Source organism: Ambystoma mexicanum, chromosome 5p (genome assembly GCF_040938575.1).
Source record: "Ambystoma mexicanum isolate Mex_15411 chromosome 5p, UKY_AmexF1_1, whole genome shotgun sequence".
Taxonomy (NCBI): Eukaryota; Metazoa; Chordata; class Amphibia; order Caudata; family Ambystomatidae; genus Ambystoma; species Ambystoma mexicanum.
The window spans coordinates 16,661,323-16,732,765 of NC_090930.1; the positions used below are offsets into that span (position 1 = coordinate 16,661,323).

General features: G+C 48.4%; 1 protein-coding gene across 1 annotated transcript; it reads right to left on the reverse strand.

The window, feature by feature from the left end:
* Positions 1-14,366: 14,366 nt before the first annotated feature.
* LOC138480460 (mucin-19-like) lies at positions 14,367-49,995 on the reverse strand. Its single transcript, XM_069612243.1, has 3 exons — positions 49,857-49,995; positions 35,765-44,362; positions 14,367-35,656 (listed from the first exon to the last, which is right to left on the reverse strand). The coding sequence occupies exons 1-3, from the start codon at positions 49,993-49,995 to the stop codon at positions 14,367-14,369; spliced, it is 30,027 nt and encodes a 10,008-aa protein (XP_069468344.1).
* Between the last annotated feature and the right edge of the window lie 21,448 nt (positions 49,996-71,443).

Sequence of the window (71,443 nt, forward strand, 5' to 3'; positions counted from 1 at the left end):
TACTTACACCTACTACCTGAACACTATCCTCAACAGAATTATTACTATGCAATAGGACAGGAATGGGAGCCATGGCTCCAGCACGGCTATTTTCCAAGGAATCTAGATGAACTTCAGACTCTTCCTCTGAGGGAATGGAGTCTAAAGGGAACGACACCCCTGCCATCTCTTCTTTCTCATACTGAGAGAAGGCCAGACTGGCAGAGTGGACCCCCAAGGTCTTACCCTTAAATTTGGGGTCCCCCTTTGTGTGGTCACTTGCTCCACAAGTGTATCAAGCCCCACTGGCACTTGACACGTAGGGAGGCTTAGAGTAGCCACTTACTTGCTTGGGAGAGTTAGTCCCACTACCCTGACCTGATTCTGATGACTTCCCCTTATTAAGCTTTTTTGTGGGCCTTCTTGGACATAGTTTTATCAGTATCCCCACCCTCTTTCTCTTTCTGCTTCTTTCCCTCCTCCTGCTTACCTGAAGCAGGCTTGTCCTTATGGGACACTCTATGTGAAACCCATACGTCAGCAGCAATGGCTAGCCTCTTTGGATTTAACTCCTTTGACTCAGCCAAATGCTGCTTAAGCTCTGGGCAACAAGAGGCAAACATATGTTCAAGCATGACCAAATGAATCACGCCCTCAAAGGTGGTTACCTGATAGCCTTCTATCCAGCCACTCAAGTTTTTCAGAGAATCTGCAACAAAACATACATAGGTCATACATTTGTTCTTTCTATATTCTCTAAACCTCCTCAAGTATTGGGCAGGAGTCTTCCCAAACTTGAGGATAAGAGGTTGCTTAAGTTTTACAAAGTCTAACCTATCAGCCTTTGACATTTCCATAAGGGCACTACAGCCAGAATGGGGCAGCCTGCTAATCAACCATGCAATTCTGTCAGCATCACTTACTCCTTGTACCTCACAAGCATATTCAAAAGTTACAAGCCAGTCAATTATATCATTCTTTTCCTCATACATACTCAGGAGATCTTTAGGAAACCTAGGATGTGAAGAGGACCCAGAATCATCTCCAGATCCTCTGGAAGAACCTTTTGAAGCCTTTTGAAGCCTGAATCTTGGCAAGCTCCAGCTGGTGATCCCTAGCTAACCTAGACAACCTGAGGGTGTCTTTCTTCAAACTGAACAATGCCTCAGCATTAGAGTGGGCCTCAACCAGAAGTTCAGAGGATGCACTTTCCCCCTCCTAATCTACAACATCAGTCACTGGAGTGACAGTGAGGACATTATTGGTGCTGGGTCTACCCCCAGCTCCACTAACAGGACCATTAGTTAAGATAGGCACAACTTTGTTTCTTTCAGAATCCAGAATTTTTACAATTAACTCAGCTTTTAAACCAGAGACTGTCAAGCCTCTATCAACATAACTTTCTCAATTGCTCCACTTTTAAGGCACTTAGAGTGGTGAAAGTGATTGTTTCCATGATACTTAGTTTAGTAGGTGACTTATATGCACAAGGGAATCAAATATTATAGTGTCTTGTGTAAGTATAATCTGGACACACCACCAGTGATCTACACTGTGGCTCCCAATACTGATCCTGTTCACAAAACACCCAGATGTTATGTGGAGAGGGTTATCCCACCACTGCCACCAGTTTGTTAAGACTGATTTCCTATACTCTGGCCTGGTGGACAGATGTATAGAAAGCCAACCTATATTGTGCCAGGGGCAACTCTGGGAAGCTGTAGCCAAACCATTTTAAGGTAGCAGTGACAGGCGGTCTAGGCTAAGATCTTCAGAGGGGTGAGATTGTAAAGGGTCCACAATGAGGTCACACAATGGGAGTCACAAATTACCCTTAGACAGGATGTATAAAAATACAGTTATTTAATTATGGCCAAATACACTATAAGAAAAATGAACACAAGCATGTAGACTTATCAACCAATACCATCAAACTAAAAGACATATATACAATCAAAGTTTCAAGTGCATAATACAACTCAGGTTACTCCTGCAAGGGAATGAATAGATGAGTATTAAACACAAAAAGGTCCACAGAGAATTTACCGCTAACTAATATTGTCCAACCCTAAATTGCCTGGGGCCTTGTGTCCTATTGTTCAGGATACAAAGATACAGCACTCAGGAGGCAGGAGAAAATGTAGGTAGGGTCTCTGGGGTCCAGTGATGGATTCGTAGAGCCAGGGTTCAAGATAGACAATGTCCAAAATTCCCCCCAACAGTTAGAAGTATTGCCAAGGCAAGTATTGGCAAAGCCAATAGGTTTAAGATAAAGAGTATTGTAGTCCTTTCACTTACAATGGGAGTGTAGGGGTAGGTTAAAAGCTAAATAACTTACCCCCCTCACTCTGAATCTTCCCAAGACTTTCCAGAACAAAGGAAGGATGTCCTGGCTTGCTTTTCCCGCCAAATTCCGCAGTCCTCGATTTTCATGGGTTGCAGGTTCGAGTGATTTTCTGGTTAGGATCTTTTGCTGGTGCAAGGACTCTTGATGCAGAAAGGCAGAAACAAACAATGCAGTGCCCTTCTTGGGACTGGAGGCAGGTCACAAAAGCAGGTTTCGGACCGTGCACACCGAGCACAGCGATGCAGCAGACTCAGTAGCCCCACTTGGACTTTCCGGACTCTCTTGGGTCCCCTTGATGCTAGGAAGCCGAAATTCCGCAGAGGGTGTCGTTGCAGTGGCAGCTGAGGGTGTGCCAAGTTTCAGGCAAAAACTCGGAATGGCAATGAAGATAACCCAGTAGCCCAAAAACAAAGCTGGTCAGCCACAATACGATTCCCAGGCACTTCCGAAGGCAGTTTTTGCATTGGGCACCGAGTAGGCTTCGGGAATGGATGTTCCCTCCAATCCAGGGGTCGTAGCACCTTCGCCGGCATACTGGAGATCAAGAGACAGACAGGGCTCCACCGGGACTGCAGCAGAAGTTGGTTGCCAGTCCTCCTTCAGACAGGTTACAGGTTTCTTTGCGGGTCTTCTCAGCTGGACGGATTCTTGGCTCCTTCAGGTTCTTCCAGGATCTCTGAGAATTGCATGCAGGGGCCCTCTTATTATCCTAAAAGCCAGGTAGGAGTCAACACTCCCACTAGCCAATGGCATAAATAGCCCACACACACACCCCACCGTGGTCCAATCAGGTCCACTGGCGGGAACACTCATGCATACCACTCAGACACACAGAAACCAGGATGTGTATTAGGGTCAGACTGACCCAGCCCACATCCTGCCTGCAAACACACAAAGCCCTCCAGTAGCCCACCAAAAGCTCCTGCTTTCCCGGACACTGGAAGTCCTTATAAGGATCTTTCTGACCTCTGAGGCCAGGAAGAAGGCTAAACAACAAGATACAAAAAGAATGACCGAAAAACATCGTGGCACGGCCATGTTTGGCCAGTAGCCACAGTAAGTAGCCAAACGCGGTAAACGCGGTTAAGCTAAAACGAAATTCCCCAAAAAGTGGGGAAAAGTCACTTCTGCCACCAGCCCATCTTTTAAGCACCTCAGAATAACCAAAAAATCCTTTGAGTGTTAGTCTAGGGCAAAACAAAAATAAACCCCATTGCACTGCAGTGTAAGCTGCTGTGTGCAATGATAAAAAGTTACCACATGTGATACAAAAGTAACTACAAGTAGCAACAGAGTCACAAGACTAAGGGAAACACTGTTTCCCAGTACTGATAGCCTTAAGGACATATCAGTTTCCCCATAACATGTGAGCAGATGCCAGTACAGTGAAGCTTAAGGCTTCACTGCACTACAAAAAGTACAGGTCAGATTGAAAAATAAAAGCAAAAAGTTTGGGGGTTCCATAAAGATGGAAGGAAAGGTGCAGTAAAGAGAATCTTTCCTAATACATCCTTAGATTGATTTTCATCTAGAACTGTGTGGTGCACCCATTTCTTGTAACTACCCTTCCCTTCCCATTTTAAACTTGTGAAATGCCATTTTGTTCAGTTTTCATTTAAATATTACCTATACTGATGCACTGTCTTGCTTAAACTGGTTCACAAACTGATGGGAAGTGTTGCTAGGGGAGATAAGAAGGTATTTCTGAATAACTTGTGTTTTCCCTCCCTTGTAAGGATTTGCTAGAGTGTCCGTTGTGTCTAGTTTTCACTGTGCCATTTTGGTCAGTTTTCACTCTGGTTCACTTGGTCTACAATTTAACTTGGGAGTGTGTATATTTTTCCTTTGACTTATTGAACTTGCTTGATGACTGTGATACATGTGTTTGATTAGAAGTGTGAAAAATAAATATATAACTACTTTTTAATACAAAGCTTTGGTCAGTGTTTCCTTGTGCCATAGTACTGTAGACCTATTGTGTAAACCCTGAATACTGCTCATCTCCCTCTTGAGATAAGTCTGACTGCTCAGCCACAGCTACCAACTAAATCTTTGTGGTACAGACTGATACCAAAGGGGATTTATTGCTCTCACCTGTAGTCTTAATCTTGTGTAGTGCGCCCTAAGGGAACTGCCCAGGATTCTGCCTAACAGCAGGGACTAGGATGCTTCGGGCTGTGGCTGGGCAGGGAGTAGGATACTTCAGGCTGTGGCTGATCAGGGAGAAGGATGCTTCGGGCTATAGCTAGGCAGGGATAAGGATGCTTCAGGCTGTGGCTGGGCAGGGGCTAGTATGCTTTCGGCCTGTGGCCGGGCAGCGGCTGGGCAGGGCGTAGGATGCTTCAGGCTGCTGTGGCTGGGCAAGGAGTAGGATGCTTCGGGTTGTGGCCGGGCTGTGGCTGGGCTGGGCTGGGTGTAGGATGCTTCGGGCCGTGGCTGGGCATGGAGAGGATGCTTCCGGCTGTGGCTGGGCTGTGGCTGGGCAGGGAGTAGCATGCTTCGGGCTGTGGTTGGGCAGGGAGTATGATGCTTGGGGCTGTGGCTCGGCTGTGGCTGGGCAGGGATTAGGATGCTACTGGCTGCGTCTGGGCAGGGAGTAGGATGCTTTGGGCTGTGGCTAGGCAGGGATTTGGATGCTTCGGGCTGTGGCTGGGCAGAGATTAGGATGCTTTGGGCTGTGGCTGGGCAGGGGCTAGTATGCTTTCGGCCTGTGGCTGGGCAACGGCTGGACAGGGAGTAGGATGCTTCAGGCTGTGGCTGGGCAGGGAGTAGGATGCTTCGGGTTGTGGCCGGGCTGTGGCTGGGCTGGGAGTAGGATGCTTCAGGCTGCAGCTGGGAATGAGTAGGATGCTTCCGGCTGTGGCTGGGCTGTGGCTGGGCAGGGAGTAGGATGCTTCAGGCTGTGGCTGGGCAGGGAGTAGCATGCTTGGGCTGTGGCTGGCTGTGGCTGGGCAGGGATTAGGATGCTTCTGGTTGTGGCTGGGCAGGGATTAGGATGCCTCGTGCTGTGGCAAGGCTGTGGCTGGGCAAGGAACAGGATGCTTTGTGCTGTGGCTGGGCTGTGGCTGAGCAGGGAGTAGGATACTTCAGGCTGTGGCCAGGCTGCTTCGGGTTGTGGCTGGGCAGGGATTAGGATGCTTTGGGCTATGGTTGGGCAGGGATTAGGATGCTTAGGGCTGTAGCGGGGCAGGGAATAGGTTGCTTTCGGGATGGGGCCGGGCTGCGGCTGGGCAGGTAGTAGGATGCTTCGGGCTGTGGCCAGGCTGCTTCGGGTTGTGGCTGGGCAGGGATTAGGATGCTTTGGGCTATGGTTGGGCAGGGATTAGGATGCTTGGGGCTGTGGCCAGGCTGTGGCTGGGTTGTGGCTGGGCAGGGATTAGGATGCTTCGGGCTGTGGCTGGGCAGGGAGTAGGATGCTTCTGGTTGTGGCTGGGCAGGGATTAGGATGCCTCGTGCTGTGGCAAGGCTGTGGCTGGGCAAGGAACAGGATTCTTTGTGCTGTGGCCGGGCTGTGGCTGAGCAGGGAGTAGGATACTTCAGGCTGTGGCCCGGCTGTAGCTGGGCAGGGAATAGGTTGCTTTCGGGATGTGGCCGGGCTGCGGCTGGGCAGGGAGTAGGATGCTTCAGGCTGTGGCCAGGCTCCTTCGGGTTGTGGCTGGGCAGGGATTAGGATGCTTTGGGCTATGGTTGGGCAGGGATTAGGATGCTTGGGGCTGTGGCCAGGCTGTGGCTGGGTTGTGGCTGGGCAGGGATTAGGATGCTTCGGGCTGTGGCTGGGCAGGGAGTAGGATGCTTCGGTCTGTGACCAGGCTGTGGCTGGGCAGGGATTAGGATGCTTCAGGCTGTGGCTGGGCAGGGAGTAGGATGCTTCGGGCTGTGGCCGGGCTGTGGCTGGTCAGGTACTAGGATGCTTCGGGCTGTCGTTGGGCAGATATTAGGATGCTTCGGGCTGTGGCTGGGCAGGGAGTAGGATGCTTCAGGCTGTGGCTGGGCAGGGAGAAGGATACTTCAGGCTGTGGCTGGGCCGGGAGTAGGATGCTTTGGGCTGTGGCTGGACATGGAGTAGGATGCGTTGGGTTGTGGCTGGGCAGGGAGTAGGATTCTCCAGGCTGTGGCTGGGCAGGGAATAGGATGTTTCGTGCTGTGGCTGTGCAGGGAGTAGGATGCTACGGGCTGTGGTTTGGCAGGGAGTAGGATGCTTCGTACTGTGGCTGGCAGGGATTCGGATGCTTCAGGCTGTGGCTGGCCAAGGAGTAGGATGCTTCGGGCTGTTTCTGGACAGGGAGTAGGATGCTTCGGGCTGTTGCTGGACAGGGATTAGGATGGTTTAGGCTGTGGCCGGGCATGGAGTAGGAAGCTTCAGGCTATGGCCGGGCCTGGAGTAGGATACTTCGGGTTGTGGCTAGGCAGGGAGTACGATGCTTCAGGCTGTGGCTGGGCAGGTATTAGGATCCTTTGGGCTGTGGCTGGGCAGGGAGTAGTATGCTTCAGGCTGTGGCCAGGCTGTGGCTGGGCAGGGAGTAGGATGCTTCGGGCTGCGGCCGGGCTGTGGCTGGTCAGGGATTTGGATGCTTCTGGCTGTGGCTGTGCAGGGAGTAGGATGCTTCGGACTGCAGCCGGGCTGTGGCTGGGCAGGGAGTATGGGGTTTCGGTCTGTGGCTGGGGAGGGATTAGGATGCTTCGGGCTGTGGCTGCGCAGGGATTAGGATGCTTCGGGCTGTGGCTGAGCAAGGTTTAGGATGCTTCAGGCTGTGGCTGGGCAGTTATTAGGATGCTTTGGGCTGTTGCTGGGCAGGGAGTAGTATGCTTTGGGCTGTGGCAGGGCTGTGGCTGGGCAGGGAGTACGATGCTTCGGGCTGTGGCCAGGCTGCTTCGGGTTGTGGCTGGGCAGGGATTAGGATGCTTTGGACTATGGTTGGGCAGGGATTAGGATGCTTGGGTCTGTGGCGAGGCTGTGGCTGGGTTGTGGCTGGGCAGGGATTAGGATGCTTCGGGCTGTGGCTGGGCAGGGAGTAGGATGCTTCAGTCTGTGACCAGGCTGTGGCTGGGCAGGGATTAGGATGCTTCAGGCTGTGGCTGGGCAGGGAGTAGGATGCTTCGGGCTGTGGCCAGGCTGTGGCTGGGCATGTACTAGGATGCTTCGGGCTGTCGTTGGGCAGAGATTAGGATGCTTCGTGCTGTGGCTGGGCAGGGAGTAGGATGCTTCAGGCTGTGGCTGGGCAGGGAGAAGGATACTTCAGGCTGTGGCTGGGCCCGGGAGTAGGATGCTTGGGCTGTGGCTGGGCATGGAGTAGGATGCGTTGGGTTGTGGCTGGGCAGGGAGTAGGATGCTTCAGGCTGTGGCTGGGCAGGGAATAGGATGCTTCGCGCTGTGGCTGTGCAGGGAGTAGGATGCTACGGGCTGTGGTTTGGCAGGGAGTAGGATGCTTCATACTGTGGCTGGCAGGGATTCGGATGCTTCAGGCTGTGGCTGGCCAAGGAGTAGGATGCTTCGGGCTGTTTCTGGACAGGGAGTAGGATGCTTCGGGCTGTTGTTGGACAGGGATGAGGATGGTTTAGGCTGTGGCTGGGCAGAGATTAGGATGCTTCGGTCTGTGGCCAGGCAGGGAATAGGATGCTTTGGGCTGTGGCCGGGCATGGAGTAGGAAGCTTCAGGCTATGGCCGGGCCTGGAGTAGGATACTTCGGGTTGTGGCTAGGCAGGGAGTACGATGCTTCAGGCTGTGGCTGGGCAGGTATTAGGATCCTTTGGGCTGTGGCTGGGCAGGGAGTAGTATGCTTCAGGCTGTGGCCAGGCTGTGGCTGGGCAGGGAGTAGGATGCTTCGGGCTGCGGCCGGGCTGTGGCTGGTCAGGGATTTGGATGCTTCTGGCTGTGGCTGTGCAGGGAGTAGGATGCTTCGGACTGCAGCCGGGCTGTGGCTGGGCAGGGAGTATGGGGTTTCGGTCTGTGGCTGGGGAGGGATTAGGATGCTTCGGGCTGTGGCTGCGCAGGGATTAGGATGCTTCGGGCTGTGGCTGAGCAAGGTTTAGGATGCTTCAGGCTGTGGCTGGGCAGTTATTAGGATGCTTTGGGCTGTTGCTGGGCAGGGAGTAGTATGCTTTGGGCTGTGGCAGGGCTGTGGCTGGGCAGGGAGTACGATGCTTCGGGCTGTGGCCAGGCTGCTTCGGGTTGTGGCTGGGCAGGGATTAGGATGCTTTGGACTATGGTTGGGCAGGGATTAGGATGCTTGGGTCTGTGGCGAGGCTGTGGCTGGGTTGTGGCTGGGCAGGGATTAGGATGCTTCGGGCTGTGGCTGGGCAGGGAGTAGGATGCTTCGGTCTGTGACCAGGCTGTGGCTGGGCAGGGATTAGGATGCTTCAGGCTGTGGCTGGGCAGGGAGTAGGATGCTTCGGGCTGTGGCCAGGCTGTGGCTGGGCATGTACTAGGATGCTTCGGGCTGTCGTTGGGCAGAGATTAGGATGCTTCGTGCTGTGGCTGGGCAGGGAGTAGGATGCTTCAGGCTGTGGCTGGGCAGGGAGAAGGATACTTCAGGCTGTGGCTGGGCCCGGGAGTAGGATGCTTGGGCTGTGGCTGGGCATGGAGTAGGATGCGTTGGGTTGTGGCTGGGCAGGGAGTAGGATGCTACGGGCTGTGGTTTGGCAGGGAGTAGGATGCTTCATACTGTGGCTGGCAGGGATTCGGATGCTTCAGGCTGTGGCTGGCCAAGGAGTAGGATGCTTCGGGCTGTTTCTGGACAGGGAGTAGGATGCTTCGGGCTGTTGTTGGACAGGGATGAGGATGGTTTAGGCTGTGGCTGGGCAGAGATTAGGATGCTTCGGTCTGTGGCCAGGCAGGGATTAGGATGCTTCAGGCTGTGGCCGGGCATGGAGTAGGAAGCTTCAGGCTACAGCCGGGCCTGGAGTAGGATACTTCGGGTTGTGGCTAGGCAGGGAGTACGATGCTTCGGGCTGTGGCTGGGCAGGTATTAGGATCCTTTGGGCTGTGGCTGGGCAGGGAGTAGTATGCTTCGGGCTGTGGCCAGACTGTGGCTGGGCAGGGAGTAGGATGCTTCGGGCTGCGGCCGGGCTGTGGCTGGTCAGGGATTTGGATGCTTCTGGCTGTGGCTGTGCAGGGAGTAGGATGCTTCGGACTGCGGCCGGGCTGTGGCTGGGCAGGGAGTATGGGGTTTCGGTCTGTGGCTGGGAGGGATTAGGATGCTTCGGGCTGTGGCTGCGCAGGGATTAGGATGCTTCGGGCTGTGACTGGGCAAGGAGTAGGATGCTTCGGGCTGTGGCTGGGCAAGGAGTAGGATGCTTCAGGCTGTGGCTGGGCAGTTATTAGGATGCTTCGGGCTGTGACTGGGCAAGGAGTAGGATGCTTCAGGCTGTGGCTGGGCAGTTATTAGGATGCTTTGGGCTGTTGCTGGGCAGGGAGTAGTATGCTTTGGGCTGTGGCAGGGCTGTGGCTGGGCAGGGAGTATGATGCTTCAGTCTGTGGCTGGGGAGGGATAAGGATGCTTCGGGCTGTGGCTGGGCAGGGATTGGGATGCTTCGGGCTGTGACTTGGCAGGGAGTAGGATGCTTCGGGCTGTGGCTGGGCAGGTATTATGATGCTTTGGGCTGGGCAGGGAGTAGTATGCTTCGGGCTGTGGCCAGGCTGTGGCTGGGCAGGGAGTAGGATGCTTTGGGCTGCTGCCGGGCTGTGGATGGGCAGGGAGAATGATGCTTCGGTCTGTGGCTGGGGTGGGATTAGGAGGCTTTGGCAGTGGCTGGGCAGGGATTAGGATGCTTCAGGCTGTGACTGGGCAAGGAGTAGTATGCTTCGGGCTGTGGCTGGGCAGGGATTAGGATGCTTCAGGCTGTGGCTGGGCAAGGAGTAGGATGCTTCGGGCTGTGGCTGGGCAGGTATTAGGATGCTTTGGGCTGTGGCTGGGCAGGGAGTATTATGGTTTGGGTTGTGGCCTGGCTGTTGTTGGGCAGAGATTAGGATGCTTCGGGCTGTGGCTGGGCAGGGAGTAGGATGCTTCAGGCTGTGGCTGGGCAGGGAGAAGGATACTTCAGGCTGTGGCTGGGCCGGGAGTAGGATGCTTTGGGCTGTGGCTGGGCATGGAGTAGGATGCGTTGGGTTGTGGCTGGGCAGGGAGTAGGATGCTTCAGGCTGTGGCTGGGCAGGGAATAGGATGCTTCGCGCTGTGGCTGTGCAGGGAGCAGGATGCGTCGTACTGTGGCTGGCAGGGATTCGGATGCTTCAGGCTGTGGCTGGCCAAGGAGTAGGATGCTTCGGGCTGTTTCTGGACAGGGAGTAGGATGCTTCGGGCTGTGGCTGAGCAAGGTTTAGGATGCTTCAGGCTGTGGCTGGGCAGTTATTAGGATTCTTTGGGCTGTTGCTGGGCAGGGAGTAGTATGCTTTGGGCTGTGGCAGGGCTGTGGCTGGGCAGGGAGTATGATGCTTCAGTCTGTGGCTGGGGAGGGATAAGGATGCTTCGGGCTGTGGCTGGGCAGGGATTGGGATGCTTCGGGCTGTGACTTGGCAGGGAGTAGGATGCTTCGGGCTGTGGCTGGGCAGGTATTAGGATGCTTTGGGCTGGGCAGGGAGTAGTATTCTTCGGGCTGTGGCCAGGCTGTGGCTGGGCAGGGAGTAGGATGCTTCGGGCTGCGGCCGGGCTGTGGATGGGCAGGGAGAATGATGCTTCGGTCTGTGGCTGGGGTGGGATTAGGAGGCTTCGGCAGTGGCTGGGCAGGGATTAGGATGCATCAGGCTGTGACTGGGCAAGGAGTAGTATGCTTCGGGCTGTGGCTGGGCAGGGATTAGGATGCTTCAGGCTCTGGCTGGGCAAGGATTAGGATGCTTCGGGCTGTGGCTGGGCAGTTGTTAGGATGCTTTGGGCTGTGGCTGGGCAGGGAGTATTATGGTTCGGTTTGTGGCCTGGCTGTCATTGGGCAGAGATTAGGATGCTTCGGGCTGTGGCTGGGCAGGGAGTAGGATGCTTCAGGCTGTGGCTGGGCAGGGAGAAGGATACTTCAGGCTGTGGCTGGGCCGGGAGCTGGATGCTTTGGGCTGTGGCTGGGCATGGAGTAGGATGCGTTGGGTTGTGGCTGGGCAGGGAGTAGGATGCTTCAGGCTGTGGCTGGGCAGGGAATAGGATGCTTCGCGCTGTGGCTGTGCAGGGAGTAGGATGCTACGGACTGTGGTTTGGCAGGGAGTAGAATGCTTTGTACTGTGGCTGGCAGGGATTCGGATGCTTCAGGCTGTGGCTGGCCAAGGAGTAGGATGCTTCGGGCTGTTTCTGGACAGGGAGTAGGATGCTTCGGGCTGTTGCTGGACAGGGATTAGGATGGTTTAGGCTGTGGCTGGGCAGAGATTAGGATGCTTCGGTCTGTTGCCAGGCAGGGATTAGAATGCTTCGGGCTGTGGCCGAGCATGGAGTAGGAAGCTTCAGGCTACGGCCGGGCCTGGAGTAGGATACTTCGGGTTGTGGCTAGGCAGGGAGTACGATGCTTCGGGCTGTGGCTGGGCAGGTATTAGGATCCTTTGGGCTGTGGCTGGGCAGGGAGTAGTATGCTTCGGGCTGTGGCCAGGCTGTGGCTGGGCAGGGATTAGGATGCTTTGGGCTCCGGCCGGGCTGTGGCTGGTCAGGGATTTGGATGCTTCTGGCTGTGGCTGTGCAGGGAGTAGGATGCTTCGGACTGCGGCCGGGCTGTGGCTGGGCAGGGAGTATGGGGTTTCGGTCTGTGGCTGGGGAGGGATTAGGATGCTTCGGGCTGTGGCTGCGCAGGGATTAGGATGCTTCGGGCTGTGACTGGGCAAGGAGTAGGATGCTTCGGGCTGTGGCTGGGCAGGGATTAGGATGCTTCGGGCTGTGGCTGAGCAAGGTTTAGGATGCTTCAGGCTGTGGCTGGGCAGTTATTAGGATGCTTTGGGCTGTTGCTAGGCAGGGAGTAGTATGCTTTGGGCTGTGGCAGGGCTGTGGCTGGGCAGGGAGTATGATGCTTCAGTCTGTGGCTGGGGAGGGATAAGGATGCTTCGGGCTGTGGCTGGGCAGGGATTGGGATGCTTCGGGCTGTGACTTGGCAGGGAGTAGGATGCTTCGGGCTGTGGCTGGGCAGGTATTAGGATGCTTTGGGCTGGGCAGGGAGTAGTATGCTTCGGGCTGTGGCCAGGCTGTGGCTGGGCAGGGAGTAGGATGCTTCGGGCTGCGGCCGGGCTGTGGATGGGCAGGGAGAATGATGCTTCGGTCTGTGGCTGGGGTGGGATTAGGATGCTTCGGCAGTGGCTGGGCAGGGATTAGGATGCTTCAGGCTGTGACTGGGCAAGGAGTAGTGTGCTTCGGGCTGTGGCTGGGCAGGGTTTAGGATGCTTCAGGCTGTGGCTGGGCAAGGAGTAGGATGCTTCGGGCTGTGGCTGGGCAGGTATTAGGATGCTTTGGGCTGTGGCTGGGCAGGGAGTATTATGGTTCGGGTTGTGGCCTGGCTGTGGCTGGGCAGGGAGTAGGCTGCTTCGGGTTGTGGCCTGGCTGTGGCTGGGCAGGGAGTAGGCTGCTTCGGGCTGCGGCCGGGCTGTGGCTGGGCAGGGAGTATGATGCTTCGGTCTGTGGCTGGGGAGGGATTAGGATGCTTCGGGCTGTGGCTGGGCAGGGATTAGGATGCTTCGTGCTGTGACTGGGCAAGGAGTAGGATGCTTTGGGCTGTGGCTGGGCAGGGATTAGGATGCTTCGGCTGTGACTGGGCAAGGAGTAGGATGCTTTGGGCTGTGGCCGGGCAGGGATTAGGATGCTTCAGGCTCTGGCTGGGCAAGGAGTAGGATGCTTCGGGCGGTGGCTGGGCAGGTATTAGGATGCTTTGGGCTGTGGCTGGGCAGGGAGTAGTATGGTTCGGGCTGTGGCCTGGCTGTGGCTGGGCAGGGAGTAGGATACTTCGGGCTGCGGCCAGGCTGTGGCTGGGCAGGGAGTATGATGCTTCGGTCTGTGGCTGGGGAGGGATTAGGATGCTTTGGGCTTTGGCTGGGCAGGGATTAGGATGCTTCGGGCTGTGACTGGGCAAGGAGTAGGATGCTTCGGGCTCTGGCTGGGCAGGGATTAGGATGCTTCAGGCTGTGGCTGGGCAAGCAGTAGGATGCTTTGGGCTGTGGCCGGGCAGGGAGTAGGATGCTTCAGGATGTGGTTGGGCAGGGATTCAGATGCTTCGGGCGGTGCCTGGGCAGGTAGTAGGGTACTTCGTGCTGTGGCTGGGCAGGGAGTAGGAAGCTTTGGGCTGTTTACGGGCAGGGAGTAGGATGCTTTGGGCTGTGGCTGGGCAGGGAGTAGGAAGCTTTGGGCTGTGGCTGGGCAGGGAGTAGGATTCTTTGGGCTGTGGCTGGGCAGGGAGTAGGATGCTTTGGGCTGTGGCTGGGCAGGGAGTAGGATGCTTCGGGCTGTAGCTGCGCAGGGTTTAGGATGCTTAGGGCTGTGGTTGGGCAGGGAGTATTATGCTTCGGGTCCCAAAACGCAGGCTACCCACACCCTAGACGCTGCTTCCCACTGCAAGGATAATTATAGGGTGCCCTTTTGTTCATTAAAGCGCTTTAAGCCCTTTAGCCGCATTGTTGCACCTCTAAGCACTAAACTCTAATCTGCCATCAGACATAAATCACAGTGATATTACCTACACTAGGAACGTGGTAGGACACCACGAGTAATGACTTGCCTCCCCCATTCAGGCTGCACAAGTCCACCTGGCTCTCTGGAGCCCAAACCTATAATGGTCTAATGTGGACGAATCAGTCATTGACTTTCCTGCCCCCACTTTACACCTGCAGGGCAGAATGAGCAAAATAGCACGACCCCACCACCCCCCACCAGAACATGTTACCACCGCCCTGCGCTCACCCGAGTACTCAGCACTTGCTGACCCAAAGCAAACAATACAGAAATGGCGGCTGCAAAGGTTTATGAAAGCTTCCTTGAGGCAATGGCTGTGTCTTCCTTCATCTAAAAGCCGATGGCAAGATGGGACCCTGCCTGGACCCCTCAAACCCATCCCACACCCGCTCCACGAGGACTCTGGCTCCAAAGCATCCCTCACTTTAATAAACATAGAAAGCTCCTCGAATAAGTTGGCAAGTCTCGTCGAGGAGCGCTTCGGGTGAGCCGTCCACGATGTCCTGGATCACCTGGCAGGTGCCATCAGCCAGTTTCCCGATGACCCTGCACGGGCCTCTTGTAGTCAGGAAGCGGGTGGGCTGCTTATCAGCTGAATATAGCGTCTTACTTCCTGTGAGGGGCGCCAGAGCGGTGCCAGTTCTCATTGGCATGTCTGATTCCTCTCTGGGTGAATGGATGGTGGCCTTTGACGTTTCTGTGAAGATCAAAGTGACCGCCAGGGTTTTCACCCTAGATGCTCCCAAAGTATCAGTGTGGGCGGTGCTACTCGGTGTTGCAGGAGGGCAATCTCTAGGCAATGCTTCCACAATCAAGTGGCAGAACCCATCCACCAGTTTCCCTGTCACTTCACACACACCATCAGTGACTTTCTCTATCACCTGGCACGTGCCATCAGCTAGTTTCACAATTACTCTGCACAAGCTGTCCTCGATAGTCCCCTTTACTTTGCACCAGGAACTGCTGGCGATGGTGGTTGTTGTCAGGGAGATGGTGAATATTTTACCAGTGGTCTGTGGTGCATTGCTTTCAGTGAGGGCTGCAGCTGGCGTTGTTGGTGCAATAATTGGAGAAGTTGTTGCTTCTGTGGTAGCTGTCTTTAAAGCTGTTGTAGACCAGGTATTGATGCTTGAAGTTATTTCTATAGGTTTTGAAGTGCTGCCAGTGATGATAGTAGGTGGAGAGGTTGTATTGGGGCAAATTGTATCCACTGCTTCATCAATCAAATTGCAAACACCATCAACCAGTTTCCCTGTCACTTCACAGGCACCATCAGTGACTTTCTCTATCACCTGGCATGTGCCATCAGCTAGTTTCACAATTACTCTGCACACGCTGTCCTCAAAAGTCCCCTTTACTTTGCACCAGGAGCTGCTGCCGATGGTGGTTGTTGCCAGGGAGATGGTGGATATGTTGCCAGTGGTCTGTGGTGCACTGCTTTCAATGAGGGCTGCAGCTGGTGTTACTGGTGAAGTTGTTGCTGGTCTAGTGGCTGTCTTTAAAGCTGTTGTAGACCAGGTATTGATACTTGAATTTATTGGTACAGGTTTTGAAGTGCTGCCAGTGATGATATTAGGTGCAGAGGCTGTTGTGGGGCAAATTGTATCCGCTGTTTCATCAATCAAATTGCAAACACCATTGACCAGTTTCCCTGTCACTTCACAGGCACCACCAGTGACTTTCTCTATCACCTGACACTTGCCATCAGCTAGTTTCACAATCACTCTGCATAAGCCGTTCACAATAGTCCCAATGACTTTGCACCAGAAACTGCTACCGGTGGTGGTTGTAGTCAGGGAGATGGTGGATATTTTACCAGTGGTCTGTGGTGCATTGCTTTCAGTGAGGAATGAAGCTGGCGTTGTTGATGCAATAATTGGTGAAGTTGTTGCTTCTGTGGTAGCTGTCTTTGAAGCCGTTGTAGACCAGGTATTGATGCTTGAAGTTATTTCTATAGGATCTGAAGTGCTGCCAGTGATGATATTAGGTGCAGAGGCTGTTGTGGGGCAAATTGTATCCGCTGCTTCATCAATCAAATTGCAAACACCATTGACCAGCTTCCCTGTCACTTCACAGGCACCATCAGTGACTTTCTCTATCACCTGACACTTTCCATCAGCTAGTTTCACAATCACTCTGCATAAGCCGTTCACAATAGTCCCAATGACTTTGCACCAGAAACTGCTACCGGTGGTGGTTGTTGTCAGGGAGATGGTGGATATTTTACCAGTGGTCTGTGGTGCATTGCTTTCAGTGAAGGCTGCAGCTGGCGTTGTTGTTGCAATAATTGGTATTGTTGTTGCTTCTGTGGTAGCTGTTTTTAAAGCTGTTGTAGACCAGGTTTTGATGCTTGAAGTTATTGGTACAGGTTCTGAAGTGCTGCCAGTGATGATATTAGGTGCAGAGGCTGTTGTGGGGCAAATTGTATCCGCTGCTTCATCAATCAAATTGCAAACACCATTGACCAGTTTCCCTGTCACTTCACAGGCACCATCAGTGACTTTCTCTATCACCTGACACTTTCCATCAGCTAGTTTCACAATCACTCTGCATAAGCCGTTCACAATAGTCCCAATGACTTTGCACCAGAAACTGCTACCGGTGGTGGTTGTTGTCAGGAAGATGGTGGATATTTTCCCAGTGGTCTGTGGTGCATTGCTTTCAGTGAGTGCTGCAGCTGGTGTTGTTGTTGCAATAATTGGTATTGTTGTTGCTTCTGTGGTAGCTGTCTTTAAAGTTGTCGTAGACCAGGTATTGATACTTGAATTTATTGGTACAGGTTTTGAAGTGGTGCCAGTGATGATATTAGGTGCAGAGGCTGTTGTGGGGCAAACTGTATCCACTGCTTCATCAATCAAATTGCAAACACCATCAACCAGTTTCCCTGTCACTTCACAGGCAACATCAGTGACTTTCTCTATCACCTGGCATGTGCCATCAGCTAGTTTCACAATTACTCTGCACACGCTGTCCTCAAAAGTCCCCTTTACTTTGCACCAGAAGCTGCTGCCGATGGTGGTTGTTGTCAGGGAGATGGTGGATATTTTACCAGTGGTCTGTGGTGCATTGCTTTCAGTGAGGGCTGCAGCTGGCGTTGTTGGTGCAATAATTGGTATTGTTGTTGCTTCTGTGGTAGCTGTCATTAAAGCTGTTGTAGACCAGGTATTGATGCTTGAAGTTATTTCTACAGGTTTTGAAGTGGTGCCAGTGATGATATTAGGTGCAGAGGCTGTTGTGGGGCAAATTGTATCCGCTGCTTCATCAATCAAATTGCAAACACCATTGACCAGTTTCCCTGTCACTTCACAGGCACCACCAGTGACTTTCTCTATCACCTGACACTTGCCATCAGCTAGTTTCACAATCACTCTGCATAAGCCGTTCACAATAGTCCCAATGACTTTGCACCAGAAACTGCTACCGGTGGTGGTTGTTGTCAGGGAGATGGTGGATATTTTACCAGTGGTCTGTGGTGCATGGCTTTCAGTGAGGGCTGCAGCTGGCGTTGTTGGTGCAATAATTGGTATTGTTGTTGCTTCTGTGGTAGCTCTCTTTAAAGCTGTTGTAGACCAGGTATTGATGCTTGAAGTTATTTCTACAGGTTTTGAAGTGGTGTCAGTGATGATATTAGGTGCAGAGGCTGTTGTGGGGCAAATTGTATCTGCTGCTTCATCAATCAAATTGCAAACACCATTGACCAGTTTCCCTGTCACTTCACAGGCACCACCAGTGACTTTCTCTATCACCTGACACTTTCCATCAGCTAGTTTCACAATCACTCTGCATAAGCCGTTCACAATATTCCCAATGACTTTGCACCAGAAACTGCTACCGGTGGTGGTTGTTTTCAGGGAGATGGTGTATATTTTACCAGTGGTCTGTGGTGCATTGCTTTCAGTGAGGGCTGCAGCTGGCATTGTTGGTGCAATAATTGGAGAAGTTGTTGCTTCTGTGGTAGCTGTCTTTAAAGTTGTTGTAGACCAGGTATTGATGCTTGAAGTTATTTCTACAGGTTTTGAAGTGGTGCCAGTGATGATAGTAGGTGGAGAGGTTGTTTTGGGGCAAATTGTATCCACTGCTTCATCAATCAAATTGCAAACACCATTGACCAGTTTCCCTGTCACTTCACAGGCACCATCAGCGACTTTCTCTATCACCTGGCATGTGCCATCAGCTAGTTTCACAATTACTCTGCACAAACTGTCCTCAAAAGTACCCTTTACTTTGCACCAGAAGCTGCTGCCGATGGTGGTTGTTGTCAGGGAGATGGTGGATATTTTACCAGTGGTCTGTGGTGCATTGCTTTCAGTGAGGGCTGCAGCTGGCGTTGTTGATGCAATAATTGGTGAAGTTGTTGCTTCTGTGGTAGCTGTCTTTAAAGCCGTTGTAGACCAGTTATTGATGCCTGAAGTTATTTCTATAGGATTTGAAGTGCTGCCAGTGATGATATTAGGTGCAGAAGCTGTTGTGGGGCAAATTGTATCCGCTGCTTCATCAATCAAATTGCAAACACCATTGACCAGTTTCCCTGTCACTTCACAGGCACCATCAGTGACTTTCTCTATCACCTGACACTTTCCATCAGCTAGTTTCACAATCACTCTGCATAAGCCGTTCACAATAGTCCCAATGACTTTGCACCAGAAACTGCTACCGGTGGTGGTTGTTGTCAGGAAGATGGTGGATATTTTCCCAGTGGTCTGTGGTGCATTGCTTTCAGTGAGGGCTGCAGCTGGCGTTGTTGATGCAATAATTGGTGAAGTTGTTGCTTCTGTGGTAGCTGTCTTTAAAGTTGTCGTAGACCAGGTATTGATACTTGAATTTATTGGTACAGATTTTGAAGTGGTGCCAGTGATGATATTAGGTGCAGAGGCTGTTGTGGGGCAAACTGTATCCACTGCTTCATCAATCAAATTGCAAACACCATCAACCAGTTTCCCTGTCACTTCACAGGCAACATCAGTGACTTTCTCTATCACCTGGCATGTGCCATCAGCTAGTTTCACAATTACTCTGCACACGCTGTCCTCAAAAGTCCCCTTTACTTTGCACCAGAAGCTGCTGCCGATGGTGGTTGTTGTCAGGGAGATGGTGGATATTTTACCAGTGGTCTGTGGTGCATTGCTTTCAGTGAGGGCTGCAGCTGGCGTTGTTGGTGCAATAATTGGTATTGTTGTTGCTTCTGTGGTAGCTGTCATTAAAGCTGTTGTAGACCAGGTATTGATGCTTGAAGTTATTTCTACAGGTTTTGAAGTGGTGCCAGTGATGATATTAGGTGCAGAGGCTGTTGTGGGGCAAATTGTATCCGCTGCTTCATCAATCAAATTGCAAACACCATTGACCAGTTTCCCTGTCACTTCACAGGCACCACCAGTGACTTTCTTTATCACCTGACACTTGCCATCAGCTAGTTTCACAATCACTCTGCATAAGCCGTTCACAATAGTCCCAATGACTTTGCACCAGAAACTGCTACCGGTGGTGGTTGTTGTCAGGGAGATGGTGGATATTTTACCAGTGGTCTGTGGTGCATGGCTTTCAGTGAGGGCTGCAGCTGGCGTTGTTGGTGCAATAATTGGTATTGTTGTTGCTTCTGTGGTAGCTCTCTTTAAAGCTGTTGTAGACCAGGTATTGATGCTTGAAGTTATTTCTACAGGTTTTGAAGTGGTGTCAGTGATGATATTAGGTGCAGAGGCTGTTGTGGGGCAAATTGTATCTGCTGCTTCATCAATCAAATTGCAAACACCATTGACCAGTTTCCCTGTCACTTCACAGGCACCACCAGTGACTTTCTCTATCACCTGACACTTTCCATCAGCTAGTTTCACAATCACTCTGCATAAGCCGTTCACAATATTCCCAATGACTTTGCACCAGAAACTGCTACCGGTGGTGGTTGTTTTCAGGGAGATAGTGGATATTTTACCAGTGGTCTGTGGTGCATTGCTTTCAGTGAGGGCTGCAGCTGGCGTTGTTGATGCAATAATTGGTGAAGTTGTTGCTTCTGTGGTAGCTGTCTTTAAAGCCGTTGTAGACCAGGTATTGATGCTTGAAGTTATTTCTATAGGATTTGAAGTGCTGCCAGTGATGATATTAGGTGCAGAGGCTGTTGTGGGGCAAATTGAATCCGCTGCTTCATCAATCAAATTGCAAACACCATTGACCAGTTTCCCTGTCACTTCACAGGCACCATCAGTGACTTTCTCTATCGCCTGACACTTTCCATCAGCTAGTTTCACAATCACTCTGCATAAGCCGTTCACAATAGTCCCAATGACTTTGCACCAGAAACTGCTACCGGTGGTGGTTGTTGTCAGGGAGATGGTGGATATTTTCCCAGTGGTCTGTGGTGCACTGCTTTCAGTGAGTGCTGCAGCTGGTGTTGTTGTTGCAATAATTGGTATTGTTGTTGCTTCTGTGGTAGCTGTCTTTAAAGTTGTCGTAGACCAGGTATTGATACTTGAATTTATTGGTACAGGTTTTGAAGTGGTGCCAGTGATGATATTAGGTGCAGAAGTTGTTGTGGGGCAAACTGTATCCACTGCTTCATCAATCAAATTGCAAACACCATCAACCAGTTTCCCTGTCACTTCACAGGCACCATCAGTGACTTTCTCTATCACCTGGCATGTGCCATCAGCTAGTTTCAAAATTACTCTGCACACGCTGTCCTCAAAAGTCCCCTTTACTTTGCACCAGGAGCTCCTGCCGATGGTGGTTGTTGTCAGGGAGATGGTGGATATTTTACCAGTGGTCTGTGGTGCATTGCTTTCAGTGAGGGCTGCAGCTGGCGTTGTTGGTGCAGTAATTGGTGAAGTTGTTGCTTCTGTGGTAGCTGTCTTTAAAGCTGTCGTAGACCAGGTATTGATACTTGAATTTATTGGTACAGGTTTTGAAGTGCTGCCAGTGATGATATTAGGTGCAGAGGCTGTTGTGGGGCAAATTGTATCCGCTGCTTCAATCAAATTGCAAACACCTTTGACCAGTTTCCCTGTCACTTCACAGGCACCATCAGTGACTTTCTCTATCACCTGACACTTGCCATCAGCTAGTTTCACAATCACTCTGCATAAGCCGTTCACAATAGTCCCAATGACTTTGCACCAGAAACTGCTACTGGTGGTGGTTGTTGTCAGGGAGATGGTGGATATTTTACCAGTGGTCTGTGGTGCATTGCTTTCAGTGAGTGCTGCAGCTGGTGTTGTTGTTGCAATAATTGGTATTGTTGTTGCTTCTGTGGTAGCTGTTTTAAAAGCTGTTGTAGACCAGGTATTGATACTTGAAGTTATTTCTATAGGATTTAAAGTGCTGCCAGTGATGATATTAGGTGCAGAGGTTGTTGTGGGGCAAATTGTATCCGTTGCTGCATCAATCAAGTTGCAAACACCATTGACCAGTTTCCCTGTCACTTCACAGGCACCATCAGTGACTTTCTCTATCACCTGACACTTGCCATCAGCTAGTTTCACAATCACTCTGCATAAGCCGTTCACAATAGTCCCAATGACTTTGCACCAGAAACTGCTACCGGTGGAGGTTGTTGTCAGGGAGATGGTGGATATTTTACCAGTGGTCTGTGGTGCATGGCTTTCAGTGAGGGCTGCAGCTGGCGTTGTTGGTGCAATAATTGGTATTGTTGTTGCTTCTGTGGTAGCTGTCTTTAAAGCTGTCGTAGACCAGGTATTGATACTTGAATTTATTGGTACAGGTTTTGAAGTGGTGCCAGTGATGATATTAGGTGCAGAGGCTGTTGTGGGGCAAATTGTATCCGCTGCTTCATCAATCAAATTGCAAACACCATTGACCAATTTCCCTGTCACTTCACAGGCACCACCAGTGACTTTCTCTATCACTTGACACTTGCCATCAGCTAGTTTCACAATCACTCTGCATAAGCCGTTCACAATATTCCCAATGACTTTGCACCAGAAACTGCTACCGGTGGTGGTTGTTTTCAGGGAGATGGTGTATATTTTACCAGTGGTCTGTGGTGCATTGCTTTCAGTGAGGGCTGCAGCTGGCATTGTTGGTGCAATAATTGGAGAAGTTGTTGCTTCTGTGGTAGCTGTCTTTAAAGTTGTTGTAGACCAGGTATTGATGCTTGAAGTTATTTCTACAGGTTTTGAAGTGGTGCCAGTGATGATAGTAGGTGGAGAGGTTGTTTTGGGGCAAATTGTATCCACTGCTTCATCAATCAAATTGCAAACACCATTGACCAGTTTCCCTGTCACTTCACAGGCACCATCAGTGACTTTCTCTATCACCTGGCATGTGCCATCAGCTAGTTTCACAATTACTCTGCACACGCTGTCCTCAAAAGTCCCCTTTACTTTGCACCAGAAGCTGCTGCCGATGGTGGTTGTTGTCAGGGAGATGGTGGATATTTTACCAGTGGTCTGTGGTGCATTGCTTTCAGTGAGGGCTGCAGCTGGCGTTGTTGGTGCAATAATTGGTATTGTTGTTGCTTCTGTGGTAGCTGTCATTAAAGCTGTTGTAGACCAGGTATTGATGCTTGAAGTTATTTCTACAGGTTTTGAAGTGGTGCCAGTGATGATATTAGGTGCAGAGGCTGTTGTGGGGCAAATTGTATCCGCTGCTTCATCAATCAAATTGCAAACACCATTGACCAGTTTCCCTGTCACTTCACAGGCACCACCAGTGACTTTCTCTATCACCTGACACTTGCCATCAGCTAGTTTCACAATCACTCTGCATAAGCCGTTCACAATAGTCCCAATGACTTTGCACCAGAAACTGCTACCGGTGGTGGTTGTTGTCAGGGAGATGGTGGATATTTTACCAGTGGTCTGTGGTGCATGGCTTTCAGTGAGGGCTGCAGCTGGCGTTGTTGGTGCAATAATTGGTATTGTTGTTGCTTCTGTGGTAGCTCTCTTTAAAGCTGTTGTAGACCAGGTATTGATGCTTGAAGTTATTTCTACAGGTTTTGAAGTGGTGTCAGTGATGATATTAGGTGCAGAGGCTGTTGTGGGGCAAATTGTATCTGCTGCTTCATCAATCAAATTGCAAACACCATTGACCAGTTTCCCTGTCACTTCACAGGCACCACCAGTGACTTTCTCTATCACCTGACACTTTCCATCAGCTAGTTTCACAATCACTCTGCATAAGCCGTTCACAATATTCCCAATGACTTTGCACCAGAAACTGCTACCGGTGGTGGTTGTTTTCAGGGAGATGGTGGATATTTTACCAGTGGTCTGTGGTGCATTGCTTTCAGTGAGGGCTGCAGCTGGCGTTGTTGATGCAATAATTGGTGAAGTTGTTGCTTCTGTGGTAGCTGTCTTTAAAGCCGTTGTAGACCAGGTATTGATGCTTGAAGTTATTTCTATAGGATTTGAAGTGCTGCCAGTGATGATATTAGGTGTAGAGGCTGTTGTGGGGCAAATTGAATCCGCTGCTTCATCAATCAAATTGCAAACACCATTGACCAGTTTCCCTGTCACTTCACAGGCACCATCAGTGACTTTCTCTATCGCCTGACACTTTCCATCAGCTAGTTTCACAATCACTCTGCATAAGCCGTTCACAATAGTCCCAATGACTTTGCACCAGAAACTGCTACCGGTGGTGGTTGTTGTCAGGGAGATGGTGGATATTTTCCCAGTGGTCTGTGGTGCACTGCTTTCAGTGAGTGCTGCAGCTGGTGTTGTTGTTGCAATAATTGGTATTGTTGTTGCTTCTGTGGTAGCTGTCTTTAAAGTTGTCGTAGACCAGGTATTGATACTTGAATTTATTGGTACAGGTTTTGAAGTGGTGCCAGTGATGATATTAGGTGCAGAAGTTGTTGTGGGGCAAACTGTATCCACTGCTTCATCAATCAAATTGCAAACACCATCAACCAGTTTCCCTGTCACTTCACAGGCACCATCAGTGACTTTCTCTATCACCTGGCATGTGCCATCAGCTAGTTTCAAAATTACTCTGCACACGCTGTCCTCAAAAGTCCCCTTTACTTTGCACCAGGAGCTCCTGCCGATGGTGGTTGTTGTCAGGGAGATGGTGGATATTTTACCAGTGGTCTGTGGTGCATTGCTTTCAGTGAGGGCTGCAGCTGGCGTTGTTGGTGCAGTAATTGGTGAAGTTGTTGCTTCTGTGGTAGCTGTCTTTAAAGCTGTCGTAGACCAGGTATTGATACTTGAATTTATTGGTACAGGTTTTGAAGTGCTGCCAGTGATGATATTAGGTGCAGAGGCTGTTGTGGGGCAAATTGTATCCGCTGCTTCAATCAAATTGCAAACACCTTTGACCAGTTTCCCTGTCACTTCACAGGCACCATCAGTGACTTTCTCTATCACCTGACACTTGCCATCAGCTAGTTTCACAATCACTCTGCATAAGCCGTTCACAATAGTCCCAATGACTTTGCACCAGAAACTGCTACTGGTGGTGGTTGTTGTCAGGGAGATGGTGGATATTTTACCAGTGGTCTGTGGTGCACTGCTTTCAGTGAGTGCTGCAGCTGGTGTTGTTGTTGCAATAATTGGTATTGTTGTTGCTTCTGTGGTAGCTGTTTTAAAAGCTGTTGTAGACCAGGTATTGATACTTGAAGTTATTTCTATAGGATTTAAAGTGCTGCCAGTGATGATATTAGGTGCAGAGGTTGTTGTGGGGCAAATTGTATCCGTTGCTGCATCAATCAAGTTGCAAACACCATTGACCAGTTTCCCTGTCACTTCACAGGCACCATCAGTGACTTTCTCTATCACCTGACACTTGCCATCAGCTAGTTTCACAATCACTCTGCATAAGCCGTTCACAATAGTCCCAATGACTTTGCACCAGAAACTGCTACCGGTGGAGGTTGTTGTCAGGGAGATGGTGGATATTTTACCAGTGGTCTGTAGTGCATGGCTTTCAGTGAGGGCTGCAGCTGGCGTTGTTGGTGCAATAATTGGTATTGTTGTTGCTTCTGTGGTAGCTGTCTTTAAAGCTGTCGTAGACCAGGTATTGATACTTGAATTTATTGGTACAGGTTTTGAAGTGGTGCTAGTGATGATATTAGGTGCAGAGGCTGTTGTGGGGCAAATTGTATCCGCTGCTTCATCAATCAAATTGCAAACACCATTGACCAGTTTCCCTGTCACTTCACAGGCACCACCAGTGACTTTCTCTATCACTTGACACTTGCCATCAGCTAGTTTCACAATCACTCTGCATAAGCCGTTCACAATATTCCCAATGACTTTGCACCAGAAACTGCTACCGGTGGTGGTTGTTTTCAGGGAGATGGTGTATATTTTACCAGTGGTCTGTGGTGCATTGCTTTCAGTGAGGGCTGCAGCTGGCATTGTTGGTGCAATAATTGGAGAAGTTGTTGCTTCTGTGGTAGCTGTCTTTAAAGTTGTTGTAGACCAGGTATTGATGCTTGAAGTTATTTCTACAGGTTTTGAAGTGGTGCCAGTGATGATAGTAGGTGGAGAGGTTGTTTTGGGGCAAATTGTATCCACTGCTTCATCAATCAAATTGCAAACACCATTGACCAGTTTCCCTGTCACTTCACAGGCACCATCAGCGACTTTCTCTATCACCTGGCATGTGCCATCAGCTAGTTTCACAATTACTCTGCACAAACTGTCCTCAAAAGTACCCTTTACTTTGCACCAGAAGCTGCTGCCGATGGTGGTTGTTGTCAGGGAGATGGTGGATATTTTACCAGTGGTCTGTGGTGCATTGCTTTCAGTGAGGGCTGCAGCTGGCGTTGTTGATGCAATAATTGGTGAAGTTGTTGCTTCTGTGGTAGCTGTCTTTAAAGCCGTTGTAGACCAGTTATTGATGCCTGAAGTTATTTCTATAGGATTTGAAGTGCTGCCAGTGATGATATTAGGTGCAGAAGCTGTTGTGGGGCAAATTGTATCCGCTGCTTCATCAATCAAATTGCAAACACCATTGACCAGTTTCCCTGTCACTTCACAGGCACCATCAGTGACTTTCTCTATCACCTGACACTTTCCATCAGCTAGTTTCACAATCACTCTGCATAAGCCGTTCACAATAGTCCCAATGACTTTGCACCAGAAACTGCTACCGGTGGTGGTTGTTGTCAGGAAGATGGTGGATATTTTCCCAGTGGACTGTGGTGCATTGCTTTCAGTGAGTGCTGCAGCTGGTGTTGTTGTTGCAATAATTGGTATTGTTGTTGCTTCTGTGGTAGCTGTCTTTAAAGTTGTCGTAGACCAGGTATTGATACTTGAATTTATTGATACAGGTTTTGAAGTGCTGCCAGTGATGATATTAGGTGCAGAGGCTGTTGTGGGGCAAATTGTATCCGCTGCTTCAATCAAATTGCAAACACCTTTGACCAGTTTCCCTGTCACTTCACAGGCACCATCAGTGACTTTCTCTATCACCTGACACTTGCCATCAGCTAGTTTCACAATCACTCTGCATAAGCCGTTCACAATAGTCCCAATGACTTTGCACCAGAAACTGCTACTGGTGGTGGTTGTTGTCAGGGAGATGGTGGATATTTTACCAGTGGTCTGTGGTGCATTGCTTTCAGTGAGTGCTGCAGCTGGTGTTATTGTTGTTGCTTCTGTGGTAGCTGTTTTAAAAGCTGTTGTAGACCAGGTATTGATACTTGAAGTTATTTCTATAGGATTTAAAGTGCTGCCAGTGATGATATTAGGTGCAGAGGTTGTTGTGGGGCAAATTGTATCCGTTGCTGCATCAATCAAGTTGCAAACACCATTGACCAGCTTCCCTGTCACTTCACAGGCACCATCAGTGACTTTCTCTATCACCTGACACTTGCCATCAGCTAGTTTCACAATCACTCTGCATAAGCCGTTCACAATAGTCCCAATGACTTTGCACCAGAAACTGCTACCGGTGGTGGTTGTTGTCAGGGAGATGGTGGATATTTTACCAGTGGTCTGTGGTGCATGGCTTTCAGTGAGGGCTGCAGCTGGCGTTGTTGGTGCAATAATTGGTATTGTTGTTGCTTCTGTGGTAGCTGTCTTTAAAGCTGTTGTAGACCGGGTATTGATGCTTGAAGTTATTTCTACAGGTTTTGAAGTGGTGCCAGTGATGATATTAGGTGCAGAGGCTGTTGTGGGGCAAATTGTATCCGCTGCTTCATCAATCAAATTGCAAACACCATTGACCAGTTTCCCTGTCACTTCACAGGCACCACCAGTGACTTTCTCTATCACTTGACACTTGCCATCAGCTAGTTTCACAATCACTCTGCATAAGCCGTTCACAATATTCCCAATGACTTTGCACCAGAAACTGCTACCGGTGGTGGTTGTTTTCAGGGAGATGGTGTATATTTTACCAGTGGTCTGTGGTGCATTGCTTTCAGTGAGGGCTGCAGCTGGCGTTTTTGGTGCAATAATTGGAGAAGTTGTTGCTTCTGTGGTAGCTGTCTTTAAAGCTGTTGTAGACCAGGTATTGATGCTTGAAGTTATTTCTACAGGTTTTGAAGTGGTGCCAGTGATGATAGTAGGTGGAGAGGTTGTTTTGGGGCAAATTGTATCCACTGCTTCATCAATCAAATTGCAAACACCATCAAACAGTTTCCCTGTCACTTCACAGGCACCATCAGTGACTTTCTCTATCACCTGGCATGTGCCATCAGCTAGTTTCACAATTACTCTGCACAGGCTGTCCTCAAAAGTCCCCTTTACTTTGCACCAGGAGCTGCTGCCGATGGTGGTTGTTGTCAGGGAGATGGTGGATATTTTACCAGTGGTCTCTGGTGCATTGCTTTCAGTGGGGGCTGCAGCTGGCGTTGTTGGTGCAGTAATTGGTGAAGTTGTTGCTTCTGTGGTAGCTGTCTTTAAAGCTGTCGTAGACCAGGTATTGATACTTGAATTTATTGGTACAGGTTTTGAAGTGCTGCCAGTGATGATATTAGGTGCAGAGGCTGTTGTGGGGCAAATTGTATCCGCTGCTTCAATCAAATTGCAAACACCTTTGACCAGTTTCCCTGTCACTTCACAGGCACCATCAGTGACTTTCTCTATCACCTGACACTTGCCATCAGCTAGTTTCACAATCACTCTGCATAAGCCGTTCACAATAGTCCCAATGACTTTGCACCAGAAACTGCTACTGGTGGTGGTTGTTGTCAGGGAGATGGTGGATATTTTACCAGTGGTCTGTGGTGCACTGCTTTCAGTGAGTGCTGCAGCTGGTGTTATTGTTGTTGCTTCTGTGGTAGCTGTTTTAAAAGCTGTTGTAGACCAGGTATTGATACTTGAAGTTATTTCTATAGGATTTAAAGTGCTGCCAGTGATGATATTAGGTGCAGAGGTTGTTGTGGGGCAAATTGTATCCGTTGCTGCATCAATCAAGTTGCAAACACCATTGACCAGCTTCCCTGTCACTTCACAGTCACCATCAGTGACTTTCTCTATCACCTGACACTTGCCATCAGCTAGTTTGACAATCACTCTGCATAAGCCGTTCACAATAGTCCCAATGACTTTGCACCAGAAACTGCTACCGGTGGTGGTTGTTATCAGGGAGACGGTGGATATTTTACCAGTGGTCTGTGGTGCATGGCTTTCAGTGAGGGCTGCAGCTGGCGTTGTTGGTGCAATAATTGGTATTGTTGTTGCTTCTGTGGTAGCTGTCTTTAAAGCTGTTGTAGACCGGGTATTGATGCTTGAAGTTATTTCTACAGGTTTTGAAGTGGTGCCAGTGATGATATTAGGTGCAGAGGCTGTTGTGGGGCAAATTGTATCCGCTGCTTCATCAATCAAATTGCAAACACCATTGACCAGTTTCCCTGTCACTTCACAGGCACCACCAGTGACTTTCTCTATCACTTGACACTTGCCATCAGCTAGTTTCACAATCACTCTGCATAAGCCGTTCACAATATTCCCAATGACTTTGCACCAGAAACTGCTACCGGTGGTGGTTGTTTTCAGGGAGATGGTGTATATTTTACCAGTGGTCTGTGGTGCATTGCTTTCAGTGAGGGCTGCAGCTGGCATTGTTGGTGCAATAATTGGAGAAGTTGTTGCTTCTGTGGTAGCTGTCTTTAAAGTTGTTGTAGACCAGGTATTGATGCTTGAAGTTATTTCTACAGGTTTTGAAGTGGTGCCAGTGATGATAGTAGGTGGAGAGGTTGTTTTGGGGCAAATTGTATCCACTGCTTCATCAATCAAATTGCAAACACCATTGACCAGTTTCCCTGTCACTTCACAGGCACCATCAGCGACTTTCTCTATCACCTGGCATGTGCCATCAGCTAGTTTCACAATTACTCTGCACAAACTGTCCTCAAAAGTACCCTTTACTTTGCACCAGAAGCTGCTGCCGATGGTGGTTGTTGTCAGGGAGATGGTGGATATTTTACCAGTGGTCTGTGGTGCATTGCTTTCAGTGAGGGCTGCAGCTGGCGTTGTTGATGCAATAATTGGTGAAGTTGTTGCTTCTGTGGTAGCTGTCTTTAAAGCCGTTGTAGACCAGTTATTGATGCCTGAAGTTATTTCTATAGGATTTGAAGTGCTGCCAGTGATGATATTAGGTGCAGAAGCTGTTGTGGGGCAAATTGTATCCGCTGCTTCATCAATCAAATTGCAAACACCATTGACCAGTTTCCCTGTCACTTCACAGGCACCATCAGTGACTTTCTCTATCACCTGACACTTTCCATCAGCTAGTTTCACAATCACTCTGCATAAGCCGTTCACAATAGTCCCAATGACTTTGCACCAGAAACTGCTACCGGTGGTGGTTGTTGTCAGGAAGATGGTGGATATTTTCCCAGTGGACTGTGGTGCATTGCTTTCAGTGAGTGCTGCAGCTGGTGTTGTTGTTGCAATAATTGGTATTGTTGTTGCTTCTGTGGTAGCTGTCTTTAAAGTTGTCGTAGACCAGGTATTGATACTTGAATTTATTGGTACAGGTTTTGAAGTGCTGCCAGTGATGATATTAGGTGCAGAGGCTGTTGTGGGGCAAATTGTATCCGCTGCTTCAATCAAATTGCAAACACCTTTGACCAGTTTCCCTGTCACTTCACAGGCACCATCAGTGACTTTCTCTATCACCTGACACTTGCCATCAGCTAGTTTCACAATCACTCTGCATAAGCCGTTCACAATAGTCCCAATGACTTTGCACCAGAAACTGCTACTGGTGGTGGTTGTTGTCAGGGAGATGGTGGATATTTTACCAGTGGTCTGTGGTGCATTGCTTTCAGTGAGTGCTGCAGCTGGTGTTATTGTTGTTGCTTCTGTGGTAGCTGTTTTAAAAGCTGTTGTAGACCAGGTATTGATACTTGAAGTTATTTCTATAGGATTTAAAGTGCTGCCAGTGATGATATTAGGTGCAGAGGTTGTTGTGGGGCAAATTGTATCCGTTGCTGCATCAATCAAGTTGCAAACACCATTGACCAGCTTCCCTGTCACTTCACAGGCACCATCAGTGACTTTCTCTATCACCTGACACTTGCCATCAGCTAGTTTCACAATCACTCTGCATAAGCCGTTCACAATAGTCCCAATGACTTTGCACCAGAAACTGCTACCGGTGGTGGTTGTTGTCAGGGAGACGGTGGATATTTTACCAGTGGTCTGTGGTGCATGGCTTTCAGTGAGGGCTGCAGCTGGCGTTGTTGGTGCAATAATTGGTATTGTTGTTGCTTCTGTGGTAGCTGTCTTTAAAGCTGTTGTAGACCGGGTATTGATGCTTGAAGTTATTTCTACAGGTTTTGAAGTGGTGCCAGTGATGATATTAGGTGCAGAGGCTGTTGTGGGGCAAATTGTATCCGCTGCTTCATCAATCAAATTGCAAACACCATTGACCAGTTTCCCTGTCACTTCACAGGCACCACCAGTGACTTTCTCTATCACTTGACACTTGCCATCAGCTAGTTTCACAATCACTCTGCATAAGCCGTTCACAATATTCCCAATGACTTTGCACCAGAAACTGCTACCGGTGGTGGTTGTTTTCAGGGAGATGGTGTATATTTTACCAGTGGTCTGTGGTGCATTGCTTTCAGTGAGGGCTGCAGCTGGCGTTTTTGGTGCAATAATTGGAGAAGTTGTTGCTTCTGTGGTAGCTGTCTTTAAAGCTGTTGTAGACCAGGTATTGATGCTTGAAGTTATTTCTACAGGTTTTGAAGTGGTGCCAGTGATGATAGTAGGTGGAGAGGTTGTTTTGGGGCAAATTGTATCCACTGCTTCATCAATCAAATTGCAAACACCATCAACCAGTTTCCCTGTCACTTCACAGGCACCATCAGTGACTTTCTCTATCACCTGGCATGTGCCATCAGCTAGTTTCACAATTACTCTGCACAGGCTGTCCTCAAAAGTCCCCTTTACTTTGCACCAGGAGCTGCTGCCGATGGTGGTTGTTGTCAGGGAGATGGTGGATATTTTACCAGTGGTCTCTGGTGCATTGCTTTCAGTGGGGGCTGCAGCTGGCGTTGTTGGTGCAGTAATTGGTGAAGTTGTTGCTTCTGTGGTAGCTGTCTTTAAAGCTGTCGTAGACCAGGTATTGATACTTGAATTTATTGGTACAGGTTTTGAAGTGCTGCCAGTGATGATATTAGGTGCAGAGGCTGTTGTGGGGCAAATTGTATCCGCTGCTTCAATCAAATTGCAAACACCTTTGACCAGTTTCCCTGTCACTTCACAGGCACCATCAGTGACTTTCTCTATCACCTGACACTTGCCATCAGCTAGTTTCACAATCACTCTGCATAAGCCGTTCACAATAGTCCCAATGACTTTGCACCAGAAACTGCTACTGGTGGTGGTTGTTGTCAGGGAGATGGTGGATATTTTACCAGTGGTCTGTGGTGCATTGCTTTCAGTGAGTGCTGCAGCTGGTGTTATTGTTGTTGCTTCTGTGGTAGCTGTTTTAAAAGCTGTTGTAGACCAGGTATTGATACTTGAAGTTATTTCTATAGGATTTAAAGTGCTGCCAGTGATGATATTAGGTGCAGAGGTTGTTGTGGGGCAAATTGTATCCGTTGCTGCATCAATCAAGTTGCAAACACCATTGACCAGCTTCCCTGTCACTTCACAGGCACCATCAGTGACTTTCTCTATCACCTGACACTTGCCATCAGCTAGTTTGACAATCACTCTGCATAAGCCGTTCACAATAGTCCCAATGACTTTGCACCAGAAACTGCTACCGGTGGTGGTTGTTATCAGGGAGACGGTGGATATTTTACCAGTGGTCTGTGGTGCATGGCTTTCAGTGAGGGCTGCAGCTGGCGTTGTTGGTGCAATAATTGGTATTGTTGTTGCTTCTGTGGTAGCTGTCTTTAAAGCTGTTGTAGACCGGGTATTGATGCTTGAAGTTATTTCTACAGGTTTTGAAGTGGTGCCAGTGATGATATTAGGTGCAGAGGCTGTTGTGGGGCAAATTGTATCCGCTGCTTCATCAATCAAATTGCAAACACCATTGACCAGTTTCCCTGTCACTTCACAGGCACCACCAGTGACTTTCTCTATCACTTGACACTTGCCATCAGCTAGTTTCACAATCACTCTGCATAAGCCGTTCACAATATTCCCAATGACTTTGCACCAGAAACTGCTACCGGTGGTGGTTGTTTTCAGGGAGATGGTGTATATTTTACCAGTGGTCTGTGGTGCATTGCTTTCAGTGAGGGCTGCAGCTGGCATTGTTGGTGCAATAATTGGAGAAGTTGTTGCTTCTGTGGTAGCTGTCTTTAAAGTTGTTGTAGACCAGGTATTGATGCTTGAAGTTATTTCTACAGGTTTTGAAGTGGTGCCAGTGATGATAGTAGGTGGAGAGGTTGTTTTGGGGCAAATTGTATCCACTGCTTCATCAATCAAATTGCAAACACCATTGACCAGTTTCCCTGTCACTTCACAGGCACCATCAGCGACTTTCTCTATCACCTGGCATGTGCCATCAGCTAGTTTCACAATTACTCTGCACAAACTGTCCTCAAAAGTACCCTTTACTTTGCACCAGAAGCTGCTGCCGATGGTGGTTGTTGTCAGGGAGATGGTGGATATTTTACCAGTGGTCTGTGGTGCATTGCTTTCAGTGAGGGCTGCAGCTGGCGTTGTTGATGCAATAATTGGTGAAGTTGTTGCTTCTGTGGTAGCTGTATTTAAAGCCGTTGTAGACCAGTTATTGATGCCTGAAGTTATTTCTATAGGATTTGAAGTGCTGCCAGTGATGATATTAGGTGCAGAAGCTGTTGTGGGGCAAATTGTATCCGCTGCTTCATCAATCAAATTGCAAACACCATTGACCAGTTTCCCTGTCACTTCACAGGCACCATCAGTGACTTTCTCTATCACCTGACACTTTCCATCAGCTAGTTTCACAATCACTCTGCATAAGCCGTTCACAATAGTCCCAATGACTTTGCACCAGAAACTGCTACCGGTGGTGGTTGTTGTCAGGAAGATGGTGGATATTTTCCCAGTGGACTGTGGTGCATTGCTTTCAGTGAGTGCTGCAGCTGGTGTTGTTGTTGCAATAATTGGTATTGTTGTTGCTTCTGTGGTAGCTGTCTTTAAAGTTGTCGTAGACCAGGTATTGATACTTGAATTTATTGGTACAGGTTTTGAAGTGCTGCCAGTGATGATATTAGGTGCAGAGGCTGTTGTGGGGCAAATTGTATCCGCTGCTTCAATCAAATTGCAAACACCTTTGACCAGTTTCCCTGTCACTTCACAGGCACCATCAGTGACTTTCTCTATCACCTGACACTTGCCATCAGCTAGTTTCACAATCACTCTGCATAAGCCGTTCACAATAGTCCCAATGACTTTGCACCAGAAACTGCTACTGGTGGTGGTTGTTGTCAGGGAGATGGTGGATATTTTACCAGTGGTCTGTGGTGCATTGCTTTCAGTGAGTGCTGCAGCTGGTGTTATTGTTGTTGCTTCTGTGGTAGCTGTTTTAAAAGCTGTTGTAGACCAGGTATTGATACTTGAAGTTATTTCTATAGGATTTAAAGTGCTGCCAGTGATGATATTAGGTGCAGAGGTTGTTGTGGGGCAAATTGTATCCATTGCTGCATCAATCAAGTTGCAAACACCATTGACCAGCTTCCCTGTCACTTCACAGGCACCATCAGTGACTTTCTCTATCACCTGACACTTGCCATCAGCTAGTTTCACAATCACTCTGCATAAGCCGTTCACAATAGTCCCAATGACTTTGCACCAGAAACTGCTACCGGTGGTGGTTGTTGTCAGGGAGACGGTGGATATTTTACCAGTGGTCTGTGGTGCATGGCTTTCAGTGAGGGCTGCAGCTGGTGTTGTTGTTGCAATAATTGGTATTGTTGTTGCTTCTGTGGTAGCTGTCTTTAAAGCTGTTGTAGACCGGGTATTGATGCTTGAAGTTATTTCTACAGGTTTTGAAGTGGTGCCAGTGATGATATTAGGTGCAGAGGCTGTTGTGGGGCAAATTGTATCCGCTGCTTTATCAATCAAATTGCAAACACCATTGACCAGTTTCCCTGTCACTTCACAGGCACCACCAGTGACTTTCTCTATCACTTGACACTTGCCATCAGCTAGTTTCACAATCACTCTGCATAAGCCGTTCACAATATTCCCAATGACTTTGCACCAGAAACTGCTACCGGTGGTGGTTGTTTTCAGGGAGATGGTGTATATTTTACCAGTGGTCTGTGGTGCATTGCTTTCAGTGAGGGCTGCAGCTGGCGTTTTTGGTGCAATAATTGGAGAAGTTGTTGCTTCTGTGGTAGCTGTCTTTAAAGCTGTTGTAGACCAGGTATTGATGCTTGAAGTTATTTCTACAGGTTTTGAAGTGGTGCCAGTGATGATAGTAGGTGGAGAGGTTGTTTTGGGGCAAATTGTATCCACTGCTTCATCAATCAAATTGCAAACACCATCAACCAGTTTCCCTGTCACTTCACAGGCACCATCAGTGACTTTCTCTATCACCTGGCATGTGCCATCAGCTAGTTTCACAATTACTCTGCACAGGCTGTCCTCAAAAGTCCCCTTTACTTTGCACCAGGAGCTGCTGCCGATGGTGGTTGTTGTCAGGGAGATGGTGGATATTTTACCAGTGGTCTCTGGTGCATTGCTTTCAGTGGGGGCTGCAGCTGGCGTTGTTGGTGCAGTAATTGGTGAAGTTGTTGCTTCTGTGGTAGCTGTCTTTAAAGCTGTCGTAGACCAGGTATTGATACTTGAATTTATTGGTACAGGTTTTGAAGTGCTGCCAGTGATGATATTAGGTGCAGAGGCTGTTGTGGGGCAAATTGTATCCGCTGCTTCAATCAAATTGCAAACACCTTTGACCAGTTTCCCTGTCACTTCACAGGCACCATCAGTGACTTTCTCTATCACCTGACACTTGCCATCAGCTAGTTTCACAATCACTCTGCATAAGCCGTTCACAATAGTCCCAATGACTTTGCACCAGAAACTGCTACTGGTGGTGGTTGTTGTCAGGGAGATGGTTAATATTTTACCAGTGGTCTGTGGTGCATTGCTTTCAGTGAGTGCTGCAGCTGGTGTTATTGTTGTTGCTTCTGTGGTAGCTGTTTTAAAAGCTGTTGTAGACCAGGTATTGATACTTGAAGTTATTTCTATAGGATTTAAAGTGCTGCCAGTGATGATATTAGGTGCAGAGGTTGTTGTGGGGCAAATTGTATCCGTTGCTGCATCAATCAAGTTGCAAACACCATTGACCAGCTTCCCTGTCACTTCACAGGCACCATCAGTGACTTTCTCTAACACCTGACACTTGCCATCAGCTAGTTTGACAATCACTCTGCATAAGCCGTTCACAATAGTCCCAATGACTTTGCACCAGAAACTGCTACCGGTGGTGGTTGTTATCAGGGAGACGGTGGATATTTTACCAGTGGTCTGTGGTGCATGGCTTTCAGTGAGGGCTGCAGCTGGCGTTGTTGGTGCAATAATTGGTATTGTTGTTGCTTCTGTGGTAGCTGTCTTTAAAGCTGTTGTAGACCGGGTATTGATGCTTGAAGTTATTTCTACAGGTTTTGAAGTGGTGCCAGTGATGATATTAGGTGCAGAGGCTGTTGTGGGGCAAATTGTATCCGCTGCTTCATCAATCAAATTGCAAACACCATTGACCAGTTTCCCTGTCACTTCACAGGCACCACCAGTGACTTTCTCTATCACTTGACACTTGCCATCAGCTAGTTTCACAATCACTCTGCATAAGCCGTTCACAATATTCCCAATGACTTTGCACCAGAAACTGCTACCGGTGGTGGTTGTTTTCAGGGAGATGGTGTATATTTTACCAGTGGTCTGTGGTGCATTGCTTTCAGTGAGGGCTGCAGCTGGCGTTGTTGGTGCAATAATTGGAGAAGTTGTTGCTTCTGTGGTAGCTGTCTTTAAAGCTGTTGTAGACCAGGTATTGATGCTTGAAGTTATTTCTACAGGTTTTGAAGTGGTGCCAGTGATGATAGTAGGTGGAGAGGTTGTTTTGGGGCAAATTGTATCCACTGCTTCATCAATCAAATTGCAAACACCATCAACCAGTTTCCCTGTCACTTCACAGGCACCATCAGTTACTTTCTCTATCACCTGGCATGTGCCATCAGCTAGTTTCACAATTACTCTGCACACGCTGTCCTCAAAAGTCCCCTTTACTTTGCACCAGGAGCTGCTGCCGATGGTGGTTTTTGTCAGGGAGATGGTGGATATTTTACCAGTGGTCTGTGGTGCATTGCTTTCAGTGAGGAATGAAGCTGGCGTTGTTGATGCAATAATTGGTGAAGTTGTTGCTTCTGTGGTAGCTGTCTTTAAAGCCGTTGTAGACCAGGTATTGATGCTTGAAGTTATTTCTATAGGATTTGAAGTGCTGCCAGTGATGATATTAGGTGCAGAGGCTGTTGTGGGGCAAATTGTATCTGCTGCTTCATCAATCAAATTGCAAACACCTTTGACCAGTTTCCCTGTCACTTCACAGGCACCATCAGTGACTTTCTCTATCACCTGACACTTTCCATCAGCTAGTTTCACAATCACTCTGCATAAGCCGTTCACAATAGTCCCAATGACTTTGCACCAGAAAATGCTACCGGTGGTGGTTGTTGTCAGGAAGATGGTGGATATTTTCCCAGTGGTCTGTGGTGCATTGCTTTCAGTGAGTGCTGCAGCTGGTGTTGTTGTTGCAATAATTGGTATTGTTGTTGCTTCTGTGGTAGCTGTTTTAAAAGCTGTTGTAGACCAGGTATTGATACTTGAATTTATTGGTACAGGTTTTGAAGTGCTGCCAGTGATGATATTAGGTGCAGAGGCTGTTGTGGGGCAAATTGTATCCGCTGCTTCAATCAAATTGCAAACACCTTTGACCAGTTTCCCTGTCACTTCACAGGCACCATCAGTGACTTTCTCTATCACCTGACACTTTCCATCAGCTAGTTTCACAATCACTCTGCATAAGCCGTTCACAATAGTCCCAATGACTTTGCACCAGAAACTGCTACCGGTGGTGGTTGTTTTCAGGGAGATGGTGTATATTTTACCAGTGGTCTGTGGTGCATGGCTTTCAGTGAGGGCTGCAGCTGGCGTTGTTGGTGCAATAATTGGAGAAGTTTTTGCTTCTGTGGTAGCTGTCTTTAAAGCTGTTGTAGACCAGGTATTGATGCTTGAAGTTATTTCTACAGGTTTTGAAGTGGTGCCAGTGATGATAGTAGGTGGAGAGGTTGTTTTGGGGCAAATTGTATCCACTGCTTCATCAATCAAATTGCAAACACCATCAACCAGTTTCCCTGTCACTTCACAGGCACCATCAGTGACTTTCTCTATCACCTGGCATGTGCCATCAGCTAGTTTCACAATTACTCTGCACAGGCTGTCCTCAAAAGTCCCCTTTACTTTGCACCAGGAGCTGCTGCCGATGGTGGTTTTTGTCAGGGAGATGGTGGATATTTTACCAGTGGTCTGTGGTGCATTGCTTTCAGTGGGGAATGAAGCTGCCGTTGTTGATGCAATAATTGGTGAAGTTGTTGCTTCTGTGGTAGCTGTCTTTAAAGCCGTTGTAGACCAGGTATTGATGCTTGAAGTTATTTCTATAGGATTTGAAGTGCTGCCAGTGATGATATTAGGTGCAGAGGCTGTTGTGGGGCAAATTGTATCCGCTGCTTCATCAATCAAATTGCAAACACCTTTGACCAGTTTCCCTGTCACTTCACAGGCACCATCAGTGACTTTCTCTATCACCTGACACTTTCCATCAGCTAGTTTCACAATTACTCTGCACACGCTGTCCTCAAAAGTCCCCTTTACTTTGCACCAGGAGCTGCTGCCGATGGTGGTTGTTGTCAGGGAGATGGTGGATATTTTACCAGTGGTCTGTGGTGCATTGCTTTCAGTGAGGGCTGCAGCTGGCGTTGTTGGTGCAGTAATTGGTGAAGTTGTTGCTTCTGTGGTAGCTGTCTTTAAAGCTGTCGTAGACCAGGTATTGATACTTGAATTTATTGGTACAGGTTTTGAAGTGCTGCCAGTGATGATATTAGGTGCAGAGGCTGTTGTGGGGCAAATTGTATCCGCTGCTTCAATCAAATTGCAAACACCATTGACCAGTTTCCCTGTCACTTCACAGGCACCATCAGTGACTTTCTCTATCACCTGACACTTTCCATCAGCTAGTTTCACAATCACTCTGCATAAGCCGTTCACAATAGTCCCAATGACTTTGCACCAGAAACTGCTACCGGTGGTGGTTGTTGTCAGGAAGATGGTGGATATTTTCCCAGTGGTCTGTGGTGCATTGCTTTCAGTGAGTGCTGCAGCTGGTGTTGTTGTTGCAATAATTGGTATTGTTGTTGCTTCTGTGGTAGCTGTTTTAAAAGCTGTTGTAGACCAGGTATTGATACTTGAAGTTATTGCTATAGGATTTAAAGTGCTGCCAGTGATGATATTAGGTGCAGAGGCTGTTGTGGGGCAAATTGTATCCGTTGCTGCTTCAATCAAGTTGCAAACACCATTGACCAGCTTCCCTGTCACTTCACAGGCACCACCAGTGACTATCTCTATCACCTGACACTTGCCATCAGCTAGTTTCACAATCACTCTGCATAAGCCGTTCACAATATTCCCAATGACTTTGCACCAGAAACTGCTACCGGTGGTGGTTGTTTTCAGGGAGATGGTGTATATTTTACCAGTGGTCTGTGGTGCATTGCTTTCAGTGAGGGCTGGAGTTGGCGTTGTTGGTGCAATAATTGGAGAAGTTGTTGCTTCTGTGGTAGCTGTCTTTAAAGCTGTTGTAGACCAGGTATTGATGCTTGAAGTTATTTCTACAGGTTTTGAAGTGGTGCCAGTGATGATAGTAGGTATAGAGGTTGTTTTGGGGCAAATTGTATCCACTGCTTCATCAATCAAATTGCAAACACCATCAACCAGTTTCCCTGTCACTTCACAAGCACCATCAGTGACTTTCTCTATCACCTGGCATGTGCCATCAGCTAGTTTCACAATTACTCTGCACACGCTGTCCTCAAAAGTCCCCTTTACTTTGCACCAGGAGCTGCTGCCGATGGTGGTTGTTGTCAGGGAGATGGTGGATATTTTACCAGTGGTCTGTGGTGCATTGCTTTCAGTGAGGGCTACAGCTGGCGTTGTTGGTGCAGTAATTGGTGAAGTTGTTGCTTCTGTGGTAGCTGTCTTTAAAGCTGTCGTAGACCAGGTATTGATACTTGAATTTATTGGTACAGGTTTTGAAGTGCTGCCAGTGATGATATTAGGTGCAGAGGCTGTTGTGGGGCAAATTGTATCCGCTGCTTCAATCAAATTGCAAACACCTTTGACCAGTTTCCCTGTCACTTCACAGGCACCATCAGTGACTTTCTCTATCACCTGACACTTTCCATCAGCTAGTTTCACAATCACTCTGCATAAGCCGTTCACAATAGTCCCAATGACTTTGCACCAGAAACTGCTAGCGGTTGTGGTTGTAGTCAGGGAGATGGTGGATATTTTACCAGTGAACTGTGGTGCACTGCTTTCAATGAGTGATGCAGCTGGTGTTGTTGTTGCAATAATTGGTATTGTTGTTGCTTCTGTGGTAGCTGTTTTAAAAGCTGTTGTAGACCAGGTATTGATACTTGAAGTTATTTCTATAGGATTTAAAGTGCTGCCAGTGATGATATTAGGTGCAGAGGTTGTTGTGGGGCAAATTGTATCCGTTGCTGCATCAATCAAGTTGCAAACACCATTGACCAGCTTCCCTGTCACTTCACAGGCACCATCAGTGACTTTCTCTATCACCTGACACTTGCCATCAGCTAGTTTCACAATCACTGTGCATAAGCCGTTCACAATATTCCCAATGACTTTGCACCAGAAACTGCTACCGGTGGTGGTTGTTTTCAGGGAGATGGTGTATATTTTACCAGTGGTCTGTGGTGCATTGCTTTCAGTGAGGGCTGGAGTTGGCGTTGTTGGTGCAATAATTGGTATTGTTGTTGCTTCTGTGGTAGCTGTCTTTAAAGCTGTCGTAGACCAGGTATTGATACTTGAATTTATTGGTACAGGTTTTGAAGTGGTGCCAGTGATGATATTAGGTGCAGAGGTTGTTGTGGGGCAAATTGTATCCGTTGCTGCATCAATCAAGTTGCAAACACCATTGACCAGCTTCCCTGTCACTTCACAGGCACCACCAGTGACTTTCTCTATCACCTGACACTTGCCATCAGCTAGTTTCACAATCACTCTGCATAAGCCGTTCACAATAGTCCCAATGAATTTGCACCAGAAACTGCTACCGGTGGTGGTTGTAGTCAGGGAGATGGTGGATATTTTACCAGTGGTCTGTGGTGCATTGCTTTCAATAAGTGCTGCAGCTGGTGTTGTTGTTGCAATAATTGGTATTGTTGTTGCTTCTGTGGTACCTGTTTTAAAAGCTGTTGTAGACCAGGTATTGATACTTGAAGTTATTTCTATAGGATTTAAAGTGCTGCCAGTGATGATATTAGGTGCAGAGGTTGTTGTGGGGCAAATTGTATCCGTTGCTGCATCAATCAAGTTGCAAACACCATTGACCAGCTTCCCTGTCACTTCACAGGCACCATCAGTGACTTTCTCTATCACCTGACACTTGCCATCAGCTAGTTTCACAATCACTCTGCATAAGCCGTTCACAATATTCCCAATGACTTTGCACCAGAAACTGCTACCGGTGGTGGTTGTTTTCAAGGAGATGGTGTATATTTTACCAGTGGTCTGTGGTGCATTGCTTTCAGTGAGGGCTGCAGCTGGCGTTGTTGGTGCAATAATTGGAGAAGTTGTTGCTTCTGTGGTAGCTGTCTTTAAAGCTGTTGTAGACCAGGTATTGATGCTTGAAGTTATTTCTACAGGTTTTGAAGTGGTGCCAGTGATGATAGTAGGTATAGAGGTTGTTTTCGGGCAAATTGTATCCACTGCTTCATCAATCAAATTGCAAACACCATCAACCAGTTTCCCTGTCACTTCACAGGCACCATCAGTGACTTTCTCTATCACCTGGCATGTGCCATCAGCTAGTTTCACAATTACTCTGCACACGCTGTCCTCAAAAGTCCCCTTTACTTTGCACCAGGAGCTGCTGCCGATGGTGGTTGTTGTCAGGGAGATGGTGGATATTTTACCAGTGGTCTGTGGTGCATTGCTTTCAGTGAGGGCTGCAGCTGGCGTTGTTGGTGCAGTAATTGGTGAAGTTGTTGCTTCTGTGGTAGCTGTCTTTAAAGCTGTCGTAGACCAGGTATTGATACTTGAATTTATTGGTACAGGTTTTGAAGTGCTGCCAGTGATGATATTAGGTGCAGAGGCTGTTGTGGGGCAAATTGTATCCGCTGCTTCAATCAAATTGCAAACACCTTTGACCAGTTTCCCTGTCACTTCACAGGCACCATCAGTGACTTTCTCTATCACCTGACACTTTCCATCAGCTAGTTTCACAATCACTCTGCATAAGCCGTTCACAATAGTCCCAATGACTTTGCACCAGAAACTGCTAGCGGTTGTGGTTGTAGTCAGGGAGATGGTGGATATTTTACCAGTGGACTGTGAGGCATTGCTTTCAATGAGTGCTGCAGCTGGTGTTGTTGTTGCAATAATTGGTATTGTTGTTGCTTCTGTGGTAGCTGTTTTAAAAGCTGTTGTAGACCAGGTATTGATACTTGAAGTTATTTCTATAGGATTTAAAGTGCTGCCAGTGATGATATTAGGTGCAGAGGTTGTTGTGGGGCAAATTGTATCCGTTGCTGCATCAATCAAATTGCAAACACCATTGACCAGTTTCCCTGTCACTTCACAGGCACCATCAGTGACTTTCTCTATCACCTGACACTTTCCATCAGCTAGTTTCACAATCACTCTGCATAAGCCTTTCACAATAGTCCCAATGACTTTGCACCAGAAACTGCTACCGGTGGTGGTTGTTGTCAGGAAGATGGTGGATATTTTCCCAGTGGTCTGTGGTGCATTGCTTTCAGTGAGTGCTGCAGCTGGTGTTGTTGTTGCAATAATTGGTATTGTTGTTGCTTCTGTGGTAGCTGTTTTAAAAGCTGTTGTAGACCAGGTATTGATACTTGAAGTTATTTCTATAGGATTTAAAGTGCTGCCAGTGATGATATTAGGTGCAGAGGTTGTTGTGGGGCAAATTGTATCCGTTGCTGCATCAATCAAGTTGCAAACACCATTGACCAGCTTCCCTGTCACTTCACAGGCACCACCAGTGACTTTCTCTATCACCTGACACTTGCCATCAGCTAGTTTCACAATCACTCTGCATAAGCCGTTCACAATAGTCCCAATGACTTTGCACCAGAAACTGCTACCGGTGGTGGTTGTTGTCAGGGAGATGGTGGATATTTTCCCAGTGGTCTGTGGTGCACTGCTTTCAGTGAGGGCTGCAGCTGGCGTTGTTGGTGCAGTAATTGATGAAGTTGTTGCTTCTGTGGTAGCTGTCTTTAAAGCTGTCGTAGACCAGGTATTGAGGCTTAAATGTATTGGTACAGGTTTTGAAGTGGTGCCAGTGATGATAGTAGGTGGAGAGGCTGTTGTGGGGCAAATTGTATCCGCTGCTTCATCAATCAAATTGCAAACACCATTGACCAGCTTCCCTGTCACTTCACAGGCACCATCAGTGACTTTCTCTATCACCTGACACTTGCCATCAGCTAGTTTCACAATCACTCTGCATAAGCCGTTCACAATATTCCCAATGACTTTGCACCAGAAACTGCTACCGGTGGTGGTTGTTTTCAGGGAGATGGTGGATATTTTACCAGTGGTCTGTGGTGCATTGCTTTCAGTGAGGGCTGCAGCTGGCGTTGTTGATGCAATAATTGGAGAAGTTGTTGCTTCTGTGGTAGCTGTCTTTAAAGCCGTTGTAGACCAGGTATTGATGCTTGAAGTTATTTCTACAGGTTTTGAAGTGGTGCCAGTGATGATAGTAGGTGGAGAGGTTGTTTTGGGGCAAATTGTATCCACTGCTTCATCAATCAAATTGCAAACACCATCAACCAGTTTCCCTGTCACTTCACAGGCACCATCAGTGACTTTCTCTATCACCTGGCATGTGCCATCAGCTAGTTTCACAATTACTCTGCACACGCTGTCCTCAAAAGTCCCCTTTACTTTGCACCAGGAGCTGCTGACGATGGTGGTTGTTGTCAGGGAGATGGTGGATATTTTACCAGTGGTCTGTGGTGCATTGCTTTCAGTGAGGGCTGCAGCTGGCGTTGTTGGTGCAGTAATTGGTGAAGTTGTTGCTTCTGTGGTAGCTGTCTTTAAAGCTGTCGTAGACCAGGTATTGAGGCTTAAATGTATTGGTACAGGTTTTGAAGTGGTGCCAGTGATGATAGTAGGTGGAGAGGCTGTTGTGGGGCAAATTGTATCCGCTGCTTCCTCAATCAAATTGCAAACACCATTGACCAGCTTCCCTGTCACTTCACAGGCACCATCAGTGACTTTCTCTATCACCTGACACTTGCCATCAGCTAGTTTCACAATCACTCTGCACAAGCCGTTCACAATAGTCCCAATGACTTTGCACCAGAAACTGCTACCAGTGGTGGTTGTTGTCAGGAAGATGGTGGATATTTTACCAGTGGTCTGTGGTGCACTGCTTTCAATGAGGGCTGCAGCTGGTGGAGTTTGAACGATAATCGATGAAGTAGTTGTCACTTTGCTGATTGTCGCCACCACTGGTGTCGTGAACAAGGTATTAGCTTTAGAAGCTGCACCCGCTGTCATTACTGTGGTGCCTGTCGTGCTCTGGTTTGAAGGTGTTGGTGAAGGACATATAGTAAGCCCTGTCCTGTCCATTAAAGAGCAGTCTTCCTCAAGCAGCATCCCTGTCACTTCGCACTCACCGTCTGTGAATTTCTCCAACACTTGACACGTCCCATTGACTCTCAAGATTGCTCTTCTCACGTCACACCAGAAGCCGCTGCCCACAGCTCCTCGTCTCTGCCTTGTTGGTCTTGGTGCTGAAGCTGTAATGAAATGACACAAGTGGTTAATCTGATTTGTATTCAGGCACATTCTACTGTGCCTTAAGTGAAAAGAACAGGCAGTAAGCCTAGTCTGTTTAGATGTTACCCTGGCATGAGCCAAAGGGCGTGTTTAAATACATTGCTTGTAAACAGGGAGCAGTTCTGGACCCTGACTGATGAGCTGTGGTCTCTACTGTTCTTCTCAATTGGGGCCCTTGGAACCGCCTGGCTCCTCCTCATTGGCTTCTCACCAGGCCACGCTGTTACTGCATCAATTTATAGTGCTCCTGTCCAACATGGTATGGTATTCTATGGAATTAATTATTTATATAGAGCCTATACACAGGCAAGTGTTTCAAAGCGCTGAAGGAGAGTGGGAACATGGGGAAAAACAGCAGTCGTTAAGAACCCTTGGAATTCTGAGACGATAATAGTCTGCACAGGCAGAGTAAGTGCATATAATATATTTAACATTTGAGACACAGCAAATAAGTCTGACAACGATTCTGCAGTTTTTCCAGAGCAATTAAGGGGGGAAGACAGGAGAGAACAGACAGACTGTCTTCTGGAGTGGTGTGTAGGGGGGATCAAGTGCACCCGGTCGGTGGATACTGGGGTAAATCCAGAAAGAGCCACTCTCTTGAGTTAATTCTTAGTACGTTGAGTGTGGGTGGGGTGTAGGGCCCTGACGAAAGTGTGAGAGAAGACTGGTGGGGTGCCCAGGACCTGTGAGACTCTGAGGAACACCAGGCGCACAGCCAGCAAACTGTACGGAAGAGGAGAGAGAAGGGAAAGAGCAGAGAGCTAGGTTAGCAGGGCAGAGGGAGAGAGAAGGAGGAGGAGAAGAGTAAGGTCTTGAGGAGTTTCTAGAACTTAAGAAGATCAGGCTCAAGACTGAGGGCGGAAGGGAGGCTATTCCAGAGGGGGGCACCAGCTGAGGAGCAGGATCTCCCTCCAAATCTCTGCTTGGAGAACCGGCTCACTTGCAGAAGGTTGGAGGTAGATGAGCGGAGGGATCGAGAGAGACAGTATTTAGGTCGGCATTTTTAAAGATAGGTGGGTCCCTGGCCACAGAAAGCCTTGTGAACAATGCAAAGGGTCTTGAACTTGACCCTTGCAGCCCGGGGAGCCATTGAAGAGATTTCAGTGCTGGAGAGTCACGATCCCTGGGCTTGAGGCCAAGGATAAGTCTCGCGGTTGTATTTTGGAAGCATGGAGGCCATTCTGCGAAAGAACTGTGAGCTTCATATCTGATGTGGGTAAGGAGCAACCTAGACAATAGTCAGAGCCTCCTGTCCTATAGGGACAGCTTTCTAACATTAATTATGTATCACAAAATGTCCAGACACGTTCCAAAAGTTTTCAACCTTTAGTGGTGTCACATGTACAGTACATTCATGAACTAGAAGGACGCTAAATGCAGCATTATGGTGGAGTGAACCTTACCACTGAAAGCGGTGTGCAATACGTTCCTTCACCACAAAAGATGCAATAGATGTTACCACCATTTAACCCTCACATGCACATTCTGAGGCTCTCCTCTTCTTTTTCTACTGAAGATGTCATCAGGGTGACTTCCACCTGCAAGAGTGACAGAGTGCCCTCCAAATTCGTTTTTATGGTTGTGAAAAATGAAATGAGCTCCAAGCCAATCTGCAGGTATTCAGCTCTTTCGCCACAGATCCATTCCTGAAATATGAAACTCTGTGGTCACTCTTGTTTTCCCCACAATGAGTTTTGGTTTCATGCAAAGCAGCCAGGATCCCTAATTGGCACTATTTGTCCTCCTCCTTATAGGGGAAGTTTGAAAAGGTACAGATTATCCGTCTTGGAAAAATAACATTCAGAAAATGGTCTCTCAAAAATGTCCTTCCGGCAGGCAAAGTTTAATTGTGCATTCATGTTACTGTTAGTGGGTGCTTCTGAGCCCATTCATTTGGTCCAGTTATTCCCAAGTCATAGAGAAGGACACACAGAACTGTGCATCATGAACTTGGTACTTATAGGATTTAAGAATCCGAACAGCCTCTGCAAGGCCTATCCCTGCAAACTCGCCTCCCACAGTTCGGACAATGTGCCCTTACTGTGAGAGAGAGGGAGAGAGCAAGAGAGAGTGAGAGAGAGAGAGAGGGAGAAGAGAGAGAGAGAGGGAGGAGAGAGAGAGATAGAGAGAGTGTGTGTGAGAGAGAGGAGAGAGAGAGGGAGAGAGGGAGAGAGAGAGAGAGGGAGAGAGAGAGGGGGAGAAGAGAGAGAGAGAGAGAGAAAGAGAGAGAAGAGAGAGAGAGGGAGAGAGAGAGAGGGAGAAGAGAGAGAGAGCGAGAGAGAGGGAGAAGAGAGAGAGCGAGAGGAGAGAGATAGAGAGAGTGTGTGTGAGAGAGAGAGAGAGAGAAGAGAGAGAGAGAGAGTGTGAGAGAGAGATAGAGAGAGTGTGTGTGAGAGAGAGAGAAGAGAGAGAGAGAGACAGCGAGAAGAGAGAGAGAGCGAGAGAGAGAGAGAGGGAGAAGAGAGAGAGAGAGAGGAGAGAGAGAGAGAGAGAGAGAAGAGAGAGAGGGAGAGAGAGAGAGGGAGAACAGAGAGAGAGAGAGAAGAGAGAGAGAGAGAGGGAGAGAGAGAGGGAGAAGAGAGAGAGCGAGAGAGAGAGAGGGAGAAGAGAGAGAGAGAGAGATAGAGAGAGAGAGTGTGTGTGAGAGAGAAAGAGAGAGAGAGAGAGATAGAAGAGAGAGAGAGAGAGAGAGAGAGTTTGAGAGAGAGAGGGAGAGAGAGTGAGAGAAAGAGAGAGAAAGATAGAGAGAGTGAGAGAGGGAGAGAGAGAGAGAGAGCGTGTGAGAGAAAGAGGGAGAGAGAACGAGAGAGAAAGAGGGAGAGAGAACGAGAGAGAAAGAGAGAAAGAGAAAGAGAGAGAGAGAGAGAGAGAGAGAGAGCCAGGCCAGTGCAGGGTACGTCATAATGAACAGAAAAAAGCTAAATAGATTGAGCAGTGCATAGGGGATGGGGATGAATGCTGGTCTGATTAATCGCATCTTATTTAAAATATCTTCATGATTAAATTGCATAACTGCACCAAAAAAGAAAATACGGTAAAATGCTGTGGAAGCCTCAAAGAGTGCCCTCTCCCGAGGCACACACATACTCACATCACTAGAAACGTTCACACCAAAGAGTGAGAGATTTTATCCAGCCCATTTTGGTCATCTTTGTTTCTTTTCCTCTGTCCACATTTACTTCTCACATAATCTGTTCTTGATTTAGCTACTCTTGGCTCTATACTTGGCAGTCCCAGAGTTGCAATTCTGGAGTATGTGTTGTTGGAGAAATTAAACATAGTCTTGGGCAATAAAGGACAACATGTTTCAAGGGTCCACGTCAGCACATGTCATGCCTATCCCAATAATAGTAATACGTGTTTTTCTCTCTGAAACTGCCCTCACGTATAGGCCCCCTTCTTCTTCAAACATCACAAAACGTCTCCTTTTTTTTCAGAAATATTGATCCCTGATCTACTTATCCGATATAACCTGTTAAGGGGGCATTGCTTTTTGGCAGTCTTTTTGCATTGGCTTATTGCTATTATCAAGACACAGAAAGCTAGAAGTACTAGTACCAGTATGGCCACTAGCATTTTGAATGCGCTAGCCAACCAGGTGGGTATCCATGAGAACAGGTAGGTAAACCAGTCATCATCCACAATGCCTATCACCACTTTCACCATATGTGGGTGCTGTTGTTTCAAAGGTGGCTATTGCCTCTGTGAGGTTCCCATTTTCCTTATCGTGGGCAGGTGTGTATAAGCAGCCAGATGGGCCAATGTTTGCACACATGCCACCTTCCATGGTCGTAATAAGGTCATGGAAATACCTGTTTTGGTGAGTCATGAGCCTGGCTGCTCTCAACTCTTCCCTTATGGCCTTGAAGCCTTTCACAGTTATATTTAAGTCTGCAGCAGTTCCCGTCATGTTACTTGCATCCATTTGGCATCAGCATGTGCATATGCATGTGCCTGCAACCCGGCAGTAAAGAAGGATGTAAAGAACATTTCTATTCTACTGAGCAATTTATGATGATCTGGGATGTCGTCATATGCCTTTTCTGATTTAGAGAGTTATAGTTATCTCTCTTTGTGTGTTTAAGGTGAGGGGCATCTTACTTCTTAAGGGTGTTTTTTCAATCCTAGAAAACTACTAGGGACAGTGCACTTATTACCACTAGGGAGCACAGGCCTCCCCAATCAGGTGGGAGCTGCATGTACGGTCTGGAACCACAAGTGCAATAATGGTCTATTAATAACACCATGCCTACTTTCATTCCAGGCAATCGAAAATGCATTTGCACCCTTTGTTTTCTCCTATTTTTACAGTGCCTGTCTTTCTTATTTTCTTATGCATAGGGTGGCATTCTTGAAGGGCACTATGTGTAGTGGGCCTGGTTCATCCTCTACTCCCACGTTAGAAGTTTAGTGTATTTTGTGCATTCTGTGAGGCACCCCTTATTTACCTTTTGCACAAGCACCTCTACTTTGCAGCCGATCAGTCCTTTGACCCAGCCTTCTGTAGTAAATACCTGTCCTTCTATTTGTAACTGTCCTCGCTCCAAACACCCAGGAATTTCTCTTACCCATTTGTCAGTGCATTGCTAAAATTGGTGGTCTTCTGTTATTACTTCCCCTCTTCTCGTACCTGATAATATTTAACATATTCCCTCATGTTGTGTCTCAACATCGCTCATCACTGATATTTCTTTTATGAAGTTATGCTCACGTAGAGAATCTTCCTTTGCTACCCAGAGCATGGAGGCACTTCTGCCATGAAATTGCCCTCTGGTCATGCATGCTGCGAGGTGTGGCAGGCAGTACTCTACATGTGCAGATACTTCGGTGGCTATTAATTTTCTGGGGGCACTCATGGCCTACGCGATGAGGGAATACACAAAACAGCTCTCTCACATGGCTGTACAACTTATTATTCCAGACATTAGCAGGAAATCGAGGATGGGCCCCAACTTGTACCATAGCTCTCTGTCATATCGAGTAAGGATGGCTAGGGCGTTGGTGGCCTTAACTGTAGATACCGCAATGGTGGTTATGCGCTTGGCAGCTGCAACCAGCTTCCTTCCCTCCAGATCAGGTGGGATTGTGCAAGGGGATGAAGTATTAGACAGCCTCTTGCCCGCTGCAGCTGAGACTACTGAGTCTGGTGCTGGATGGCCTCTGAGGCATTTAGGAGCTGTACCGACACCCTATATTTCTTCTCCAGCCTCTCCTTTTTGTAGGTGTGGAAAAGGGCTTTCGTATCACCAGCAGCCCATCCTTCCAGAGCGGCACTGAAACCACAGTCTTTCTGGAGGATTCACAGTGCTGGAAAATAAATCCCTCCTTCGACTTTTTCTCTGTAACCAGATTGAAGAGGTACACTGCTTGGGAGAGCATCGCCTGAAAAGAACCCACCTCATCCAAGGGGGAGGGAGTCCCTAGAATGCAGGTGTACATCTGGTATCTCACCGTCTGCAGGGACGTAGTCCTCAACCTCATCCATATCTTGGGTACCATCTGTATCTGGGTCCGTACTAGTGTCCTTTCCAGTGAGGAACAACTCCTCCACATTTGGGGGCAGTGAAACAGGAGGTGGCTGCAGGGCCATAGGCCCTGGAGGAGGTGGTGCCAGGTGGGGCCAAGGAGGCCTTGGTGGACTGGCTACAGGAGCCGGGACCGAAACCACATGTTCAAAGAATTAATCCGCCACTGACAGAATGGCAGAAGTGGAGACAGGGGCTGGAGACACCTCTCTGGGAGACCTCACAGGCGTGGCAGGCAGTTTCGGGGCACTTGTTGGCTTTGGTAGAAAAGAGAGATCTAGAGGTGCCTCCCTCTCTCTGCTGAAACCTCTCTGACAGATGCCCAGCCCAGGCACTCCCAGAGAAGGCAGTGCAGGCAGAACAGCTACTGTTGGGACTGACAGAGACCTTAGAGGCAATGCTCCCCTTGATATAGTCATTGTGACCATTGAGATGGTGCATGCAGTCATTGAAAAGCCTGTCGATGTGACAAGAATGGGTACTGCCGGCCTGGCGGACAGTGCCATTGATAGAGTCTTTGTCGACAATGATGATGATTTCGACAACAGTCTTGGTGTTGTCGATGAGGAAGTCTTCGGGTTTGTCGACGATGATGCTGCTGACAACAATGAACAATATTTTAACAACGGTGTTGACCGCAAAGGAGTGGATGATTTCTGGCCTTCCAATGACAGGGTTCCCATCTTGGCCATCCTCGTTCCAGACGACTGAGACGCTTCAGCTGTGATGCTCGTCGACGAGGAAGTATGATCGTGCAACGACTTTACCTTTTTAGGTACATTCCCCTTAGAAGCGTCCTCAAAGGATCTCAACCTCTTGTCAGAGGGAGTTTGATCTTTGGGCCTGCTAGCCCTGGCAGAGGCATGACTGTGCACAGATGCCGAGTCAGATGCTTTAGCTTCCTCCAGCCTTGAGGTCAGACTCCGATGGCGATCCTTCCTCATCTTAGTGGAGAAAGACTGGCATATGGGGCATCCCTCTACATCGTGGTCTGGATGCATGCAGTAAATGCACATTTTGGTGGTGGTCCTCGGGGAAGACATTCTTCTGACCGCATCTGGAACAGGCCTTTAAGAGGCTTTTCTTCTCAGCCTCTGACATGACAAGTGTATTAGGCCCAAAACCTGGTCTGCAACAGTGATGGATTGAAGAAATTTGGAAGAAAACTATCAAAAACAATTAAAAAAAAGGCAAAATACTTGAGAAAATCAAGGAACAAAACTCAAGGATTCGCAACACGAAAATGTTCTGTAAAAATCAGAACATGGCCACCGGGAGGTGGCGGGGGTAGGTGGGTGGGAGCTAAGGAGGACGAGTGTCATTGGTTGGGGCAGAATGACCCAAAGTGACAGCAATAGTCCATAGAAGAGACAGTAGAGTTTTAGCCTAAAGCTTAACTGCTTAATTTTACAGAGGATTCCTAGCCTTACCACAGGGAATATTCATAACATGTGAATCCGTGTATGACCCCCATTCTGGAGAATAGCTCTGATTTGGTCCAAATGTGGTATCCTGAGTGACGAGAGAAGGTCTGAATCTCATCCAGCATAGGGTGAAGGGTATGGTCCAGGTCTCGGACAAAAAGTAACGTGTTATCCGCATAAAGGGACACTACATCCGGTCAAGTGGCGCAGCGAGTAGAGCGCTCGCTTTGACATCGATGCAGAGTCTGCTAACGCAGGTTCAAATCCCGGTGGGGCCAAACTCATCCTTCTGAGGTCGATAAATGAGCACCACACACCGTGGGTCATAATAAGCAGCGCTCAGATACCTGAGGGTTCGTAGCACTATACAAATGCCAAATTATTATTATTTACACCAGGTGCACCCGCTCTGCGGAGGTCACAATGCACATGCATTATCCGGACAAGCTCTGCAAGGGGTTCAATAAATAATGCGAATAAAAGAGGGTAGAGGGGGCAGCCCTGCCTAGTACCCCTACCCAGAGAGATAGTAGATGAGAGGCCCACTTTGCCCGTATTCTGGCCTGAGGGGAGGAATATAGCAGCCTGACACAGTTGGCAAAATACAAGCTCAGACAGAACAAGTCTAGTACAGGAGACCGGAAATTCCATGACACTGAATCAAATGCCTTTTCTGCGTCCAAGGTTGCACGACTATGTTTGCGTGGGGGTTTATCTGGGAGAGTATACAAAAGAGGCATCTCAGATTAAAGGCTGTGGATCTGGAAGAAACAAAGCCCGCCTGGTCATAAGGAATCAAATGTGGCATCAAAGGCACGAGTCGAGTAGGCAGAGGTTTTGCATACATTTTGGCATCAGTATTTATTAGAGATAAGAGGAGGTAGGAGCCCAATTCTTCTGGCGGTTTACAAGGCTTTACCAGGACTGTTATAATTGCTTCCTGGAGCGCTGGGGGAAGTATACCTACCTCCATCGCTTCATTCCACACCTGCGGAAGCAACGGTGCAAATAAGCGGTTTACATTCCTTATACAGTTCAACACCCAGTCCATCTGAACCAGGGGACTTGCCAGATGGCAAAGCCAAGATTGCTCCTAGCATCTTCCCCAATGTAAATGTTGCATTAAAGGATCCAGCCGCATCAACAGAGAGTGTCAGCAATATAATAGCGTCAAAATATGTATTGCTGTCAGCTCGGGTCTGCGTACTACACACGCCTCCTGATCTTTCTCCCCGGCATAAATGCGTCAGAGAGAACGCCTACATTGTTTAGAGAGGTGAGGTCATTCCATTTGGGACTTCCATTATAAATTCCCTCACATTGCGCATTACGCTGCTGTTTTAATTTAATTGTTACTGTTACTTCTTCTGACGGTGCTCCATGTTTTGACGCTCTAAATGTACCTTTTTACTTATTTGTGTCAGATTACTCAGAGCTCTAAGTGTATTCTTTGAAGAATCCGCTGCTGCTTGGCGGAAGTCCTCTTTCTGTGTTCACCCCCGACGTGACACGCACGCTTCCTGATCATTCTCCCCGGCATAAACGTGCTGGAGAGAATGTGCGCGCCAAAGATACACTTAAGGCAAGCCCGTCTGTGCCCGTCCAGGACTGCTCCGGGCCATGGGCCATAGAAATGAATACCTTTGCCAACGACGAGAGGTGCGCACAGATTCTACTGGGCAGCACTCTTAGTAGGCTGACCCCTTCCAATACTATCTTGCCTGATGATTTTAATGCTCATTTGCATCCCAATGCACTGGTGAATGAGGGTAATCCCTCCTCTAGCCTAAAAGGTCTTCTTGTTAACGCGCGCTCAGCTGTTGCGCATCGTGACGACATATTTGCTGTACTTGATGAACTTACACCTGACGTCTTCTGTATTACAGAGACTTGGTTTACTCAAGCTTCAGGACCGGACATGGTTCAGATGCTTCCTCCTTTATATGACATCCTGCATCTTGACCGATCCACACCTAAAATTGGTGTGGGTGTTGCTATCATATTCAAAAATCATCTATGCTGTTCTATTGTTGAGCTTAATCACAATCTCACCTGTGAGCTCTTTCTCTCACGAGTTCAGGTGTATTCGGAATGGTCCCTTCACTTCCTGATTCTCTATCGTCCTCCCTGCTATGTTACCATTGGATTTCTCAAAAGTTTCACTCAGCTGATGGCTGATCTCTCCCTGACATATCCCTGAATTCTCATTTTCCAAGACTTCAATCTCCATCCAAATGACCCGCTTGACCAGCAGACTGCTAAACTCATTTCAGCGCGCTCTGATTGTGGCCTTCACCTTTGCTATCACACTCCCACCAGGCTGGCAATTTACTTGACCTCATTTTCTCCAACATCCCGATGTTCTTTCTTTTGCTCCTCTGCCACTATCCTGATCTGATCAGTTTCCGGTTCCATTTTCTATTCCTCTCGCTCTGCACACATCCAGACCTTCCCCCTCTGTTAAGTTTCATCGTCGGTGGTGAAACATCTCCCGAGTGGTATTGCCATGTCTATTGAAAACCTCATCTGTCAAGGCCTGACAGCTGACTCTAGTCCTTGTGAGTCCTTGATTGAGGCTCTACAGTTCATGGCGGATGCTCTGGGGCCCCCAAGCTCTCTACCTCTTGCACAAAATAATCTCCCCCCCCCCCCCGTACTGCTCTCAACTGCGCTCACTTAAACAGAGAAGCAGAGAAGCGGAACGCAGATGGCATCGTTCCTCCTCCGATCTCAGTGCTAATCAGCCTATGTTGAAGCCAGACTGTCAAAGCACTATAAAAAAAAATCAAAGCCCAGTATGTTTCTGATCAAATCATGAACGCTTCTTGCTCTTCTCGAGAACTTTTTCAGGTGGCGAAGGAATTGACCACTCCTATTCGCCCACCTAATCCCACTCTTCACAATCAAAAACACTGTCACCTAATTGCACTCTTCTTTAAAGAAAAGATTTTCAAAATCCGAGCAAATTAATGCTGAAAGACAGATCTCTGACACTCTCTCTGAGATTTCTCCCCTCGCAGTCTCTTCCAATGCTTTTCAGTTTAGCACTGTGACTGACGCCGCTGACCATATTCCTCTTCGAATTCTGCAATCTCTTTCTCATAGTCTTGTCCCGCTACTTACTTCACCCCTTCACCATGCCCTCTCTACCGGCCATATCCCTGACTCTCTCAAACATGCAGTCATCTCCCCTCTTCTCAAAAAGTCTCATCTAGGTCCTGCTGTGGGTGCTAACTATCGGTCGATTTAGCTTCTTCCGGCCATTATGAAAATGCTTGAAGCTATTGTCACCCTGCAGCTTTCTGCCTAACTGGAAAGCAACCATATTCTTCACCGCTTCCAAGCTGGTTTTCGCCCTGGGATGTTCAAATAGTAGAAGTTGTTTTTTTTTGGCGGTTAATAACAAGATGATTTACGGCACCGTATTTCCTCAAGCACTCAGCGAGTTTTCTCACGGCAGCATATTTCCTCAAGATCATCAGCGTATGCTGGGCATTTGACATGAATAGCAGAGATTTTCAGGAGGCAAATTTCCAGCTTCTTCAGATATTCTGCCAGGTCTGATAAATATACATTGAAAAGCAGGGGTGCTAAAACGCAACCCCGATTTACGCCCCTGGATGTGGTTATAGGGCGTGCCAGTGTTGCCTCGTCATCAAGTATGAACTGAACAATGTTATTAGTATAAAACTGTTTCAGGAAGAATAATAATAGAGGTGGGTGGCCTCCACCCATTTCTGGAGCCGGTCTAAGATTAGTGAACCAATCATTTGCCCGTAATGTCGAACATGGCTAGCAGTCGATAGTTCTCTCTTTCTTACATACCGTGATCAAAATTCCAGTTTGCCCAGAAGCTTTAGGAATGATTTAGGGCTTCCTTCCCTTGTCTAGTGACCAAAGGTCCTCCCTTTATTTTCCTCTCTCCATTGCTCACTCTGCTCTTCCAGAGTCGTGGGGCTCTCCCCCTCTGCGTCTCACACCTATCAGCGTATCAAAGGAGCGCTCTCTGCCCTCTTCTGTGGTCAAGGGCTTGTTCCCTCTCTGCTGCACTCATCTTCTGGGATCTCTCCCTGCCTCATTTGTCACCCTCTTCCAGGGTCACTAGCCTTCCTCTTTCTTTCTTTCTGATGTAAACCTCTCGTTTGGGGATCAAGTGTCTTCCTCATACAGCTCCTCCTCTGGGTCTGGATTTGAGTTTGCTGCTAGGCCCTGTCTGCTTTAGTCTCGGCCAGATGGTGGGCTGGGTGCGTGTTTGGCACTGTGGCACAGGGCCATAGTTACTAGCCTTTTGCCTCTGTTCATGTCAGTGGTCAAATGGGACAGGTTCATCTCTGTGCGCTGATTATTGCCCTAGCGGCCATCCCAACATGGCTGCCTCATGCCGTCCTCTCTTGGGGGGAATACAATTCTTCATTCCTTTTCCCTACAGGGGAGAGGAACGTTCTTTCAGTCCTTGGCATAAAGCACAGTGCTTGAAGACTGTGTTTCTAAGCGTTATTGATCACTGATTTTTAATTATACCTACCTTTTATTTTGATTCCTTGTATTGCCAGACCCCCCTGCCTCTCCTCAGTGCAACCCGAGACACGTACATCTTTTTTTCTTTCTGCAGACACAGAAAGTTACCAGTCTGTCTCCACTGCTCTTTCTACTATGGAGCTTAGTCTCCCCATTCTGAGAGCCTCGCTGGACTCATACGGTACATCCACGTGCCTCCGGTTCTGGTGTTTATTCATTTTATGCTACTGGGCTTGCTCGGCTTAGCCTAGCATTCTCACAATTTCATTTCCTTTTAGGCACCGGCTTTCACCCGGTCCATGTTGTGAGACTGGGCTCCCTAACCCACATGCTCTTAATTTTGATCTTTCTTGTTTTAATTCATTTTTGTAATTATACCTACCTTTTATTTTGATTCCTTGTATTGCCAGACCACCCCCTGCTGAGGGTGCCTGGCCTCAGTGCAACCCGAGGCTCGGCGTTTGTCGTACATCTTTATTTCTCACTGCAGTCACAGTTACTAGTCTGTCTTCACTGCTCTTTCTCAGAGCAAGCGGATTGGCTAAGGTAATACCATGTGCCTATTTGTTGACCACATCTGCCTGCAGTGCAGCGATTGAGCACAGCGTGAGCACGCCCCCCACGTCGAAGTTGCGCCAAAGTCAAGCCCCTCCGTGCCAACCTAGGTCAAGGACAGTCCGGACTGGTTGACCTGCGATGACATTCTGTGCCTTGGTCCCCTCGGGACCCTATTTCTACTGAAATTCTTCATGGTTAGGGCAGTCACTGGGATGTGTGTTGACACCACTAGCTCTCCACTTAATAGTTTTCTTTTAAATATGCGCTCCCTTGCTACTTTTATACACAAGTTTTTGTTCGAGAATTTGCATGATGATTTGTTTCTTACCGAGACTTGGCTCACAGAAGCCTCGGCACAAAAACTAACTGCCGCCCTCCCTCAAGAGTACAATATCACCCATTTGGATAGGACAGCCCTCCATCCGGGTGGTGGGGTGGCGGTCTTTTTCAAATCTTTGTTCTTATTTTCCAGGATCACGTTGTCTCACAGCTCAAGCATGGAGGCTCAGTTGGTGCGCTTTCAAATTTCTGCTGCTCACTGCCTGCACCTTTTAATTATCTGTCGCTCTTGTGAGAAACCAAAGGGTGTCTCGCTATCTGGACCCCGGGGATCTCTTGCTGAGGTGGCCGGGCACGGCCATTGCCAGAGGGCAATTTCATGGCAGAAGTGCCTCCATGCTCTGGGTAGCAAAGGAAGATTCTCTACGTGAGCATAACTTCATAAAAGAAATGTCAGTGATGAGCGATGTTGAGATACAACATGAGGGAATATGTTAAATATTATCAGGTCCGAGAAGAGGGGAAGTAATAACAGAAGACCACCAATTTTAGCAATGCACTGACAAATGGGTAAGAGAAATTCCTGGGTGTTTGGAGCGAGGACAGTTACAAATAGAAGGACAGGTATTTACTACAGAAGGCTGGGTCAAAGGACTGATCGGCTGCAAAGTAGAGGTGCTTGTGCAAAAGGTAAATAAGGGGTGCCTCACAGAATGGACAAAATACACTAAACTTCTAACGTGGGAGTAGAGGATGAACCAGGCCCACTACACATAGTGCCCTTCAAGAATGCCACCCTATGCATAAGAAAATAAGAAAGACAGGCACTGTAAAAATAGGAGAAAACAAAGGGTGCAAATGCATTTTCGATTGCCTGGAATGAAAGTAGGCATGGTGGTATTAATAGACCATTATTGCACTTGTGGTTCCAGACCGTACATGCAGCTCCCACCTGATTGGGGAGGTCTGTGCTCCCTAGTGGTAATAAGTGCACTGTCCCTAGTAGTTTTCTAGGATTGAAAAAACACCCTTAAGAAGTAAGATGCCCCTCACCTTAAACACACAAAGAGAGATAACTATAACTCTCTACATCAGAAAAGGCATATGACGAGATACCAGATGAGCATAAATTGCTCAGTAGAACAGAAATGTTCTTTACATCCTTCTTTACTGCCGGGTTGCAGGCACATGCATATGCACATGCTGATGCCAAATGGATGCAAGTAACATGACGGGAACTGCTGCAAACTTAAATATAACTGTGAAAGGCTTCAAGGCCATAAGGGAAGAGTTGAGAGCAGCCAGGCTCATGACTCACCAAAACAGGTATTTCCATGACCTTATTACGACCATGGAAGGTGGCATGTGTGCAAACATTGGCCCATCTGGCTGCTTATACACACCTGCCCACGATAAGGAAAATGGGAACCTCACAGAGGCAATAGCCACCTTTGAAACAACAGCACCCACATATGGTGAAAGTGGTGATAGGCATTGTGGATGATGACTGGTTTACCTACCTGTTCTCATGGATACCCACCTGGTTGGCTAGCGCATTCAAAATGCTAGTGGCCATACTGGTACTAGTACTTCTAGCTTTCTGTGTCTTGATAATAGCAATAAGCCAATGCAAAAAGACTGGCAAAAAGCAATGCCCCCTTAACATGTTATATCGCATAAGTAGATCAGGGATCAATATTTCTGAAAAAAAAGGAGACGTTTTGTGATGTTTGAAGAAGAAGGGGGCCTATACGTGAGGGCAGTTTCAGAGAGAAAAACACGTATTACTATTATTGGGATAGGCATGACATGTGCTGACGTGGACCCTTGAAACATGTTGTCCTTTATTGCCCAAGACTATGTTTAATTTCTCCAACAACACATACTCCAGAATTGCAACTCTGGGACTGCCAAGTATAGAGCCAAGAGTGGCTAAATCAAGAACAGATTATGTGAGAAGTAAATGTGGACAGAGGAAAAGAAACAAAGATGACCAAAATGGGCTGGATAAAATCTCTCACTCTTTGGTGTGAACGTTTCTAGTGATGTGAGTATGTGTGTGCCTCGGGAGAGGGCACTCTTTGAGGCTTCCACAGCATATGGGTGTCATTGCTAACGTTTTTAAACAATGCACACAGGAACGGGAGAGCTAATGCACTTCTTTAGTCAATCATCACTCCTAGGGCAGTCACAAGACTACAGCAGCAGTGCATGTGGTAGCCTGCTGCCTGCATTGCATGGAAGTCTATCATCACTCCTATGGTATGCACAAGAGAACAACGGGGAGTGCACGTGGTAGCCTGCTGCCTGCACTGTATGGTAGACAATCATCACCCTTGGGGCAGTCACAAGATACCAGCTGCAGTGGGTGTGGTAGCCTGCTGCCTGCATTGCATGGTAATCTATCATCACTCCTACAGCAGTCACAAAAGAACAACAGGGAGTGCATGTGGTAGCCTGCTACCTGCATTGCATGGCAGTCTATCATCACTCGTGCGGCAGTCACAAGAGAACAGCAGATGTGGATGTAGTAGGCTGCTGCCTGCACTGCATGGTAGTCAATCATCACTCCTAAGGCAGTCACAAGAGAACAACAGGAAGCAGGTGTGGTAGCCTGCTGCATGCGCTGCATGGTAGACAATCATCACCCTTAGGGCAGTCACAAGATACCAGCTGCAGTGGGTGTGGTAGCCTGCTGCCTGCATTGCATGGTAATCTATCATCACTCCTACAGCAGTCACAAAAGAACAACAGGGAGTGCATGTGGTAGCCTGCTACCTGCATTGCATGGCAGTCTATCATCACTCGTGCGGCAGTCACAAGAGAACAGCAGATGTGGATGTAGTAGGCTGCTGCATGCGCTGCATGGTAGTCAATCATCACTCCTAAGGCAGTCACTCACCTCTTGATAAGGCATGGTATGGGGGAGGCTTTATCAGCACAATTCTTGAAAAGATCATCACTAGGCAATTACAGTGGTTCTCTAAGACTCATGGTTTACTGCATGATCAACAGTCTGGTTTTAGAGCATCTAGAATCTGCACTCTTTTGTATGGGGGACGAGATCTTGCCAACTACCTAGCCATTCTCATTCCACTTAAAATATTTCTGCGGCATTTGACTCTGACAACCACAGCTCTAGCTCTGCTCTCCATCTGATATCTCCCTTCCTGGCATTGCTGAGGCCTTCAGGTCTCTTTCCTGTCCCTTCTGCCACCTCTTGTAGACCTTATCACCACATACACAACAGTTTATCAAATCTACGCAGATGATTCTCAGATCGCACTCTCACACCATTATATCTTGGACTACCTGCTCCACATTTAGGACTGAATGATAAGCAATACCCTTCGCTGAAGCTCTTTCAAGGGCGCATATCATCTACATTGGCAACTGCATTCCCGCTGCTCTTTCCTTTGCCTAGTCTCTCTCCTTAGTTTCCCCTCCTCCAGCCTTGGCAGCTCGACAAAAAACATTGGTGTCGTCTTTGATAACCTTTTGTGATTTTTTCCCATAGAGTCATGACTAGAAATCACTGTTCCATCGTCACGTGATGAGGCGGATCCTCCTGCTCCCTCACATGTCACAAAACATTCACATGGCCTCTGCTATGGTTTCTGTAACAGACTCCTCTTTAGACTCCATCACAGCCTCATTCGCTAACCACAAATGATTCAGAATATAGCAGCAAAATGAATATTTGGTCTACTGCCTAGTAATCACATCTTTCATTTAATTTGTTTATTTTGTTTTTTTGTGCATTAGCCAAACATATGAATGTGTACACACATGTGCGTCATTTTGTATACACATTTCTTGAAACGCTCATAACTCATACAGAATTTGCTATTTACTTATTCGAATAGGCAAAGGATCATACAATGTAACCTTGTTACAATTCAATGAAGCCTAATTCATTTAGGATCTTGATAACTTCGATCGATAAGGCTCTTTCGTGACCTGCCATCAGACGTTGCCAAAAGCGATCTGTAGTCAGCTATTCAATATGGTCCACTAAATTTCCCAACCATATTTTATGAAGTTCCTTTACACAAAATTAAGAAATGATTTAAGGATTGTGTCTCACATTCTTGACATAGATTACAGTTAGCCAGAGCTGGAAGCCCCTCCTTAACAAACTGGGCTTCGCCTATTTTTACAAAAGGTAATGTTCCCCTTAGAAATTCTCTCATTAATTTAAAATCAATAATGTTTCGGTTTATCAAAAATTGAGAGAATTTATAATAATAATAATAATAATAATTTAGCATTTATATAGCGCTACGGAACCTCAGTTATCTGAGTGCTGCTGATCACCAATGGTGCGTGATGCTCATTCATCGACCTCGGAAGGATGAAAGGCTGAGTTTGGCCCTGCTGGGATTCGAACCTGCATCAGCAGGCTCTGCACAGATGTCAAAGTGAGCGTTCTACTCGCTGTGCTATCAGACCGGCTATATATTATGTAACTTCTCTCCTGATCCAGTCTGCTCGAGACACGGCCAACTTTACCACTTCTGGATTCTCCACTAAATTTGCTATAGTCTGATCACATTCATCCATAACATGCATTACATGTTTTTCCAATTGAACTAAAAAGCTATTTTGACCATTGTTTAATTTGCATAGAATATTCTTATACAAAGAGTCTTCGATTGAGATTTGTATGCATCTAAATGAGGTTAACATTTTCCAATCAAGGCTCATTCTAAGGCTAGTCATAGGGTAACTCACAGGTAGATGTACAACTTGCTTCCATATTTTTCCCTCAATTCGCTCCCAGTTCATCATCTGCGAGTTTGGAATCGTGTCAAAACCATAAAGCAGAGATAGAACAACTTTTGCTTTATAATACTTTAAGAACTGGCTTATTAAAAGCTGGCAGTAAGACATAAGTATTTTTTCATCTCAGCTATTAGGAGGATTAGTTTATGTGTAGATCTTCTACCCACACAGCTTTCGACTGAGCTGATTTCATTTCAATTCCCAAATAGAACAATTCTTTCACCTGCGGTATTGCTTGGTTCTGCAGCAACCGTTTATAGTTGCTTTTACGTACAGTGTGGTTTTTCATTATTAAGCTTTGGGATTTAGCTGGGTTAATCATGAAAATATTTTTTTGCTGCCTAGGTTTCAAATGCATTCAGTAATTGCTGCAGTACCTTCGGGGTGCAATCCAGCAAGATGACGTCATCTGCATATGCAGTTCACTCTAGGGGTTGAGTGCCAATGTTTGACCAATTTCTATAACTATTTCTGTGAACTTTCTCTTCTATCCTCCTACTTATCTGGGACATCATAGTGTATTTAAGGTTGAGAATAGCTTTTCTCAGATCTTTCTTCTTATGCCATGAGATTTAATCAAAAACATGGACATGTTTTTTAGAGACACTTAAATTAATGGAACACGGCTGATCTATTTCACACAAGAATTTGATAAAAGTATCTGGTTTACAGATTTTCTCCATAAATTTCTCAGGGCTTTTCATAACGTCCTTTTCCAATCTATTATTTAAAATGTTGCCATTTTGTTTACACGTTTTTATTTTTATTTAGCACTAAATCTGTCTTGTAAGTCATGCTGTTCAATCGACTATTTAATTTCAAGGTCGCAGATAGTCTTTTGTGGTCACTTGAACCGCCACTTACAATGTTAAAGTGTGTACAATGATCAAACAGGTCAGCAAACAGAAAAAACCATTCAAGAATAGAGTGACTTCAGCCGCATGACCAAGTTGAGACTGCTGGCACATCACCTTTGACGTTGCCGTTAGCCAACTTTGTAGGAACTTTTTTCCATTTAATGTGGGTTCTTTTGAGGTAATAAAATCACCATTTTGATATATAGGTATGCATTGGGCATTTAAATCATTCAAAATCAAAATCAAAATGCCCGCTCTGCCATATTGATCTTTTAACCTAAACAGCAGAGTAGCTAGTGATTCCAAGAAGTTAATTAGCTTTGAATTTGCAGGGTTCGGCATACGTTTATGACAATAATGTCTACACAATAACTCAAGGATCTGGTAGTCGCCCGGTATGGATGGTTTCTAATGACGTAACCAGACCTGCTCTTGCTATATCCTTAAACCTCCAGCCGGTCTGCCCAGGCCTCCTCTTATGGATAGTTGGTCTAGAGTATTGAAGCAATCTAATGTCAGATGTTCTAACAGCCGTGTTTCTTGGAAAATTATTAAATCATAATTGCCAAAGATTTCTCCCTTCACATCTTTTAATTTAAAAGATCCAGAACCCTGCGTATTACAACTCAAAAGCTTGAATTAATTCCCTATTAAAGTAATTCCTTATTATCTTTCATTTTCTCATATACAAAGCTCATCATTTCAGGTGCCATTTCCCACATAATTGATTTTGTATCCATTAAGTTCTCATTTTTCTCTATACAGGAGGTATTCGATTCTGTCCTTGTCTCAATGAGGCGTCAACTTTGGACAATTTGACTGATCTTTCTCACCTTTTTTCCCTTTTTTCAACCTGTGAACATTCTTGATCAATGGTAGGAGGACTAGAAACATCAAGACCCAACTCTCTCAAATCATCCATCTGATATAACAAAGCCTCGGCTCTCATTTCGGTTTTGAGGCCCAATTCTACAATATAGAAACAGTTTCATTGTGGGAAGCAAACCCATCCGATATTATTTGAGGTGAAGAGGTATAAGTCAAGAACCTTTTTTTGTAATTGACAATATGCTGCTCCTGTTAAAGAGTTTGAGCTCTTCTCCCTTCTGGATTGGAATAACCATAATCTTGGAATCGCAAATGGCGGTAGATCAGCAAATAAGAGTGTGCTTTGCCCGGTACATATGAGGTCTTTATCATCTTGAAACTAAAAGTCACCACTCCTTCTTTTTTGATGAGTCACTGAGCTCAAAGACTCATCAAAGACAGTTGAGGGAATGTTTTGATCTTTAAGTGTCATTGCTGTCTTGATCAGTTCAAGGAGTGACACTTTCTTGGTGCAAGGCTCCTGTCAGTTGTTACCAGTTCCTTTCCACTTATTAAAAATGGGTTCCCACGTATTCTGCTTATCGGAGCATACTTGCTGTTTTTTGTCATCAGCACCATCTACAAGGTCAGACCTGTTTTGCCTCACACTTTGAGACTTTTCGGTGGAGTTCTCAGGTTCAATTAGAGGTCGATATTTTTAACAATTTATAAAAAATTGGTTGAAATGATTTTACCTTTGTCAGGGGGTAGTCTGAGAGCTGATGGAGACCTTAGTCACATGACCAAGCACGAGGTCTATATCCTTGAAGTAATTACTTTCTTTGGCATTTTTAGTCAGAGAGTTATCAGAGGTTTGGTCAAGCTCTGTTATTCCTCGGTTCTTTATTCTCTGGGGCTTTGTTATAGGAGGAATATTATTGTCATTTGTAGTGCTTAGGGATCGAACAAAGGACGCTTTTACACAGTTCTTTATTTTTTGTCTCTTCTTGTTCTTTGATTTGAGTTTGGACTTGTGTTGGGATGGAAATTAGTCTGTCCCACCCCCCGTAGGCGCTTTAGAGTAAGGTGAATCCCATAGGAAGCCATGCGAGGTGCTAGGGGGGAAAGGACTGTGTTAAGAAACCAGACACGGATACAATATTGTGGGAATTATAGATGCATAGACTTAGTGAACGCATATAAAGAGAAGCCATTTTGTAATTATGGAAGCAACTCTGCATGGCTGAGCAGTAAAACATAAACTTGATGGAGAAACCTGCACAGGCCCAAAACGCTGAGGAGAGATAAGCCTGCGTGACTAGTTCTCACAGAAACTTCTCCTTGTCCCTTAACTGTTGCAATTACCTAGTAACACAGAAAGGAAAGCGCCCTGCAAGGCCATGAGACAGCACCAAGCTCCTCGCAGAGTCCATTCATAATGGCCAGGCCGACAGCAGTCCTCTAACCCCCACCCAGCCCACTAGGAGTAATTGGACCCACCACTGACCCAGTCCAAGAGTTGCTGCATTCCACGATAGTGAGTGACCGCAGCCCATCAGCCACAAAACCAACGGTCATAAAAGATCTGAACATGCATGACCCTTTCACCCCTTCCCATTAATACACCCTTTGTAGTACGAGGTACAGGGAGGGATGTATTCTCCTTTTGGGATACTAGTGCTGACCGAGTAAAAACGTATCGCAAACCAACGGAAGTGAACTCGGTGCTACATGCAACCAGCTGCCATAGAAGATCGGTCATCACTAATATCCCAAAAGGAGAATACATCCGAGCAAGGCGCAACTGCAGCACAAACACGGCCTTCGAGTTGGAATGCAACCTACTGGAGCAAAGATTCAAGGACAGAGGCTACACAACCAGCAATCTGAAACTTGCAAAAGAGAAAACTGCAGCTTTGGAAAGACAGACTCTACTTATACCCCAGCAAAAGAAACAACGTGATGACACAATTATCAGATTTGTAACGAGATACAACTCTAATAGTTATGCGGTACAAATGATTTTGAATAAACATTGGTTGTTACTACTTATGAAGCAAGATATCAAATCTGATCTCACATCACCTCCCATTTAGCAGGGCACCAACAATCATCTCGGCAAGAGACTGGCTCAGCCAAAAAAAACAATAGGATTCACCAAATGTGGAACATGTTCCATGTGTGGTTATGCAACAAGAACACACATCGCTAAATTCAAAGATTGTAAAGATTTCACTATCAAGGAGCATGTCAATTGCTGCAATAAATATGTGATCTATGCGATAAGTTGCATCAGTGACAAGTGTATATATGGAGTACTATTAGAGAACTCTGCATTAGGATCAGGGAACATCTGAACACTATACACTCAAAAGATCACAATCTCCCCATGCCACCTCACTGGCAAAAGAACCCTCAGCTGGATGACAAAAGGAAACTACACTGTGTGGGGCTACAGAGTGAAATGTAGAACCAGGGGCGGAAACAGAGAGCGCAAGCTGAAAAAAGAGGAATCTAGGATTGTCTGCAGATTCGGCTGCGTAATGAAAGCCTGAACACGGATCATGATTTCAATGTATTTTTAATAAATGTACCAATGTATGTGAACAACCATGTTCCCACCGTACTGACATCAGGCCTCTACCTTTATTGGCCCCTCATTCGACAGCATAACAAACGAATGTCCTCCATGAATTATAGAACCAATCACCAACGCGTGCACCTCCAGGACCTCTCCTCACCCTCGGTTCTAACTCCACTCCCCCATAGACACAACACGGCATGGCAATGCAGCACCGACCCTGTGTGCTCAATAAAGCTAACACAGCCTACATGACCCTCAACCCACTTACATGGCTGCCCCCACCCCCCAGCTCTCTAGTTGGCCCTCCAGGCGTGGGCCAACTCACTAAACAGTTACATCCGACATCACGGATTCATGTATGACACATCCCACTGCTGTGTTAAATTACATTAGACATATATGATCTGGCATACAGATCATATATGATCACAGGCATACCAATAGCCTCCCAAGATGCTTGCTAAGTTACACATAGATTTCCAGCTGCCCATTCAGCTCTACATTGAGGCAACAAGCATGTGCATGCGTGGAGGAGGACTGTATCCACTGTGCTTGTCAGGACCAGGCCCCCGGCACATGTGCCTCATTTCCTAACACTACTCCCTCCAAACATCTCACACGCATGTGTGAAGGTGTTGCATGCGTTGGGCGCATGCTCAGTAAATACACTGATAGCGGGTGACCCCAGCCCATCAGCAATAAAACCAATGGTCATAAAAGAACTGAACATGTGCAACCATTTCACTGTGTCCTATAAAATCACCCTTTGTAGTACGAGGTACAGGCAGGGATAAATTATAGTTCAAAACGAGTGTGGAAGCTTTGGGTACGAGGAGTGCGATATAGACAGAGCACAGAATGTGTGGGTCAGCACAATTGTATTTCTTCTCTCCCCCTGGTGCCAGCCCCCGAGCCTCCCAGGTGCATGCCATAATGACCCATTCCCCCTCGTGCCAGCCCCCGAGCCTCCCAGGTGCATGCCATAATGACCCATTCCCCCTGGTGCCAGCCCCCGAGCCTCCCAGGTGCCTGCCATAATGACCCATTCCCCCTGGTGCCAGCCCCCGAGCCTCCCAGGTGCATGCCATAATGACCCATTCCCCCTGGTGCCAGCCCCCGAGCCTCCCAGGTGCATGCCATAATGACCCATTCCCCCTGGTGCCAGCCCCCGAGCCTCCCAGGTGCATGCCATAATGACCCATTCCCCCTGGTGCCAGCCCCCGAGCCTCCCAGGTGCATGCCATAATGACCCATTCCCCCTGGTGCCAGCCCCCGAGCCTCCCAGGTGCATGCCATAATGACCCATTCCCCCTGGTGCCAGCCCCCGAGCCTCCCAGGTGCATGCCATAATGACCCATTCCCCCTGGCGCCAGCCCCCGAGCCTCCCAGGTGCATGCCATAATGACCCATTCCCCCTGGCGCCAGCCCCCGAGCCTCCCAGGTGCATGCCATAATGACCCATTCCCCCTGGCGCCAGCCCCCGAGCCTCCCAGGTGCATGCCATAATGACCCATTCCCCCTGGCGCCAGCCCCCGAGCCTCCCAGGTGCATGCCATAATGACCCATTCCCCCTGGCGCCAGCCCCCGAGCCTCCCAGGTGCATGCCATAATGACCCATTCCCCCTGGCGCCAGCCCCCGAGCCTCCCAGGTGCATGCCATAATGACCCATTCCCCCTGGCGCCAGCCCCCGAGCCTCCCAGGTGCATGCCATAATGACCCATTCCCCCTGGCGCCAGCCCCCGAGCCTCCCAGGTGCATGCCATAATGACCCATTCCCCCTGGCGCCAGCCCCCGAGCCTCCCAGGTGCATGCCATAATGACCCATTCCCCCTGGCGCCAGCCCCCTAACCTCCCAGGTGCATGCCATAATGACCCATTCCCCCTGGCGCCAGCCCCCGAGCCTCCCAGGTGCATGCCATAATGACCCATTCCCCCTGGCGCCAGCCCCCGAGCCTCCCAGGTGCATGCCATAATGACCCATTCCCCCTGGCGCCAGCCCCCGAGCCTCCCAGGTGCATGCCATAATGACCCATTCCCCCTGGCGCCAGCCCCCGAGCCTCCCAGGTGCATGCCATAATGACCCATTCCCCCTGGCGCCAGCCCCCGAGCCTCCCAGGTGCATGCCATAATGACCCATTCCCCCTGGCGCCAGCCCCCGAGCCTCCCAGGTGCATGCCATAATGACCCATTCCCCCTGGCGCCAGCCCCCGAGCCTCCCAGGTGCATGCCATAATGACCCATTCCCCCTGGCGCCAGCCCCCGAGCCTCCCAGGTGCATGCCATAATGACCCATTCCCCCTGGTGCCAGCCCCCGAGCCTCCCAGGTGCATGCCATAATGACCCATTCCCCCTGGTGCCAGCCCCCGAGCCTCCCAGGTGCATGCCATAATGACCCATTCCCCCTGGTGCCAGCCCCCGAGCCTCCCAGGTGCATGCCATAATGACCCATTCCCCCTGGTGCCAGCCCCCGAGCCTCCCAGGTGCATGCCATAATGACCCATTCCCCCTGGTGCCAGCCCCCGAGCCTCCCAGGTGCATGCCATAATGACCCATTCCCCCTGGTGCCAGCCCCCGAGCCTCCCAGGTGCATGCCATAATGACCCATTCCCCCTGGTGCCAGCCCCCGAGCCTCCCAGGTGCATGCCATAATGACCCATTCCCCCTGGTGCCAGCCCCCGAGCCTCCCAGGTGCATGCCATAATGACCCATTCCCCCTGGTGCCAGCCCCCGAGCCTCCCAGGTGCATGCCATAATGACCCATTCCCCCTGGTGCCAGCCCCCGAGCCTCCCAGGTGCATGCCATAATGACCCATTCCCCCTGGTGCCAGCCCCCGAGCCTCCCAGGTGCATGCCATAATGACCCATTCCCCCTGGTGCCAGTCCCCGAGCCTCCCAGGTGCATGCCATAATGACCCATTCCCCCTGGTGCCAGCCCCCGAGCCTCCCAGGTGCATGCCATAATGACCCATTCCCCCTGGTGCCAGCCCCCGAGCCTCCCAGGTGCATGCCATAATGACCCATTCCCCCTGGTGCCAGCCCCCGAGCCTCCCAGGTGCATGCCATAATGACCCATTCCCCCTGGTGCCAGCCCCCGAGCCTCCCAGGTGCATGCCATAATGACCCATTCCCCCTGGTGCCAGCCCCCGAGCCTCCCAGGTGCATGCCATAATGACCCATTCCCCCTGGTGCCAGCCCCCGAGCCTCCCAGGTGCATGCCATAATGACCCATTCCCCCTGGTGCCAGCCCCCGAGCCTCCCAGGTGCATGCCATAATGACCCATTCCCCCTGGTGCCAGCCCCCGAGCCTCCCAGGTGCATGCCATAATGACCCATTCCCCCTGGTGCCAGCCCCCGAGCCTCCCAGGTGCATGCCATAATGACCCATTCCCCCTGGTGCCAGCCCCCGAGCCTCCCAGGTGCATGCCATAATGACCCATTCCCCCTGGTGCCAGCCCCCGAGCCTCCCAGGTGCATGCCATAATGACCCATTCCCCCTGGTGCCAGCCCCCGAGCCTCCCAGGTGCATGCCATAATGACCCATTCCCCCTGGTGCCAGCCCCCGAGCCTCCCAGGTGCATGCCATAATGACCCATTCCCCCTGGTGCCAGCCCCCGAGCCTCCCAGGTGCATGCCATAATGACCCATTCCCCCTGGTGCCAGCCCCCGAGCCTCCCAGGTGCATGCCATAATGACCCATTCCCCCTGGTGCCAGCCCCCGAGCCTCCCAGGTGCATGCCATAATGACCCATTCCCCCTGGTGCCAGCCCCCGAGCCTCCCAGGTGCATGCCATAATGACCCATTCCCCCTGGTGCCAGCCCCCGAGCCTCCCAGGTGCATGCCATAATGACCCATTCCCCCTGGTGCCAGCCCCCGAGCCTCCCAGGTGCATGCCATAATGACCCATTCCCCCTGGTGCCAGCCCCCGAGCCTCCCAGGTGCATGCCATAATGACCCATTCCCCCTGGTGCCAGCCCCCGAGCCTCCCAGGTGCATGCCATAATGACCCATTCCCCCTGGTGCCAGCCCCCGAGCCTCCCAGGTGCATGCCATAATGACCCATTCCCCCTGGTGCCAGCCCCCGAGCCTCCCAGGTGCATGCCATAATGGCCCATTCCCCCTGGTGCCAGCCCCCGAGCCTCCCAGGTGCATGCCATAATGACCCATTCCCCCTGGTGCCAGCCCCCGAGCCTCCCAGGTGCCTTCCATAATGACCCATTCCCCCTGGTGCCAGCCCCCGAGCCTCCCAGGTGCCTTCCATAATGACCCATTCCCCCTGGTGCCAGCCCCCGAGCCTCCCAGGTGCATGCCATAATGACCCATTCCCCCTGGTGCCAGCCCCCGAGCCTCCCAGGTGCATGCCATAATGACCCATTCCCCCTGGTGCCAGCCCCCGAGCCTCCCAGGTGCATGCCATAATGACCCATTCCCCCTGGTGCCAGCCCCCGAGCCTCCCAGGTGCATGCCATAATGACCCATTCCCCCTGGTGCCAGCCCCCGAGCCTCCCAGGTGCATGCCATAATGACCCATTCCCCCTGGTGCCAGCCCCCGAGCCTCCCAGGTGCATGCCATAATGACCCATTCCCCCTGGTGCCAGCCCCCGAGCCTCCCAGGTGCATGCCATAATGACCCATTCCCCCTGGTGCCAGCCCCCGAGCCTCCCAGGTGCCTGCCATAATGACCCATTCCCCCTGGTGCCAGCCCCCGAGCCTCCCAGGTGCCTGCCATAATGACCCATTCCCCCTGGTGCCAGCCCCCGAGCCTCCCAGGTGCCTGCCATAATGACCCATTCCCCCTGGTGCCAGCCCCCGAGCCTCCCAGGTGCATGCCATAATGACCCATTCCCCCTGGTGCCAGCCCCCGAGCCTCCCAGGTGCATGCCATAATGACCCATTCCCCCTGGTGCCAGCCCCCGAGCCTCCCAGGTGCATGCCATAATGACCCATTCCCCCTGGTGCCAGCCCCCGAGCCTCCCAGGTGCATGCCATAATGACGCAGTAGGAGCATTAGTTCACAAGAGTAGCCTAGGAACAGCAACATGTGACGCATCTGACCTTCAGTCCCTGGAGAGATCAGCCCATTTGGCCCACGTGCGGAAAGACGGACGGCGGAGATGAGACCCAATCATAGCCTGGCATCCCCTATGGAGCAGGACCATATATACTGTCTCACCAATCAGCTGTGTGGGTTTAGACCCTATGGATGACGTCCTTAGTGACGCTGTGGACTCTTATAAATTACTGATGATTATAATACAGGCAGAACGTTCTCAAACAGCAGAGTCCTCTGCTGACCCCTTTACTTGTTGAACAATTAGAACCTTGTGTCCTTGCAAACAATCTCTTGGCCTTTTTCCTTAGAGGGTTGTATTCTTTCTGGCATGAGCATAACAGGGACTTGCCTTCCTTTGTGGGGACTAGAACTATTCTCACCCAAGTCTCTCTTTTGATCTTTCCTTCGTTACTTTGCTTCAGGGTTTGCACAGGAATTCATCTACCGGGCACTGGTCTTGGTTGTAAGAGCAGCATCTTGTGTTCACTCCTATTATTCACATTATCTGCTATGTTCGACATTCTCATAAATTTCCCAAAACGGGTTTGGAGAGCTGTAGTGCTTGGAGTGTTGTCAAAGGGATCTTCTTCAACTTCGTGTACACAGGCGTTATCTGTCACACTTGCCATCGCTCAGGGAAAGATTTGCA

What these genes read in the sequence shown, in the direction of transcription:
- LOC138480460 (XM_069612243.1), bottom strand. Translation starts at nt 49,995, where the DNA reads ATGGCCCTGCAGCCACCTCCTGTTTCACTGCCCCCAAATGTGGAGGAG. An exon ending in GGACTACGTCCCTGCAGACG is followed by an intron (nt 44,363 to 49,856) that starts GTGAGATACCAG and finishes ATTTCATTACAG; the next exon opens with CTTCAGCACCAAGACCAACA. An exon ending in CCATGCACCACAGACCACTG is followed by an intron (nt 35,657 to 35,764) that starts GTAAAATATCCA and finishes TTGTCAAACTAG; the next exon opens with CTGATGGCAAGTGTCAGGTG.